General features: G+C 38.7%; 2 protein-coding genes across 2 annotated transcripts; one reads left to right on the top strand and one right to left on the bottom strand.

The window, feature by feature from the left end:
• Nucleotides 1–8,552: 8,552 nt before the first annotated feature.
• Nucleotides 8,553–10,725, bottom strand: LOC110888465 (PKS-NRPS hybrid synthetase CHGG_01239-like). The gene is made up of 4 exons (XM_022135991.1): nt 10,413–10,725; nt 10,276–10,301; nt 8,709–9,779; nt 8,553–8,633 (listed from the first exon to the last, which is right to left on the bottom strand). The coding sequence occupies exons 1-4, from the start codon at nt 10,723–10,725 to the stop codon at nt 8,553–8,555; spliced, it is 1,491 nt and encodes a 496-aa protein (XP_021991683.1).
• A 12,589-nt stretch (nt 10,726–23,314) lies between these two features.
• On the top strand, nt 23,315–26,135 carry LOC110890568 (GTP-binding protein SAR1A). The gene is made up of 3 exons (XM_022138180.2): nt 23,315–23,725; nt 24,563–24,694; nt 25,649–26,135. Exons 1-3 carry the CDS (start codon nt 23,597–23,599, stop codon nt 25,967–25,969), a joined length of 582 nt encoding a protein of 193 aa, XP_021993872.1. The 5' UTR covers nt 23,315–23,596; the 3' UTR covers nt 25,970–26,135.
• The last annotated feature ends 45,954 nt before the right edge of the window (nt 26,136–72,089 follow it).

Below are 72,089 nucleotides of genomic sequence, written 5' to 3' on the forward strand. Positions count from 1 at the left end.
ATAGTGACACCAACCTTCTGCTGGTGTATTCCGTGTCGGTTGTCGCCAGTATCCTGATGGGGTTGGCATTGGATATTCCCCTTCTAATCTGACGTGAATAAAATGGTTCCTCTGTACATGTACATGTACAAGTGCGACTGTTCGATGCGGAATACTTTCTTGGGCTGTTCTAAACATGGGAAAAAGTGAAGCACAACCAAGGTCACTTAATAAGAGACAAACGACATTCCACCGGTTTGCTATCAGAAGACCCGTGAAAGGCATTTGTAGCCATTTATGTTCAGGTGCTCCGTCTATACCAGACCAAACTAATGACTCCAGCACATTTTCATACTCAGGTTCATTTATCTTTTTCCATAATTCGTGGAACCGGTTGCACTCAGCATGAAGCTCCTCCCGTATGAACGGCCACTCCCACTCTTTAAGCGATAAGCCGACCGCTATAGATCGAAACCCATAATTACCATCACCCTGCACATTTTGTATGTGACTGAGGTGTGGATAGAAGCAAGGTGGAATGAACTTTTGGAAGTGCATGAACATATTAACTAGTGCGACAGGCAGCAAAGGTAAGTCTGGTTGCTCTTCCTTTGATTTTGCGACCTTCTTTTTCGTTTTCAAATTCTTAGCGCCTTTCGCAATCTCGCCAAAGAACATAGGTGTTTCAGCACAATAACTTTGAGCTGCGCCTAGTAGGTTCGATCATTGACTCTTGTGTGCCAAACCCAACAGGTGAATCACTATATGTTGGTGCAGTCATCTGTCGTCTTCGTCTTATGTCGAGTCTCAGGTTCGTTGAAGATCTGATCAGGCATAACATCAGTAAACAAGAAATTGAAGGCTGGCCGTTTGAATGAAGCCTTTCCGTTTGAAAGATAGCTGGCCGTTTGAGGAGACTTGGCTGTTTGAAGTAATGAAGGTCGTTTGAGTGGTGACCGTTTGAGGCCTTCCGTTTGAGTGATGAGTGTCCGTTTGAGCATGTTCAAACGGTAAAGCTTCTACTATATATATCATTCAAACGATGTCATTTGTAACGGACGTGTAATTTGATACCGAGGTGCTGCCGATATTTCCTCTCATTGTAAACGCTGTTTATTGAATGAAAAAGAGGATTGAAGTGATTTTCTAGCTGTTTTCAAGCTCGTTTCATAGTTTCCGCCTCTGAAACGAATTAGAGCTCTTCCGAACGACTCATTCAGGTCGCGAAACTGATCCTACAATTGGTATCAGAGCTCAGGACGAGGAGTTCTTGCCATATTCAGCTTGAAAATCTAATTTTCTACACCTTCTGTTCAAAACCGATACTTTCCACGGTCAAAATCAGCTCAAAACTTCACACTGTATTCGGAATTGTTTACTGACAAAGTCTTGAATGTTTCAGACTGAAAATCGAAGTAAAACGGATAAAAATCGCCTGTCCGTTTGAACAAGTTCGACAATTTGCTGACGTCATGAGACCTATCGTTTGAAACTACCCAATCGTTTGAACTGATCGTTTGAAGACCGTTCCTATCGTTTGAAATCATCCAATCGTTTGAAGTTTCGTTTGAAATTAGAACCTATCATTTGAAACCAGATCTATCCGTTTGAAAGATAGTCTGTCGTTTGAGATCACATCAGATCATTTGAAAACTTCTTGACCGCTTGAGATAAGATCCTGTCGTTTGAGATTTGTCTGACCGTTTGAAGTTGTGTGCATTTGAGAAAGTATTCTGTTTATCATGGATTCTGAGTTTTATAACGTTTTGCAACACCGATGTCAGTGACTCAAAGTGCTATGATTGAAAATGAAACCGGAACATCTCAGAAACCACCCAAACTCATGGATATTGATGACTATAACGTGTGGTCTGAATGTTTTGGAAATTGGGTCGAGGCTTATCATCTAGATGCATGGGAACACACGGAAGAGCCATATGTTAGACCAGTTAAAAATGGTGTGCAGCAAACAATTCGAGAAATGAGTACAGATGACAAAAAGAAATACCGAGATGAAAAACTCATGGTGAGTCTGCTTCAGCAAGCAATAAAAGAAGACATTCTGATCTTGCTTCAACATGATGGAACTGCATATTCAATTTGGTCAGAATTGGAAGCAAAGTTTATTGGAAGTGATGATATGCTTAAGAATAAGAAATCTCTCATGAAGAAAGAATTCGATTTGTTTCGTGGTTTAAAATCTGAAAACACCAAGCAGATTATTGATAGATATTGTAACTTGGTGAGAAATATGACGAAACTTGGTATTAAGAAAGATACTGATGAATTAGTTGAAAAACTTGCAGATGCGCTTCCACACGAAACATGGGGAACATTTCTGATGATGCTAAGATCTAACAGAAAAGATTACAAAGCTATGATATTGGGAGATTTTATCAAGCATCTGGAAGCTCAGGAGATGGAGCAGAGGAAGATCGCTAGAATGAAAAATTATGATGGAGAACAGGATATCAGTTTGTACTATAAGAGTGGTGCTACTGATTCTACAAAGTATTCTCCAAAGATCGAAACTGCTTACAGTGTTAAAGATTCTCCTGAGAAGAAGGCATCTCAAGGATCAAACAGCACAAGATTTTCATCATACGATCCTAACATCTCTGTAACAAAGAATGGTAGAAAACTTCAGTGTAACATTGTGTTAAGCCTTGAAAATGATCAAGACTACACTGAAGAAATTGCAAAAAAACAAATGTCTTTGTTAGGGATGATTTTAGAGTCTTATAGTTGCTTTGTTGCAGGAAAGATCGGAAATCCAATGCTCACGAAAGAGGATTACGATCAAATCGATGCTGAGGAAATAGAATTGATGGATATCAAATGGTGTATGGCGAGTGTGATGAGACGTGCTGAAAAATTTAAACAAATTACAGGCCGTGATGATTTTCGTGATGCAAACGTTTCAGCTTTGGGTTTTGATAAATCTAAAGTTACGTGTTTTCGTTGCAGGGAGAAGGGGCATTTCAAGAGGGAGTGCAAAAACCGTGAACCTACTGGAGCTCAGAATCCTTTCGGAAACAACGACTATCACAAGAAGGCCATCTATCATCAAATCACACCACCAGCACAGCAACAGGCACAAACAGCTCATGGAAGAGATGTGGTTGATAGAAAGGCATGTGTTGTTAGTCAGGGAAAATATGATAATTTTACATGGGAAAAGTATCTTCCGAAAGACAGTAAAGTGTGTTGGGCTGAACAAGATGATGAAAAGTTGGCTGAAGGTTTTACTTGGGATGATTTTTGTCCGGATCAAGATCTCATGGCCAAAGAGATGTCCAAAAACACTTCTCGTGCTTTCTTTGCTAATGCTTATGATTTGAAATGTGCAGAAAGGTGTAGAAAAGTCATGGAAGCTGCTGAAAAAGACGAAGGAAGAACAAAGAAGAAGAAGAAGAAGAAGAGGAAGAGAGATTGAAAGCTGAAGCAAAAGCTGAGAAGAAGAGAAGAGCTGAGTTTTTACAATCAAATAGAAGTGTCAAAGAAGTTCCAGAATATGAAGTGAAGATTGATGCAGAACGAGTTGAAGTTTCTGAAAAGTGCATGAACTGTGATTCGTTAATCAAACAAAACAATGAGTTGTTGCACAATATTCACAAGTTGAAAGAATCGTATGACACAATGAACAAAGAAATCAACAAATATACTGATTCGAGTGGTGAACAAGCAATGGCGATGAATACTTTGAAAGTAGCATATCTTAGACAGCTGGATGATGCTAACTTTCATATCAAAAAATGTGGTGATTTAGAATTGGAGCTGGCAACACAGAAGATAGAGACTGAGAAAGTTAAAAAGTTATTAGATAGCTACTCATGTTCTTCTTTTGTTGTTGACAGAATTTATCCCGTAGTGGAGAATTTGAAGACGTTTGAAGAAATGAAAATGTCTGAAGAAGAGAAAGTTGTGACTGAAGATGAAGGAAAAGTGAAATCTTCTGGTAAGAAATCAAGTGTGGTCTATAATAGATGTCCGCCCCCGGTCGAATATGGATTTATGCCTCGAAATCCAAATTCTGAAAGAGTCAATAAAGCAATCAATTTGCAATGGGAGTCTGGACCGTCGGATAACTTGCCAGAAAATATCGATGTCACGTATACGTCATCAGACACATCATGAGTCAAAGTTGATAAAAAGTGTGGTAGATCAGGTGTTAGATAAAGATGACTGTGATGAGTCAAAACCGGAGTCCAAACCCAAGTCAAAGTCTGGGTCAAATATGTCAAAGCCGACAAATAAAAAGGACAAACGGGTTTATGGTAAAGAATTTTTACTTTCGAAATCTAATTTGAATGATGAATCGGTCAAAGTGGCATATACTCTGAAAGGTTCTGACAAATTATATTCTGACGAGAGTTTTCCAATAAGAAGTGTCAGATTTGAAATGATTCAAAAGGTTTTCAAAATAACAAAAATTAATATTTCTGAAATAAAAGATTTAAATCTTATCGGAAAACCTAAACAATACACTTCAAGAGTTCAACAAAGAATCAACAAGAAAATGGGTTACAATTGTGGTTATAATTTCCAAAAGAAATCAAACCATAATCGTAATTTCAGAAAGAAAGGTCTTGGTTTTGTTCCACCGAAAAACTATAAAAATGAAAAAGTTTATAAACCAAAAACTGTGCTTGTTTCAGGGAAAACGTCAGAGGATGAGAAAGAACAATCATTCAGAAAGCAGACGAATCAGGAATTCCTTGCCAAGAAGCAAGAAGCGTTAAAGAAGAATGTTGTTCAGAAGAAGATAGAAACCAGAACCTGTTTTCAGTGTAAAGCTGTTGGTCATGTTGCTAAAGATTGTCCGAAGACATTCAAACCAAAACAGGAAGTCTCTGGTAAAATGAAAGAAAAAGTTGTTGAAAAGACTGAACTGTCAACCCGGAAGTTTACTGGCTTTGAAAATTCAACTTTTGAGAAAGGAGAATGTTCAAAGAGTACTTCAAAAAAGAAAGATAATGTGCCAAATCAAAAATGGGTTGTGAAAGGTTCAGGTAATAGTTCTGGTGATGAATCTGATTCCATAAAATCAGAGGAGCCACGTGTTGAGAAAAAGATTGAAAGGAAAGTTCCAACCATGAACGATGAAAATTTTCCACCGTTGTGTGCTGAAAATTTTATGAAGAAAGTTGGAAAAGTTGAAATTTCAAATCAATTTTATTCTGACAAGAAGAAATTTGATGTTGAAAAGACTTTCAACGGAAATGTGAAACGTATCTTTGGACAAATGGTCAACGGTAAGGCCAAAAGTATCAAAGATTTTTATGCTTCCAAAGGACGTGTTTACAAGTCTGTTGAAAGAAAAGATGAAAAAGATGTTGTTACACCCAAGGAAGGTCAGGCTTGGGTGGATATATTTTTCAAAGAATAAAAACCTGACTTGCCGGAGATCCCAAGTTGGTAATCGTGGATCATGAATCGACATCCTTCTTAATCTGTGTTTAAAGTTTTGCAGGACTTGCCGGAACTCCCAGGTTTGTAAGTGTGGAGTAGGAATCGGCACCTTGAGAATTCAACCAACTGATGGTAATTGGTTGAAAAACAGGTTTGAGTTGTATGTTGGTGATTGTTATAAGTGATTCAGAATTTGAACTACAAGTGGTTGAATCAAGGTCATTAACTTGAACTTGAGTTAACTATCATTCAACAAATTGGCAAACAATGTGATGATTTGATCCCTAAATTTTACAAGTGGTAAAATCAACAAAACTTATTTTCCGGAAAAACCATTCTGATTAAAACAAACTTAAGTGTTTTGAAATCATTATGGGAAAATAGTTTGTTGTGAGGGGGAGTTCTGATTGTTTAAGCCAAACGGATGGAGAATTGAAGCGATTTGATATCAGTTGTCATGTTCTGTATAGTTTGTTTTCAATTTTCATTAGATGTATTTGAATTTTAGGGGGAGTAAGAATTTTTAGAAAATCCAAAAACATCAGAAAATTTGAAAAGACAAAAACATGATAAAACTGATAAATGAGTTTTTTTTTGTTGCATAAAAGAGGAAATGATAGTACATCAGTGGACTATCACGACACGCTAAAGAAATGTATAGTTAAAAATGTGATAAACAATCTTACTGTGGATGTGTCAGTAGGTTTTCGCACATTTAGTAAACTGTAATGAGATATAAACCTAAAAACAAACTTGCTTATTCTGTGGGTTAACAAAACTGCTTGGATATATAGGTAACCCCTGAAATCTTGTTTGAAAGGTCCCGTATTCTGAGATACTAGGTCTTTATACTCAGTGATATCTGGGGTATTATCCCGGGACTTCTGCTGTATGGAAATACTGACCTAGTCCCCGGATAATGCTTTCTGCAAAAAGCTTTGAAATATAAGCTCGCCCTCAGCAAGCTGATGAAACAATAAAATTGATAGTCGTTGCTATTGTAACAAAAGATCCTCTAAAGGGGACCCACCAAAAGTCGAAGCCGTCATCTCTCTGCGTATACGGAAGTATCGACCTGAGCTCTCACGGCCCTCGCACATAACCCCTTTACACATATCAGCTGTGGTATACTCACCTGTAAGACTGAATATTGGGATCTGGATACGGGAGTATATTCGAGTAGTGGGACACACGGATAAGTTTAAGTATCTAAGACACTAATTGTGTATCTCGAAACAGTTGAAATCTGTGTGAAAATTTAAGAGGACAAACAAACTGACAATCTAGGTAAATTGTTTAGAACTTAAAATGTAATCAAGCTTAACGGTGTTTGTGATATGTCTCAAAATCTGATATGATCCTCTTGCACGAACTCACAAAAATATAGTCTGTAAATATTTCGTTTCTGCATTTACTTCTATTAAAAAATTCAAAAAGATTTTTCGTGAGTTTTAGCATAAAAGTTTGAAAATTCAAAAAGATTTTCGACAACTGATATTAAAAAGCAGATTTTCAAAATTCTGAGTGCTAAACATGATGAGCAATATTTGAGGGGGAGTGTTTGTTTGAAATTTAATGTTTTCATAATCTAACCCTAAAATGGTTTATCTGGTTGGAAGATCTGTAATTGTTTTGATAGAGATTATGAATAGTGCGAGTGTTTAAATTTGAGATATGTATGTGAGAGAAATTTACTTTGAGGTAGAGTTTGTGCAGGATAGGATGAAAAGTTGCTAGTCGGAAAGCCAGACAACGATCCTAAAGCTGATGATGCTGATGATCTGAAGAAATGCCAGCATATCGCAAGTGGGAGTCTGAAGACCTGCAAGAATAGATTGAGAGTGAAGCTCAGAAACAGATCAAGACTGAAGATTGTGAAGACTCGACACTTCAGACTCGTCAACATCTGAGGGGGAGTCTGTTGGTGCAGTCATCTGTCGTCTTCGTCTTATGTCGAGTCTCAGGTTCGTTGAAGATCTGATCAGGCATGACATCAGTAAACAAGAAACTGAAGGCTGGCCGTTTGAATGAAGCCTTTCCTTTTGAGGAGACTTGGCCGTTTGAAGTAATGAAGGTCGTTTGAGTGGTGACCGTTTGAGGCCTTCCGTTTGAGTGATGAGTGTCCGTTTGAGCATGTTCAAACGGTAAAGCTTCTACTATATATATCATTCAAACGATGTCATTTGTAATGGACGTGTAATTTGATACCGAGGTGCTGCCGGTATTTCCTCTCATTGTAAACGATGTTTATTGAATGAAAAAGAGGATTAAAGTGATTTTCTAGCTGTTTTCAAGCTCGTTTCTTAGTTTCCGCCTCTGAAACGAATTAGAGCTCTTCCGAACGACTCATTCAGGTCGCGAAACCGATCCTACACTATACTCGTCCTACGTTGTAAAAAAGCTGTGTCTTGAAGGCTCCGTAAACGAATCATCCTTCCTTTGTTGCTGAGCTTTTAAAGTTGGACGACCTCGTATGTTTTTTTGCACAACTGGTTGTTTGAGCTTCATCTTATTGAGTTGTACCAACTCCTTCATCTTTTGAAGCAGGTTTTTCTTGACTTCTCTCGGCTAGGCACTTAAATGTTGTTTGAGAAGCGCAAGTTCGCCGTCTAAGTCGAAACAGTCCACCTCGCTTGGTTTCAGTATGGAGTCCAAATTTAACTTTCTCCCAAAAGGATCTATCAACTTCAACGAGATCATTTGACCTAAGAAAGATATCAAAAAACAACATAAAACGTCAATTAGATTTGCGTGATGAAATGCTATGATTATAAAATGTGGTTGGTCGAATAATGTATTACCATTCGTTGTATACGGTTCCAACCGACACACGCTCGGCAACCCACAGCTTGTATATAAACGGCACGCGCATGTACCGTTAGATAACTTTAATTTTTCTATTTCATTTACTTCGGCGGATATCAAGTCTAGGCAGGCATGTGAAACCTTCTTTCGTAGGAGATTAAATATTGGTTTGTTATGTGGACCCAATGTTCGGCTCCTGCTTGTTTCAATGCCGCCTTTTATTTCTGTCACCTGGTTTCTTATAAGCTTATCAATAAGTGGTACCGCTTTCTCCAAGGTGTAATTAGAGTCGCCTAGGTACTACTTCAAAAGGGCATGTTGACCCTCTGCCCTGTTCGTTGTACGTTGACCAAAGTTCAGATGTTGGTCGTTCCAGAACGAAACAAACCGGTCTCTATATGGTTGTAACCAGATTGAATCCAAATAGTCCATAATCTCTATAATCAAAGTCAAGTGCAGTTAAGACAAGTCAAATAAATACGATTATTAAACAAAAATAATATAAAACTTACCGTCGGTTTCTTTACTTGGCAACTTTGATCGTATTCGCTCATATACCAGTAGTTGTAGTCAAGATCGGTCGTTGAGTTAATTAGCTTGCGCCACTTGTAAAGAAACCTTTCCCAACTTTCTTCTGTTTTAAAGCTTTGCCTGCAATGTTTGAAGATGTTTTGCTGTATGTGCCACCTACACAATGAATGTCTAGCCCTGGGAAACACGGTTGCACATGCGTTCATTAGGGCACGATCTCTATCCGTTACTATTACACGGGGTTCCATAACACTGTCTAATGAGTGTTTCAACCTCTGTAGAACCCATGTGAAGTTTTCCTGTTTCTCGTTGCTTACGAACGCATGAGCAATGGAAAACGACATCAACGTGGATGTAACACCGATAATCTGGACTAACGGCATCTTGTACCAATTCGTCTTGTAGGTCGAGTCTATAAGCAACACATGCGGGAAGGCGTGCCACAACATGTTCGACTCCGGGTGGATGAAGAAAACATCCTCGACCCGTTCGCCGTTTTGAGATGTTCTATGGTAAAAAACAAACCCAATCTTCTCCAACCGGTCGTAAAGTATCTGCATTGGAGTCTCGCCGACTTGTTCCATTTGACCCAATTTGGCTCGAGCGTTGTATATGGTGTTTCTTGTTGAGACATTATGGGGGTTCTGTTCTTTAATGGCAGCAAGAATGTCTCGTGGTTTTATGTTCTGATGCATCATTTGCTCCACCGTCCTCTCTTCCGATGGAGTCAGCCTCATTAGGGACGGATGAGCCTCTGGATACAGAGATGGTTCGTGGTTATGTTTAGCTTCCTCAACCCTTAGATCCCAATAACCTAACCTCTTTCTGTATGTTCCAATCAGTTGGAACTTGCAACCGATTTTCCTGGTCCCGCTGCGTCTGATCGTGGCTGTTGATTTGTACTCGCCGGCACAATCGCACGTAAGCCAAATTTTTAACGGCTGACCGCTTGGGGGTTTATCGTAGATAGTGCGTTTGGTGACGAGGGCGTAGCCATTTTCGCGTCCGACGTCTCTACACCACTCTACCAATTCATCCATGCTAGCGAATTTCTAACAAAAACACTTATATGTGTCAATTAATTATTAACTCAAATGATTAACCCATCGGTTTAGTTTTAGTATAACCGGGTTCGGATCAGTTTCAGGTTGAACCTGCGAACCCGTTTGGGTTAACGAGTCAGGTTGGTGGGTTGACCCGTTACATATTTATACTATATTATATTTTTTACAATATATTTTACGTCATAAATTAAATGGGGTGCGTATTTTTATGCCATGATTATAACTTAAAAAGAGAAATTAACATAGATTTTATAATTTAAATATGATCTTATTATATATATCTGTGTTTTTAAGTAAATTTTAAATTTAATATATTAATTTCAGAAAAAAAAAATTCGGGTTGAATGGGTCGTGTTCGAGTCAACCCATGAAACTTCGGGTCGTGTTCGGGTTCTTATGTATGATACGATTTTCGGCTTCGGGTTCGGGTCGGGTTCGGGTTTGTGTAAAATTTTCAGGTTCAGGTCGGGTTGAACCCACCAACCCGCGAACACGACCCGTTGAGCAACCCTAATCTAAGATTTTAATAAAAACAACATCAAACATAAAAACACTAAAATAGTTAACGTACAACAAATAAACGTATAATTAAATGTTATACCAGCTTGTTTTAAAACTCACTAGGTTCTTGGTTAGCATTTGGACCCTCGGGCGGTCCACCACTTATGGGAGGAGAATGAGAACTATCAGTCGGCGGTCCAACACTAACAGGAGGGGCTTCAAAATTAACCGGGTGTTGCGATGGATAATAACCAGCATAATTAGGCTGAAAGGCATCCAAACCCCAAGTATCCTGACCTACATCAGACGCAAGAATGGGATCGAACGGAGCATTCAGATCAAACACGCCCGCTTTCTTATCTTCATTGTTATCATAACTCCCCTGATTCGCCTCGTTATCAAACACATTAAAAAAGTCACCCCAACCCGACATTATAGCGTAAATAAATTGAATACAGAGAAAATAGAAGAAACGAATAGAAGTTGAATGAAAATGAATGCAATTAGTGTCGTTTATATAGAGAATTTTACGGAATATTACATTGTTTCAAATGATTAACACGCGAATCGAGGAATCTAACGTCGAATCAAATAACTCGCACGAATATCGAGGAATCTAACGTCTAATCACATAACTCGCACGAGAATCTAGGAATATAACATCAAATCAGAGAATCTTACGTGTACTCGCACGTGAATCGAGGAATAATACGTTGCGTCAAATAGTAATAAAACATTAAAATAAACGAAATTCATTGTATACGGGCCGTATAACTATATACGACCCGTATAACATCGTCGTATAATATGTTGTCGCAACCCCCGTCCCCGGGAACGGGCGGCCGTGGCCAGTTTCGGTGGTATCTTCTGTTTATCCATTTTGGCAGCAGAATTTACATCAGGACCATAGTTAGGAAATATTTTATCAGAGTAAAATACCACACTTTTAATATATTAAATACATGGGAAAAACCCAAGTTTCAAGTACACACATTTTCATAGGGATAACCCCCATTTTATTTAAAAAAAACATCTATTTATTTTAGGTAACTTTATTGCCACTTTTCCAAGCCTTCAGTGTTGTCCAGCTGGCTTCTATTTGGCTTTCACATTTTGTTACCTGAAACACGTTTAAAAATATTTTGTCAGTGGGAAATACTGGTGAGTGAATCCCAGTTTAATCAAGTTTAAGTAAAAATCATTGTACAGTATTGAGGGCGTTCACGCAATTACATTTGTTTCCAAGTCATACCAATTACCACCCACGGTGCTGTCAACCCGACTTGTGGAAATGTTACTCCTCACAAGGCAGTAACAAATTTTGTATACAAAACCCCAACATACTGACGACAATTGTATCTTTACAAATACTCAATAACTGCTTAATATAATATATAATTAATCGTGTGAGGTTTTGTAAAAACAGTTTGCAAAAAGGAGATTACTCACATTGCTGTCTTAGGTTTTCTGTAAGGGTTTCCTAGTGACAATCTATAAATTACACAAATGCACACGCGTCAGTATAATAACCCATTTTAACATTAGTAATACCCTCCCCGAGACGACATTCCAACGACTACGTCGGGCAGAACCACGACAGCCGTTACGGAACCCTAGATCAATCGGGCAGCGTATCTAATACGATGGAGCAGAACTTCGTTAGTTAGGGGGTGTTATATCCGAGAATTATCCCTACTATGCGAAAATTGAGAGAAAGAAAAGATCGTGAGCGAGTTTCGACTGAAGGCCGAGCAAAGCAATTTATAGGGCTGTTTCGTTGGACTCTCGCGCCCCGCGACGTAGTCAGGACGGGCTTTCGCGGCCCGCGAGGTAGGGTCATTGGGCCTAAGATTGCGTATTCATCGGTATAGCTTCGCCGGGTGTTATGCCTTCACCGGTATAGCTTCGTAGGGTCAAGTGAAGTTTGTCGCGGCCCGCCAGAGCCCCTATTTTCTTGTTTTTAATTTATTTTAATAAAAATTAAGGTATTCGGGGTCCGTTTTTACGTATTGGGTGTATTTTAGGATATATTGGGATGTTCTAATTATTTTTAGGGTGTCGGAAATATTTCGAGGGTTGTTATATCCTCCCCACCTTGTTTTAGAGCTCGTCCTCGAGATATACTGGAACAGGTGTGGATATTTCCTTTGCATTTCTGATTCAAGCTCCCATGTGTATTCTGGTCCTCTTTTGGAGTCCTATTTCACTTTGACCAGAACTAATCTCTTATGCTTGAGGTTCTTGACTTTCCTGTCTTCAATTTGTAGAGGCTTTCTATAAATTTAAGTTGTTCATTTACTTCTATATCCTTAAGAGGTACTACAAGAGATTCATTAGCTAAGCATTTCTTGAGATTAGATACATGAAATACATCATGTATTCCTGCCATTTCCTCTGGCAGTTGTAGCTGATAAGCTACAAGTCCTATTTTTCTAATAATCTCAAAAGGTCCAACATACCTGGGACTTAGCATTCCTCTTTTGATAAATCTGACTTCTCCTTTCCAAGGAGAGACTTTCAATAACACTTTATCTCCTACTTGAAATTCCGAAGGTTTGCGTCTATTATCAGCATAGCTCTTTTGTCGATCACGTGCTGCTTTCAGTCGTTCCTTGACTTGAATGATCTTTTCGGTTGTCTCTTGTACTATTTTAGGTCCAGAGAGTTGCTTTTCCCCAATTTCTGTCCAACAAACTGGGGTTCGACACTTTCGTCCATAAAGTGCTTCAAATGGTGCAGCGTTGATATTCGTGTGATAACTGTTATTATAAGAAACTTCTATTAATGGTAAATGATCGTCCCAATTACCTCTGAAATCAGTTACACAAGCTCTAAGCATATCTTCCATTGTCTGAATTGTTCTTTCGTTTTGTCCGTCCGTTTGAGGATGATAAGCGGTGCTTAGGTTCAACTTGGTTCCCATTGCTTTTTGGAAACTTGCCCAAAAATAAGAGGTAAAACGACTGTCCCTATCAGAAACAATTGATAAAGGAATTCCATGTAATGAAACTATTTCATTTACATATAATTTAGCTAATTGTTCCATACTGAAAGTTTCCTTCATTGGTAGGAAATGAGCTGACTTAGTTAGCCTATCTACAATCACCCAGATTGTATCATTACCTTTTCTTGTCTTGGGTAATTTGGTAACAAAATCCATTGTTATCAATTCCCATTTCTAAACGGGCATTTCTAACTGTTGCAGCAATCCTGAGGGTTTCTGATGTTCAGCTTTGACTTGTGAACAGGTTTAACACTTAGAAAAATAAGCTGCTATATCCTTCTTCATTCCTATCCACCAGAAATTCTTTCTTAAATCCTGATACATTTTATCACTTCCAGGATGCATCGTATATTTAGACTTATTGGCTTCTTCTAAGATACGGTGGCGTACGATTCCTAATTTAGGTATCCACATTCTTTTCTTATGGAATCTCCAAATTCCATTTGTTCCTTATTCTAATTCCTTAATCATTCCATTTGTGCTTCTCTAATCTGATCATTTAAATCTACTTGTAGATTTAATTTAAGAGAACGTACCCTTTTTGGCTTCTCATGATATTTTCGACTTAACGCATCAGCCACTACATTTGCCTTTCCAGCATGATACTGGATATTACAATCATAATCACTAAGAATTTCCATCCAGCGTCTTTGTCTCATATTCAGCTCCTTTTGTCCGAAAACATACCTTAAACTCTTATGGTCTGTGAAAATGGTAAACTTACTACCATAAAGGTAATGTCTCCAAATTTTCAGGGCAAAAATTATGGCTCCTAATTCCAAATCATGAGTTGAATAATTCTCTTCATGATTCTTAAGTTGTCTAGATACATAAGCTATAACCTTTTGACGTTGCATTAACACACATTCATAACCTAACTTAGAAGCGTCACAATAGACTACAAAGTCTTCAGTTCCTTCTGGTAACGCTAGTATGGGTGCATGGGTTAATCTTTGCTTAAGAATTCTAAAAGCTTCTTCCTGTTTCGGTCCCCATTCAAACTTAACAGATTTACAGGTTAGCTTAGTTAAGGGAATGGCTGTTCTAGAAAAATCTGAATGAATCTCCTATAATAACCGGCCAATCCTAAGAAACTTCTAACCTCGGTTGGTGACTCGGGGATCTTCCATTTAGTGATTGCCTTGATCTTGGTGGGATCCACATGGATTCCTTCATGGTTGACTAAATTTCCAAGAAACTGTACCTGTTCTAACCAAAACTCGCACATTGAAAATATAACATAATGCTTTTCCTTTCTTAGTAAACTTAAAAGTGCGTGCAAATGTTTTGCATGTTCTTCTTTACTCTTAGAGTAAATGAGAATATCATCTATAAAGACAATTATGAATTTATCCAGATATGGCTTACATATTCGGTTCATCATGTCCATAAATGCAGCTGGGGCATTGGTTAAACCAAATGGCATGACAGTAAATTCATAATGGCCGTACCTTGTTCTGAATGCGGTCTTAGGAATGTCCGTACCTTTAATTGATGATATCCTGACCTTAAATCGATTTTAGAGAAAAATCGAGCTCCTTGCAATTGATCAAACAGATCATCAATTCTTGGTAATGGATACCGATTCTTAATCATGACCTTGTTTAATTCACGGTAATCAATGCACATGCGCATCGATCCGTCTTTCTTTTTAACGAATAAAATCGGTGCTCCCCATGGCGATGAACTTGGCTGTATAAATCCTTTCTCTAACAATTCTTCTAATTTTTTCTTCAACTCTTGCATTTCTGCGGGTGCCAAACGGTAAGGTGCTTTGGCAATTGGTGTTGTTCCGGGTAGCAGATGGATTCTGAATTCAACTTCTCCATCTGGCGGCAATCCTGGCAATTCTTCTGGAAAGACATCTGAAAACTGGGATACTACTGGAATATCCTTTAGTTCTTTTCCTTTAGTGTTAGTGATTATGGAAATCAAATACACTAATGACTTTTTTCTTATATAACTTGATGTTTTCATCACAGAGACGAATTTCGTGGATCTAGATGGTTTATCTCCTTTAATTGTGATCTTTTCACCCCTGGGTGAATTTACTTGAATTGATTTTTTATCACATAAAATACTGGCTTTATTGGCTATTAACCAATCCATTCCTAATACAACATCGAATCCTACCAGATTCATTGAGTAAAGGTTTGCAATAAATTTTTGATTTAAAAACTCTATTCTTGCTCCCTGCAAGATTTCAGAAATCTTAATGGCTTCCCCATTGGTTGTTTCTACTAGACAATCTTGTGAGAGTTTAGTTAATGGTTGATTTAGAAGTTTGCAAAACGAAGTATTAATAAAACTTTGGTTTGCACCAGAGTCAAATAATACTTTAGCAAAAACATCATTAACGAAAAATATACCGGCTATCACATCCGGAATCATCTTGGCTTCATCTGTAGTTAGAACAAATGCTCTAGCATTTTTGGTGTTCTTGTTGCCCATGGCTGGAACTAGTTTCGGACAGTTGGGCTTGATGTGACCTTTTTCTCCACAGTTGAAGCACATCCCATTATTAGGTTTCCTCCTGCAATCTTCTTCCTTGTGTCCTGGTATCTTGCAGAAATTGCATTAAGTGGAGCATTTTCCCGAATGCTTCTTCTTACAAGCCTTGCAGTACGGTGCAGAGGTAGAACCTACGTTCCTACAGTTGGAATTACCATAACGAAATTCCTGGGTAAGCCTCTGAGCTAGATTTCTCCTCTGGTCTTCTTCTCACGTACGGACTAACTCATCTGTCAAGGTATTTGCTAGTTCTACGGCTTCGTCTATGGTTTGAGGTCTAGCTGCCTTGACTAAATGCCTAATCTCTCCGATTAATTCCCATATGTAACGGGAGATTAACACTGGTTCCGGTGATGCAAGGGTTAGTACTATTCTAGCATATTCAAAGAATGTGGTAGTATAACCCTTACTATCTACCCCGGTCATTCTAAGGTTCAGGAACTTATTCGCTATCTGTTCCTTTTCATTGGGAGGGCAGAGTTTCCTTTCTACCATATTCTTAAATTACTCCCATTCCATGTTGTAAACCCTATCACTTCCTCTTGACTGGAGGATAGTGTTCCACCATTCTAAGGCTGAGTTCTTAAGCAGATTAGAAGCAAACATTATCTTATCCTCTTCCGCACACTTGCTTATTTTCAAAACAGCCTCAGTCTTTTCTATCCAGCGTAGAGCTGCAATGGGTCCTTCATTGCCCGAGAATTCTATTGGTTTGCAGGACCAGAATTCTTTATAAGAACAACCATAATGCATGGTTCTTCTTCTTTTCGGAATGGGCGCTTGAAGTACAGGTCCATTGTTCACGCTGTATTCAGGTTTAGTTGGTTGCTTACTGCTATGCTTACTTTTATTATCCGCTTCCTTAACAGTTTGAACAATAAATGGCATTGCATCTATTATTCCTTGTGCCACTATGTGTTGGATGACACTATTATCCACTTGGTTTCCATTGTTATTGTTGTTTGGATTCTCATTAATCGGGTTATTGTCGTTCTGGATATTATCATTCTGGTTTTCCTGGTTCACTTCGTTGTCCATCTGAATTTTAAACATTTACCACGTATTAATATCACAAAATAATAGTTGATACAACCATTCACACAACACGTATATTGGTCAAAAACGTCGATCATTACGACTTACTCTTTTTATATATATGCATCTACTACAAACCAATACTGGAAATTAAAATTACAATACAGCTGAAATGGAAATTATACTACTAGTAGTATGTCACACCCCCAAAATACCACATAGGGAGTGTCCCTGATAGGCGTGTGACGTACTGACAGTGAGCCACTAATTACATTGAACCCACAAGTTTCAAAATAAAATTCTCAATTATTAATAACAATCCCATCACAAGTTTATACGAAATTCAATATGTTCACTGGAAGTAAATTATAAACCATAATTAAGTTGTTCGAAAGCCAATATGTAATAGTAAACAAATTATCACATGAGTCTCTTCAGTCGACCCATGACCACTCCTGCTCCTCCAGACGGCAAGTCTCCAAATCCAAGATACCTAACGACCTGCGAGCATGCAACAAGTGTATCAGACAAAGCTGGCGAGTTCACAGTTTATGAAAACGTTGGTTACCAAATGATTATTCGGTTCGTTAACAAAAGCAAGTAATATTGATAATATCTCGATACTGAACAAGACGGCTCCTAATGTATGTTTTGCCCTTTTCCCCAGTGCTCCTATCAAAGCACTGGGCCCAACTGGGTAATTAGTTCACAACCGTCCTCCCCGGTACGGCGTGAGGGTGCCAAACCCAAGTAGCGCTACCAACTAATACCCCGTTACCTCCCCGGTAACAAAAGATGGGACTTAAGAATGATAGGATGAGAATATTATCCAATATATACCAGTTTTTACCCAAAAGACTTATCCCTCCCCGGGATACCCACCGACTGTCCCAACCACCGGGACGCATGCTCAAAGTAGTGAACTCACCTTTGGTTTGCTCGGTAAGATCAATGCACGTATTCCAAGTTGATCAATTAGTTCCTAATGTGGTTATCACTAATCGTTAGAATCTCATTTTTTTTTCAAATCGCACATGCAACATACACTTGTAACAATTACACGTAATCACCAAATAAACGTTTGGTTTTCATATATTTCACATAGCATGTTCACGTCTCACATAGACACTTCGCAACCTTATACAAATAAATCAAATACATTTTACAACCCGGAGTTTTACTCGCGGCCCAAGCCTTCCCCACTCCAACCCATTTGGTGATCCAATAACACAACCGTGGGTCAACACTAAACGTACAACCCGACCCAACTGCTGGCCCACAACGCCGGCCCAGTTTAACAGTAATCCCGATCATAGCAGAGGCCCAACCAAGCTGTGCGTACGGGCTTGCGTCGTGCGATTTGGGCCTGGTGTAATTAAGTCAATAGGGTGGCCCAACTGAATTCTGTCTAATGGTTTCCTGCTCATGTCTACGCAAGTCCTTTACAAACGGTTGTGTCGTCCGATTGGCCCAAGACTCAACTGGGTATGAGAACCGGTCCCCTTTTATGTGAATAATTAAATTTGTGGCCCAGCTCTAAACAGAACGGCCCAAATTCAGTTCGGTTATATGTGTGTGATCCAATTTCATAGGCTAATTATATGTGTGACTTAACTTATTATCATAACCTCAATCTTGGAAACGTGTCAAACTGATACATATCCTAGTAATCAATTCCTTGACTTTTGCAACAATCACCGCTAACAATTTTTAATCCTATTTAAATCAGAAAATATGGATGTTCCAAATCAAGCTATCAATTCATCAGCATGTTTTTATCAACACAATCTGAATCCCATATACACAACAACGATCGAATTAGCAAATAAATCATGCAATCGATTAACCATTATTCAGCAACAATAACTTCATACCATAGTGTTTTAACTTTGTTTAATCATCTTATGAATTTCATGAAAATCATCATCAACAGAACCGTACAATCAAAGCAAATATTGACCATCATTGGTAACCATGAATCTTGAAACAATTTGTAGTTCATACTCGTTAACATCAGGTAACTCATCTTCACAATAAACCCCTAATCACAAGCACCTTAATTCTAATGACATTCCCCCATATATGATCCATGCATACAAACAGCTTCATACTATCAATATATCGTGCCATGAATTCGAATGATCCAAACGCATATTCAATTAATCTGTGCATATATATATATATATATATATATATATATATATATATATATATATATATATATATATATATATATATATATATATATATATATATATATAGGGGAAGGATGTATAGACAACCCACTTTAATTTAGAAAACCCGGGAAACTCAAAACTCCCGATGTTTTTTTATCTTGAAAAAATTTACACATGTTATATACATGTTTTTAAGGGTTTTGGGCAAAAAAAATCAAAAAAGCGCCGAGTAGATATTTTAAAAAAAAAATAAACAAGTTTTGGTGTAACACATGTTACATTCATCTGACATATTTGTAACATGTGTTACACCAAAACTTGTTTATTTTTTTTAAAAATATCTACTCGGCGCTTTTTTGATTTTTTTTTTGCCTAAAACCCTTAAAAACATGTATATAACATGTGTAAATTTTTTCAAGATAAAAAAACATCGGGAGCTTTGAGTTTCCCGGGTTTTTTAAATTAAAGTGGGTTTTCTATAGATACTTACATTATATATATATATATATATCACTACTACTAACTGATATATTAATCGCAATTCACATACACATTCATTGAACATCAACACACACATAACAAGATCACACAAGTAGAATTAACACAAATACTAGATTACTAACCAAAGCCTTGATCTGATCGAACAATATGAGATATGGGAGGGGGTGCCTTCTGCCGTCAATAATAATCTTAGAGGAATAGTAGGGTTTGCAATATGATGATTTTGAATTTATGAGGGAGGTTACGTACATGTGCTAATCAATTTATAAATAATGTGCAAACCTAAATAATTGAGAGTTGTTAGGCCGGTCATCACATGGGTTTAAGTTATTCATTGCAGGCCAACATGATATGGGCCTGATCAACATCGGTGCATTCGCATAGAACCGACAGTGTGGGTCGAGTTATCAAAAGGTGAGATGTGCAACAACTTAAAGGAGTTTGTGTATGTGAGGCCCGAGTCCTTATTCGGCCCAACCCAAACATTAACCACTTAGAATAGTCCAACCATTCACTCGATCCAACCCAAATTACATTTTCGTTTAACATCAAGTAAAACGTTTTACAAGTTTAACATAGAAGGAAGCGTTCGCGAGGGATAAAGAGAAGTTAAGATCAAGAAACGAAACGACACTAACCTTGGGAGTCGGGTTGTCACATCATCCCCAACTTGAAAGAAATTTCGTCCCGAAATTTGGCAAGTACACATGAAGGAGTGAAGTGATAAATCAAGACTGTTGCGGATTTTGCTCAGGTGTCACATAGTAGGCATCCGAAGTTTTTTTGTCGAACACACATATTATATATTATATATTATATATTATATATTATATATTATATATTATATATTATATATTATATATTATATATTATATATTATATTATATATTATATATTATATATTGTATATTATATATTATATATTATTTATTATGTATTATATATTATATTATTATTATTATTATTATTATTATTATTATTATTATTATTATTATTATTATTATTATTATTATTATTATCACCTCCACCATCACTTTCAAGGATATGGATTCATCCAAAAATCCATATTGCGCTCGTCGTACTTCCAGACGAGTCGCTCTCCCACCTGTCTCATCCTCTCGCTAGTTTCTAAGATTTCCTCACAAAATGTCCTGAGTTCTTGTACATTTTCTGCACTCATTGGGGGTGCAGGTTCTAAGACTGGGTTTGGAATCTGGGGTGCAGGTTCCTGGTACGGGTAAGGATTCTCTAAGATCTCCCTAATGTATTGATCACTATCGTAGTAGGGATCTAGAGGGTCCAAACCTGGGTATGCTCCTAGATTCGGCATGGGCATGTCTTCTGGAATCGGGTAACGTTGCACATAGTTCCTATTGTCGTCCCACCACGGGTCGTAATTTGGGTCTAAGGGATTGGGTGCTGGTACCCTAGGTATCTCCTCCGGGTTAAAATCATGCATTTCTACTTGATTTTCAGGGTTTTCTATCTCCATGGGCTGGTTAGGAAATGGTGGTTGTGGTTGGGGTGCCATCATTTGCTACAGGTTAGGGTCGGCTTTAGTGGTTGCTAGGATATGAAAGTTGGCTAAACCCCTATTAATCATGTACTGGGCGTGGGCATCTGTCTCTCTTTTGGCGGCTGCTAGGGCTCTCTGTTCTTGTAACTTTTTCATTCGCTTCCTACGCTCATGTGCTCCCCTACTAAACCATCCTCTCTTTTTAGGAGGGAATGGCTCTTCAGACTGAGCCTTAAACACGAATATTCCTTCTTCATTATCAGAAGAATACCCTGAGAGGGCTGGCTGTGAAGAGGCGCCTTCGCTTCTAGGCGAACCAGACAACTGACGATACGCGTCGGATGATCCTTGGTCGCTCATACTGTAAACTAACAAATAGTCTAATAACACTTAACAATAAAATACAAATATGCACATATTTCCGTAATTTATTTCCTAATACTTTAGATAAATTTTGGTGTCAGCAGAACACTTCTGTGGTTGAATCAGTGGCTTAGCTCTGATACCACCTTCTATCGCAACCCTCGTCCCCTAACAAACCCGGGAACGGGCGGCCGCGGCCAGTTTCGGTGGTATCTTGTGTTTATCCATTTTGGTAGCGGAATTTACAACAGGACCGTAGTTAGGAAATATTTTATCAGAGTAAAAGACCACACTTTTAATATATTAAATAAATGGGAAAAACCCAAGTTTCAAGTACACATATTTTCATAGGGATAAACCCTATTTTATTTAATAAAAACATCTATTTATTTTAGGTAACTTTATTGCCACTTTTCCAAGCCTTCAGTGCTGTCCAGCTGGCTTCTATTTGGCTTTCACATTTTGTTACCTGAAACACGTTTAAAAATATTTTGTCAGTGGGAAATACTGGTGAGTGAATCCCAGTTCAATCAAGTTTAAGTAAAAACCATTGTACAGTATTGAGGGCGTTCACGCAATTACATTTGTTTCCAAGTCATACCAATTACCACCCACGGTACTGTCAACCCGACTTGTGGAAATGTTACTCCTCGCAAGGCAGTAACAATCTTTGTATACAAAACCCCAACATACGGACGATAATTGTATCCTTACAAATACACAATAACTGCTTAATATATAATTAATCGTGTGAGGTTTTGTAAAAACAGTTTGAAAAAAGGAGATTTCTCACACTGCTGGCACAACCTTTGTCGGTTTACTTTATTCTATATGGGTCGTATAACCTTATACGGCCCGTATCAACCATGTTAGAATAAGATGATTCCATGTGGATTTATTAGGACCCTATAACATTTAATATGGTGTATTAGTACCAAAAAATCTAAAATATTAATATATTAGTGTAGAAAAGTAGTTTATATTAGATAAAAGTAGAAATTTGACCGGAACTTTGGTGAAATTTAGGGGGCGTTTGGTTCGCAGGAATTCAATGAAATTTAAGGGAATTGGAATTTGAATTCCATCTTTTAAGATGTTTGGTTCACAGAATTTGATGGAATTGGAATCCCAATTCAAATCTTCATGTGTTTGGTTGACAATGGAATTGGAATTATGGAATTGGAATTGGAATTAGACATGAATTCCTTTAAGTTCCTTTAACTAAAGGAATTCAAAATCCTTCCTATATGTGAAGGAATTAAAGTAAATTCATTGGAATCTTCGACCCTTTCGATCCGAACCGTTTCAACCCGCACCGTTCGACCCGTACCATTTCGATGCGAACGGTTTCGACCCGTACCGCTTCGACGCGAACGGTTTTAACCCGTACCGCTTCGACGCAAACCGTTTCGACCCGAATTGTTTCGACGCGTACCGTTTTGACGCGAACCGTTTCGACTCGTACCGTTTCGACATAAACCGTTTCGAATTGAACCGCTTCGACCCGAACCGTTTCGACCCGAACTGGTGGTTGTGAGTGTCTGGGTGATGGATTCCAATTCATTTGACAACCAAACACAACAAAATAGAATTGAGATTCCAATTCCAACAATTTCCAATTTCAAGTGGAATGTTTAAATTCCAAATCCAATTCATTCAAATTCTAATTTCTATACAAATTCCAATTTCAATTCCAAATCATTGCGCGAACCAAACGCCCCTTAGAGAATTTGGCCGGAAAATCTCCAGAAACTAGATATCTGCGCCTGGACCATTACATAGTGAATAAAAACGCGATTGGCTAGACTTAAAGCGCAATTTACTTGCATCGTCTGAAAAATGGGCATAGACGCAAAAGGTGAGAAGAACGTAGAGAGATAGGGTAGGCTCCCCTCCCCCTTATCAATTTCCATCCTAAAGAAATCGAACGGCTCACGTTTGACAGCACTACTCCCGTAAATAGGCACAGAAATCTCCAGTTTGTGCCATAAATGTTCCAGTTCTATAATCTTCTCTCACTAGGTTTTCTAATCAGACAAAACGGCCGCGATTCATAAAAAACCTGTGAATTGAATCATCGTTCGATAGATTTGCGAACCTCTATGTTCGTTTAATCGATCGATTTGGTTCAATATCTGCAAGTTTTGTGTAAAATAAGTGGTTAAACAGTTGAATATTAGTGGAATAGCAAGCAATCATGTTTTTGGTCGATTGGTTCTATGGAGTTCTTGCATCGTTAGGTCTATGGCAGAAGGAAGCTAAGATCTTGTTTCTAGGGCTCGATAATGCTGGAAAAACCACTTTGCTTCATATGTTGAAAGATGAGGTTTGTTTTCTGTTTTTTTTTTTATTTGTTTAATCTGTTTGTGATATTCTTTGTGTGTGTGAATTTGTTCATGTTTACAGTGTATGGATGTTATGTGTTCTGTGAAATTTTTATTTGTTAGGTTGAATTTTGCAGAGGTTTTTTTATTTATTTATTTTGGCATTTGGGTTGATGTTTGTTAGGTTAATTATAGCAGAGGGGTTTTCTTTTATGTTTGTGATTATGTTCATTTTTATAGGGTATGCATATTATGTATGTTTTTGTTGATGTTTGTTGTAAAACTGTGTCTGTTAAGTTGATTTTAGCTGAAGTTCTTTTTTTTTTTTTTGGTGATTTTGTTCATGTTTATGGTGTATGTATATAATGTATGTATGTGCTGATGTTTGTTGTGAAATTGTGTTTATTAGGTTGATTTTAGCAGATGTTTTTTTTTTTATTTGAGTAAACTGTCAAAATCGTCCCTCAGATTTCGGCAGGTTTGGTCGTGTTTGCCAGTTTCATCTGAAACAACTTTTTTGTACAATATTGCCCTTCACTTTTGAGATTTTTTGCCATTTTCATCCAAATGTCTAATTTGCTTTATATTTTCTGTCAAATATTTGGACGATTTTTGCAAAAAAGTTAAGACGTCTGGATGAAAATGACAAAATATCACAAAAGTGAGGGACAATATGGTACAAAAAAGTTGTTTTGGATGAAACTGACAAACACACCCAAACCTTAGGGACGATTTTGGCAATTTACTCTTTTTCTTTTTTTTTTTTGGTGATTTTGTGTGTGTGTTTGATGTTTGTTGTGATTTTTTTTTTTTTGTGTTTGTTGGGTTAAATTTGGCAGAGACTAGTTCAGCACCAGCCTACACAGTATCCAACTTCTGAAGAACTGAGTATTGGGAAAATTAAGTTTAAGGCTTTCGATTTGGGAGGACATCAGATCGCTCGCCGAGTCTGGAAAGATTATTACGCGAAGGTATATTGTTATTTGCATCATACATTTTTTATGATCTATAGGACTTTGATTTTGTTATTGAAATGTATGCATTAGTTTTACATCTGTACCAATAACAGTTGTTTGAATTTGAAGTTAATAGGGGATAGTGTTTGCCTTAAAAGGGCATTGAATCTGATCTTTATTAGATGGTACAGATGGTTTTTATGTAGATCAACTTAGAATATATGGTTCTACTTTTTTTCTTTTTCTACGCCCCGCTTGCGGTATGCGCATATAATGTATATATGTGTAGGTGCTCGGGGGGCAAAAGTGAAAGTGCACTAATTATAACGTTAATTTACTAATTTCGTGAAAATAACGTTAAAAGAGGGGGATGGTTAGTCATGCATCATGTGGTGGCGTTGATAGCCGAAAGACAAAGGAGAACATGCACTAATCGGCCTTTTTCTTAATTGGCCTTTTTCTTAATTGCTGAGTGTTATGTGCCTTATGTCCAATGCTTGATGCAAAACTACTATCGAGCCAGGGGGTCTCATTGGAAGAAGCATCTCTATTCCTACGGAGTAGAGGTAAGGTTGTCTACATCTGACCCTTCTCAGACCGGACCTTAGCTTTACTATTGGTGGGATTTACCGAGTATGATGATGATGATGACTTTTTTTCTTTTTCAATCTTGAAAATGCCCTGCCTATTTTGTAATAAAAGGTGCATTTTAACTTTTTTGAGGCATAGGCACTTGCACCTATTGGGTAGCTATAATATATAAATAAAATAAAATATACAAAGAAGACGGTCTATGGTTCCCTTTTATGTTAATCTGTTGGCTAGAACCCAAAAAAGCGCTCAAGAATTTGTAGGTGAAATTGGGTTAGGTTAACCCGTTAACACTTTTTTTTTTACTCTTTCCTTTTCTTTAGATTGTATTAATATTAACATGTAAATAAAACGATAATGTAATTCTTGATTTTAAAGGTGGATGCTGTAGTCTACCTGGTGGATGCATATGACAAGGAAAGATTTGCAGAGTCAAAAAAAGAACTGGACGCACTTTTGTCCGATGAATCATTAGCTACAGTACCTTTCTTGATTCTTGGCAACAAGATTGACATCCCTTATGCTGCCTCAGAAGACGAGCTTCGACACTTTATGGGCCTAACTGGTTTGACCACGGGCAAGGGTAAGGTGAATCTTGAAAACACATCTGTTCGGCCCCTCGAGGTGTTCATGTGTAGCATTGTAAGGAAAATGGGTTATGGTGATGGGTTTAAGTGGGTCTCTCAGTATATCAAGTGAAGTAAAAAGAAGTGATTTGGTTTGATATGTTTGAAAAGTGTTGTTTTCCAGTAGTGGACCAAGTGTTTGCAAATACTTTGTTACATACATGTTTGTCAGTTTGTGTAATGGTAACTTTGGTTATGGAAGTGGTAATTTTTACCAATTATGCAATGCATGATATACACGATCTGGTCAAATAAAAAGAATTAGCTTTAGGGCTGTTTGTTTACCTCTTAATGAGCTCTTACTGGTTCAGCACTTAACGGTTCAGTTTGTTTCATGAGCAGATGTCTTAATGGTTCAGACATTTGCCTCTGAATGGTTAAGATTTATACAGAGTTTGAATGGTTAAGACCTCTAATCTGAAATGGTCAGACATTTGCCTCTGAACGGTTAAGCATTATACAGGCTCTTAATGGTTCAAACCTCTTACTGGTTCAGCACTTAATGATTCAGACCTCTTACTGGTTCAGCACTTAACTATTCATTTGTTGCCAAAGAGCCCCTTAGTAAATGAAATTTTAGACAGGTTGGAAGCTCAAATCGTATTGTTACCGGTTGTTTTAAATCAACATATAAGCCTGTTCTATTTTGCGTTACGATATGTGATTAGTTCAAACCTAGGCAAATGAAATAGTTTAGCTTAGTAACAATTGTTATGAAAAAAATAATGTGATTATCCTAAGGATTTACTCCATATTTAATGGGACATATAACGTTAAGAGCACCCACGGTAAGGAGGGGATTTCTCTTTCAGTGCCACACGATTTGATGTGGTGGCAAGTTGTTACTCCATATGGGTTGTTGCTGTAGCGGAGGTTTTTAGGAAGTGAGTTGAGTTATCACACTAGGGGTGCAAACAAGCGGAACCTGAGCCAGACTAGGCTTGAGCATGAGCTTGATTAACTTATGAGAGTTTGAGCTTGAGTCTAGCTCGGCTTGAGCTTTGTTTTTAATACTCGAGCTCGACTTGTTGGTAGTTTCTCGAGCTCGACTCGGGTTTGGCTCATTTGTTATTTATAAATTTATATATTAAATAAAAATAATATAAATAATAGACTCATCTTGGCTCTTTTATTATCTAATAATTAATATATTAAATAAAAATAATATAAATAATTGACTCATCTTAATAAAATTTATATTTTTTATTTACGAAATACGTAATCGTGTGATCAAGCAAGAAAATATTCACGACATTTCCGTAACAAAATCTAAGTTACATATCCCTTAATACCGTTTACATAACCTAAACAATGAGGTCGAAGGGTTAAAAATGACAAACAAGTGATTATACAAGTTCAGGGCCATGACTGTCAAAAAAGCAAAACGTTTTGCGTCAGAGGGCTTTACGGACCGTAAGACTACCCATACGGTGCATAAGGGTGCCCAGATACTAAAAAATGCCTTGATTACCAAGTTTGGCCACATATCTTCAATTCTTGACCTATCACAAATTTTGTCACCTCAAATCTAGTTAGGATGTATGTCACAAAACTAAGCATCATCATGACACACTTGTCATCATCTCCATGATCCAAGATTACTATAAATAGCCATCAAACTTGTCCATTTTCTTCGCACCATTCTTTTCTTCTTGAAACTTGCTTTTGCATTGAGACATACATTCCTTAGTTCTAATCCTTCTTCCAAAAACAAGTGAGTGTTTCTCCTAGACTATTTCATTTATTTGGCTAGTTATGAGCCAAAAGTCAAGCACAATTGACTTTTGTTTTAACTTTCGGTTCCGACCTTTTCGGTCAAGTTAAAGTTTAAAATGAACTTTGCTACGTGATCATGTTTACTAGGCACAATGACGAGTTAAACTTTTATGAAATAAAAGTAAAAAACGAGGAAAACGCATTTTACGACGAATGAACTTTTAAGCTTTAAAACTAAAAGTTTTGACACCAAATTAGTTTATATAACATTATTAGACATGTCTTAACATGTCTAACTCGTCAATTTCAGTTTAGTGTTCAATTCTTAGTCGAAAGTCAAGCAGTTTGACTTCTCTTTTGACTTTCGAATCTGACCTGTTGGTCAACCTTAGGACCCAATCAAGCCCAACAATGTGACCATAGTAATATAAGGAATAACCCTCTGAGGTTAAACCTTATGGTCATACCGTTTGATGGGTTAAATGACGAGTCAAGTATATATACTTTTAAAATGTCAAAAATACCCTTTTGCGGATAAAACAGTTTAAAACTTGTATGGTCTACACTTTTACATCAAAACTGATCATATAACATAAACAAACCATTTTGTCATGTCGGACTTGTCATAGGACTCATTCGACCATCCGGACCCGTATTTCACATACGACCCGTTAAAATGACATAGACCATTTTAACAAGTCGTAACAGGGTCAAAACACCTCTAGACAGTTTCCAATCAGAATGTAAGGTTTTATAAATCATTTTACACAAGATCTTTCACTCATTTGATTTCAACCACATTTTATCTGATCTTCTATTTAAGCCACGATATACACTAACAATATAATTATCCGAAATATTTGGAAGCACTTGAGCTTTGCTAGCAAAACTAAGCAAGTCATCATTAATCAAATGAGTACAGAGTTCTTCACTTTCACATTTTCAAATTATTTTGGGGTGATTCATATGCGTCTACTATTTTCCAAGTTTTCAAAACACTACATATCGTTTATATTTACAATATTCTTTGCAATTTATATGAAACTTGGTGGTGCGTTATCCATAACACGAGTACGTTCATTAACTTTGGCCAAGACGACCAGTAGTATGTTATGGTGTCATAGGATTGACAACCCCATTCCTGCTTCCTGTGGGTTTTTGTGTGTGTGGAAGTTACTTTTGGGAATCACAGAAACTGTGCAATTATCGACGAACCCTTCTTGGGTTTTTCCAACAGCCAAACACACGTTTGAATGTATTCACCACACAAGCACACTTGTTTTATACAAAAAAAAAAACAATTGTTTTATAGAAGACAAGACATTTGGTTTATACAAGACAATACAATTGGTTGGTTTATACAAGGTTACAAATGGTTTTCAAATTTATATATAAACCATACAATTTTCAAGTAACCATTTTATTACTTGCACGGTTTCATAAAGGAACACTTTTGTCAAGATACCTGGCTACAAGGTTTCTTTAATTTACCAACTTTCATAGTTGGTTAAACATATTGCAATACCAAACCCGATTTATACAAGTTTGGTTACAAGATTTTCAATCATCGACTCTGATAGTCGGACAAGATATTGCAATACAAATTCAAAGCCATGAGTTTGACCACAAAACCTATGTTACTGACCAAGTTATTTGTTAACCTTATTTTCACATACGTTTCAGGTGCAAATGTGTGATGATTGTGCAATTATGCTACACGTAGGAATGGACTCATGCCTTAGTTTTGCTTTAAAATAAAGAACAATTGCTTGTATTTGTTTCGTGTTCTGAAAGACAATGTAATTCAAATAATCAATACGTTAGTACCATGTGTTGTGAACAATTTGTAACGTGACTCCCTGACGACTCCACCGCGGGTTGTTGTACACGGTCAGGGTGTTACAACACATCACCTTTTCTTTTGTACAAACAGAATTGTTAAGTGTCGGTTGAGGAGCAGTCTGTAGTGTCAATCTTTTGTAAAACATTTGGATTATTAATGAAAAACAATTGTTGATGATGACTTCTCATTTGTGATTATTTATGTTTTGTTATAACATTTCAATATTGTTTTGATCTTAACTGTTTGATAATCGCAAACCTTGTAAACCCGGACCTAAAAAATTGTATCTGAGCTTGGTCACGTTAAACTCGATTTCATAATCAGTTTAACATACAAAGATCAGCTTAACAAAGATCCAATATTATTCGTAATTCAGAGTTGTATAGTGAAGAACTAATTAGTGTCTATCACATACTCTGTTTTTCTAATAAAGAGCTAAAGAAAATGGCAAAAAAATGATTCCCACAATACCGACTTCAGTAATAAACCACCTATTCTTGTCAGATCCGAATTTAACATCTGCCAACGTAGGATGGATCATAAACTTGCTCAATAAAATGTAGGGTGTTGGAAGTCCATTGTATTCGGACCCCATATTCCAGTGGTACCAAATGCCGAAAACCTAAATCTGTTTGAGCCAAAGAAGTCGGAGAATTACTCTGAGCAAGATTATAAAAAATTCTAGCTAGATGCGAAAGCCTTTAGTATCTTGTCTATGGTTGTGCTAAATGATATCAATGCTAGCCTGTTGCATTGTAACAACGCCAAAGAGTTGTTGGATGCAATCAAGGAACAATTTGGTGGAACGTAGGATGTTATCGAGAACACTCGAGAAATCCTTAACCAGCAATATGAAACATTCATTAACGTCAAGGGGGAGACCCTGACTCAGCAGTTTGAATGATTTTCATGCCTAATCAGTGAACTAAAGTTAGTTAATAAAGAATTTACTAAAAAAACTTTAAGTAACCAATTTCTAAGATCTCTGCCTGAAAAATGGGACACTATTGCTATAGTGATGAGAACATCCCCAGATTTCAAGTGCATAAGCCTAACTCAGCTTCATGGAAAGCTCCTAACATTAGAAAGGGGACTTGTCCAGAAAAAGAAGCTCCAGGAGGAAACTAGAAAGGTGTCTGAAAGTTATGCTTTCGGTAACACATCACTTTTGAGTTAGGAGGAATCATCTGCTGGAATGGGAAATGATCAAAGTTTTGATCACTTTATTGATATATCAATAGGAATCAACTCCGATCAACATTCCACGAGTTATGCTTTTGCAGCAAAGGATGATAATCATGTCCCTGATAATTTGTCATTTGTACTTGATGATCTTAAGCACATAGACCCAACTGACCTAGTAGAGATGGACATATTGCACTAGGAAGCCTAGTTAGTCTAAGAGCTAACAAATTTTACAAAAGGACTAGTAGGACTTACCCATGATTAAGTGGGAGGTCGAAAGTGGGGTTAGATAAATCCAAAATTTAATGTTTTAAGTGTTATAGGTTAGGACACTTTGCTAGAGAATTCAAGAGTCAAACAAGTAACTCTGCACCAATGATCACATATCATTATCAAAGATCTCAACCTAATACACAACAACAGTTTTATCCCCAAAATACCTATAGACCAAATTTGCAAAACACAACCCACTTTGCACAAAACATGAAACCTGTACCAGTCTACCATGTTCAAGTAACACAAGTGCCTCAGGTCCAGCATGTTCAGATGCCAATTGCACTTGTTCAAGTACCTCAAGCTACTCCTACTCCTGCATCTACAGAGGCTAGTCAATAGGGATTATTCACACAAGGCTATGTTGACTGGAGTAGCTTGCCAAAGAACTTAACAGATGAAAATTTTTCTCTAATAGCAAAAGACTGTGATGAACATGAAAACTTTTGTTTTATGATTCTTAAGCATGTTTTTAGGTGAAGAAGATCTGGTTCAAACAACTGTTGATGATGAAATTGCTAGTGAAGCTGCTGAACGCTCAGGTCAAACATTTGTTGTTGACCAGCAGTAAGTAGAAAGGATGGATGAAAACAATCCCAAAAGTCCCACTGATTGAATCAATGTGGATCACGTTGAAGTGGCTGCATCTAAGGTATCACCTAAAACTCTTAAAGAGATTTTAAAGAGGTGAACGAAAATCTTAGAGAAAGGTACAAATCAGTGAAATAATTCTTGAAAAATTGAAAAGAGATTTAAAACATGAATTGCCGAAAAAGACCGTGAGATAAGCAGTCTAAAACATGAAGCATCCATAACCAAGGATCAACTCCAAACAATGATACAAAAATATCGAAATTGTAAAAAGGAGTTAGAATCCACACAGATCACGTGTGAAAATGGGTTGAGTCCTGTAATGGTTATGAGATACTTTTGGAAAAACAAAGAAAAAGCTATGTGAAGTTTGGTGTTGGTTTTAGAAACTATGACAAAAAGAACAAACCAATACTTCCATTGATTCTAAAATGGTTGAAGTTATACCAATCACCTCAACTCGTGAAGAAATCAAGATCACTGAACCTAGTGGCAAGAAGACAAGTCTTGAAAAGCCACAAAGTTCCATTCAATCTGAAAAAAGTGGGAATTTAAACCTACTTGGTCAGATGAATGTGATGTTCCTGAAAATTTCATACCAATTGATTTCACCAACCCAGATGGTCTTATAACACCGAAGATAAAAATTGTTCTTGTTACAACCTCTCAAACAAATGTTAAAAAATCCGTTGCTGAAAAGAGAGATAAGGGTGGAAGAAAAATTATTGGGCAAAAGATTGTTTCAAGTTAAAAGCCTATGATATAAGCAGATGAAACGAAAATCTGTAAGTCCACACTTGGGTCCACCATCTGTGGAAAACTCAATCATTTGACCACCAATGCTCTTTTCTTAAACCCTATGATATCAATCAAAATAGGGGTCAAGAAGGAAATGAGTTTCAAAAGGGATGATGGACCTGGTAACAGGGTTCCACAATCATTTCCCAAAAGAGTTGAGTTCATTCAACCACCTGTCATACAAAACATGAACGAATACCCTGCACAATGGGATGGCCAAGTATGTGTTGCACCTCACACACTCCCAAGGGGCTGTGACAAATGACACTTTCAGGTAATTTCTGTACACTTCAAAATTATTTATTTTGTACAATTATGTGCTTTAAACATCAAATACAACATGTTTACATGTCATACATCTAGAAAAATTGTAGAATACATTTTAAATATGCATGTCATTCATTTCATTCGCCGCATTACGCAACAATTAAAGCAATGCACAAAACAACTAGTAGACTTACCGGTTAGACTAGCTGTGTCAGCACAGCTGCGGTACTCAGCTAAACTTCAGATTTAGGACCTAGATTTAAGTCCAACATCAAAAATATATCAAACCCCAGGTAGGAAAACAAGGGTATGCGGTAATACCTTCCGAAAAATACACTAGCACTAAAATTGTCCGATTCAGATCATAAATAACAAATTTAAGCAAAAATTCAGCAATTTATAACTAGTGCAACGTCCAAAAATGATGTTAAACATCATAAACTACATAAAAGATGTTGGAAATAACATCAAGACACAAAAACACATCATGCTATAAAAATTACCTAAGTTGATCTTCTAACGAAACGAGCATCGAATAAGTATCCGAACATGAACTAGGCATAACATACAAACTAGTTAACATTAATTTGACATTACAAGACTAGTTAAAACCACTTAAACATCTCAAGACACTTAGAAATCCCTAAACTTAATTAACACCTAGCTAAATCCCTTGATTTCTAACCAAATAACTTAACCATCTTTCAAAACCAACTAGACCCCCCTGTACGTGTGGACGGTCAACATAGGGCCCCACATGTCCCCATGTTGTCTACTGATGTTGGTTTAGGTGTTGATGGACAATAAGATTGTTTTATGGAAGGGGAAATAGATGATGATATAAGAACATCTTATCCCCAATGCTCACCCACCCTTATCATTTCACCCATTGTAAGGCTATAATTGAGTAGGTTTACGCTTATCTTTATCAAACACACTTATAGTTATTGGACTTAGTTTTCTTGTGGGCTTGGGTTAGGCCATGTGGGCCGTTTTATGTGGACCCTATGTAATGTCTTGTTTAGTTCATTATTAGGGTTAACCACTTATAGACATTAGATAAACGAATTAGAGAGACTGTTAAAGTTGTTGATTGTTTGTGTTTCATGCGTATTGTACTATGTTGGTGCATATTGTGTGACAACAACTTTGGCTTGGTCTTTGGATATTTTACAAGACTTGGATATGAAGATATGGATCAGTCCGAGTTTGGGTTTTTGCGTATGAGTCTAAGTGTGTGTCTAGCCCGAATATTGATTATGATGTATATGGGCCTAGCCCAGTTCAAAATGTATGGGTGTAGGTATATAAACAACTTGTTGCTTTAGGGTTGAGTTTAGATAGTTTGACAGAAGTTTGAGAGGTTGAGAGAGTTAGAGAAAACATAGAAAAAGGCTGTGAGTTCTTGTGATCTTGAGTGGTTGTAAACAATACGTTTGATAATAATAGAAGATCAGTTTGTGAAATGGTTTTAGTGTTCTTCATCTTTATTCTTGTTTCTGTTTCATTGATTGATTAAGGGGATTCCGCACCCTTGATTGATTATCAATCTTGTAACGATCGACGGGAAAGGGACCTACAATTGATATCAGAGCTTTTGCTCTTATTGTTGGTTCGAGATTGATACACGGATTCAAGAAAATCGGCTGAAGTTATTGATTGTTTTCAAGATATTGGCTGTTTTCGAGTTCTTGTTGCTCTTATTGGTGGTCAGATTCAAGTTGTTGGGGGATTCCGAGTCTTTTTGAGGCTGTTTTTGGGTATTTTTGAGTACTGTTTGGGATAATCTTGAAGATTTCGAGTTATTGTTCATCGTCTGTTCATCGAAATAATCAAGAAATTGGTGATAATTTGCTTCGGAGATTCTCAGAGAAAGTGTTTGTGAAAATCAAGGAAAATCGTTGAAGATTTTTCAGAAAATTCTCAAAATCTTCTAGATTTTGAAATCCTGATTTATCTAGATTTCGATATCTTCTCTAACTAACTTGTTTTGCAGGTTTTGAGTGGTTGATACTCGAGATTGCTACTCGCGGTTGCTACTCGTGGTTGCTACTCACGGTTGCTACTCGAGGTTGCTACTGAGGATGAGATTGCTACCGAGGATGCTACTGAGATTGCTACTGAGGTTGCTACTGAGGTTGCGAGTGAGGTTGCTATTGAGGTTGCGAGTGAGGTTCCAACTTGTGGTGTTTTACTCAAAATTAAGAGGTTGCGAGTGAGGTTGCGACTGGTGATAAGGTGTCTGTGGTTGCGACTTGAGGAAGTGTTGGAATTTTTCTTAGCTGACGTACTCGGAAATTAACATTTTCGTCAATAGAAAATTATCCGCAGAAAATCTTAGCAAACCGTCTGCATGGTTAGACTCCATTTATTTTTAGGACAAAAAAGGTACGAAATCCCGAAAAAGGTTTTAGACAATATATATCATTGGAATCGTATTCTCGAGATGAGTCTAACGGTAGAACTTGGTAAAAACAATTTTCAGAAATTTTTTGAACATTTTTAACCAGCTAGTTGCGTTAAAATTTTTGAACATGTCGAATTTGAACGAGTTATTGAGGATGGAGCATGAGGTTGGCACAACGAACAAACCTCCTAAAATGATGAAGGTACAAAATTACCTCACATGGAAAGACAGATTTCAATCCTTTATTGAATATTAGGACACATGGATGTGGATCTGTATTCAAGAGGGGTACGTGAACCCAACACATGACTTTGAAGGCAGACAACGTCTCACTGCCTATGTTAACATGCAAGATGCAGAAAAGAAAATGTATGACACTGAAAAGAGAGCTTTGGCTGCTATTAAAATGTCTTTACCAGATGGCATCAAACATACATTCAAGAAGTACACTACCTCGAAGGAGATGTGGGATGTTCTTAAAAAGAGGTATCAAGGAAATGCTGATGTCAAGAAGAACAAGGTTGACCTACTAAACAAGCAGTTTGCTATCTTTAAGTGTATGAGAAATGAGTCACTTGAAGATATCATCACCAGATACTATCACTTAATGTCAGAGATGGACACCTATGAAATAGATACCTACACTAACATAGAGATTAATGATAAGTTGCTCGATGCTTTACCTGCAAAGTGGGATATTTATACGCTCATGATTAAGGAAGAAGCAAATTATGAAACGAAAGACCTAGAAGAGGTTGTTGGAAAGCTAAGAGCTTACGAGCTCAGCATGAAGAAGAAGGAAACGGGATATATCCAGGAGTTTAGAATGGACTTCCATCTTCTTCGTCTCACAACACTTCTAGCGATTCGGTCACTGCATTTCTCTCATGTGAAAATGACCAAGTTACCACTAACGAAGATGGTGATGTGTGTTTTGTTGCTGCTTTAGGAGGGTCAATAGGGGGTAAGAAACAACAAACTGGTAATCAGAATAACAATACTAGGTCTATGCCTCTGAGTGTCAAGGTTGCTGAAGAACATCTTCCTTGATTGCTTCATTTGTTGCCTCTTATGAGAATTACATTCAGGGAAAGATTTCTGATCCAGCTACTTTTGATGAAGATTACGATCAAATTGACTCTGATGACTTAGAAGAAATGGATCTACAGTGGCAAATGGCCATGATTTCTAGAAGAGTCAAGAGGTTTATGAATAGAACACGAAGGAAGTTCGTTGGAAAGAGTGTTGGTTTTGACAAGACCAAAGTTAGGTGCTTTAACTGTCAGAGTTATCGACATTTTGGTAGCGAATGTCAAAGACCAAAACAGAGTCCTCGGGTTAAAGTTTAAGTAATAGGAATGTATCAAATAACTCTGGCTCAAAGGCTTTGATCTCTACTGCACTAGAGGGTTCGTAAGATTGGAGCATTCATCTGGAAGGTGATGAAAATGTCATGCAGGCATTCATGGCAGAGATTTTCCTTGATGATAATGCTGAAGCAAAGGTAGATGCTGAAGTAGAGAAGGAAAGTGAAGCTGAAAAGGTTGATGCTGACCAGGCTACAGAAGTTCATGAGTAAGAGTTAAAGTCTAATGAAGAAAAGGATGCTGCGTATAAAAAGATGGAAGCTGAACTTGCTGCTCTCTTGGCTAACATAGACAAACCAACAAGAGAGGTAAATTCTAATCCTGTTAATTCTGTTTGTTTAAGATGTCGGGAATTACGGGGTGAGGTTGATAGGTTATCAGCACAAAACCAAAGTCTGATAAATGAGATGTCGAACATAAAGGAATCAAACTTTTTCGTAAATAGAAATATGTCTTTATATTTGAAGAAAATTAAAGGTTATGAAAACGAAATTGACGTTTTAACCGGCAAATTAAATGAAAAACTTCAAATTATAGACTTAGCTCATGATACGATGTGTGAGAAAACAAAAGAGGTTTTTGAAAAATGCAAAGACTTGTCATAAGCGTGACTAAAAGTTGTTGAACTTGAAAAGGAAATAAATCAATTCAGAGATTCTACTTTTGTTATGAAACATATGATGGGTGGCTTAAAGAAAAGTAATGACAAGACCAGCATGGGCTTCCAGGGATTTAATGAAGTTCCACCTCCTCTTAGTTATGACTATCCTTTCTTGCTAAATGAAGATGAGTTAACAGACTTTGGGTCAACTGCACCAAGTAGTTTCACATCAGGAAAGGTGATGTGTCTGAAAATGATGATGTTAGTGTTAAGAAGGAAACTAATAGGGAACCTATTTTCAAAACAAAAGGTTCACTTCCTAAAAACAAAAAAAAAAGTTTTGTTAAAAAGGTAAATTTTATTCAAGGAAGTGACATGAAAAACGAAACCGTTTCCTAAAAATAAAAACTTAGAAAAGTCTGAATCTGAGCAAACAAAACAAAGTCCTTCTAATACATCATCATCATCATCATCAAATGAAAGATCTAGTTCAAAGGCTTCTGTAAAGAAGTCTTCTGCAAAAAGACCGTGCTTCAAGTGTCACACAATGGGACATGTAGCAAGCTGCTGTCCTAACAAAAAGAATGAAGCACAAATCAGTGAGAAACAGAAAGGGAAATCACCGGAAAAGAATAGTGATACTGAGGAGAGAGTGTCCAACTCTCCAAAGAAATCTGCTCCTAAGCAATAAGAGGGTATTGCTGTTGGTGTAGATAAGGCTGAAAAAGGAACTCAACAAGTTCCTCGTTTTCAAAGAAATCAACAAAGATTTCAGCCTGAATCTACATCAGGCAGATATGAGAGACCTAGAAGCAGTTCACCAAGAATGAACAATTATCGTTCAAGTAATTTCAGAAGTCAAGGTCAATATCAAACTCGATACCAAAATAATGGTGGTCGAACTCTTTACAACAATGGCTTTAGAAATTATAACAATCAAGCTTCCTGGAGTCAATTTAGAGTTCAATAGAACTCCGGTTATGTGTGTCAAAACTCAAGGTCTCAAAATCAGAATTTCTAAAGGTCACAGAGTCCAAACATGCATAGGAAACGTCAGGACCAGAGATCTCATGGAAATCAAACACCATTTCCATCAACAGGTCCTAGATCGAAGACTCTTGTTAGGAGTGATGGATATTGGATGGATGTTCAAGTAGTTGATGAATTTGTAAGACCCAAGACCATTAAGGCTTGGGTCCCTCAATCTAACTAATTTTTGTTGGTTTGTGCAGGAGCTGCTAAGGAGGATTATCAACTTGTGGTATGTTGATAGTGGCTGCTCTAGGCACATGACGGGGGATGCAAGATTGTTGTCTGAGTTTGAAAGTTTTGATGGAGGTCATGTAAATTTTGCTGGTGCTAAAGGAGGTCGCATTACAGGTCGAGGAAAAGTGACCAATGGGAAGATAACTTTGGACAAAGTGAACTATGTTGAGCAGGTTAAACACAATCTGATGAGCGTGCCATAAGTCTGCGATAAGGGTCATTCGGTCCATTTTACCAAGACTGAAGCATTGGTATTGAAGCCGGGTTTGGTTATTCTGGATGATTAGATAGTGATGAGAGCACTGAGGAGGAATGGCACTTATGTCATGGACATGAGTGCTAAGGATTCTTCCACAATGGTGGCGTATTTATTGTCAAAAGCATCTGAGGCTGAGTCAATGTTGAGGCACAGACGCATAACCCATATTCACTAGGAAAATGAATTATCTTATTAAAAATGAGTTAGTGAAAGGGGTGCCATTGCAGGGTTTCATGTTGAAGATAAATGTCTTCCATGTCAAAAGGGAAAACAACATAAGAAACCACACAATCCAAAACAGTAAATTCCATAGATGCCCCTTATGAATTACTTCACATAGATTTATTCGGTCCAGTGAACGTAAGGAGCATAGGTGGAAAGTACTATTGTTTTGTTGTCACAGATGATAACTCACGTTACTCATGGGTTTTCTTTTTAGGTACAAAAGATGAGAACAAAGCTGGTGATAGATCTGTTTACAGAATTGGAAAATGTCCATGAAGCAAGGATCAAGAGGATAAGGAGTGATAACGACACAGAGTTCAAGAATTGGATTCTGGATCTCTATTGTCTTCGAAAGGGAATAGAACACCAATATTTTGCTCCTTATACACCTTAACAGAATGGAGTCGCTGAAAGGAAAAACAGGACGTTGATTGAACCCGCTAGGACAATGCTTTCAGATTCCAATCTTCCAGTTCTTTTCTGGGCAGAAGCTGTGAATACTACTTGCTATGTCCTAAACACAGTTTTAGCTGTTAAACGTTTTAACAAAACATGCCATGAACTTATGTTTAACGAGAAACCAAACTTAAAAGGCTTTGAACCATTTAGATTACCCTACACAATTGTGCGAAACAAAGATAAACAAAAATTCGGTGAGGTAGCTAACCATTTGGATTACCCTACACATAATATCTAATTCCCGCGTCTTTTGTATTTGTCGTTTATATATGGTTGCACTATCATTTGAATAGTAATTGTTTGATTTTGATAAAATAAACAAACCTACGCATCTGTGGTGTGCAGGTCATGACTTCATGGGTGACAAACGACAAAAATCCAGTAACTTCCGTACTATTTAATAATTAATTATTGTCTGCAATTATGTGTTTTAAACGTCAACATTATATGCTTTCATGTCATACATTTAAATCATGCATGTTATACACTTCTGATATTCCAGGAACCGAGGAGTTTGACAGAGCCTCGGTCCTGATATGACGTGTTCGGTGCGTTTATTATTACTAACAAAGGAGTAGAAGACTGATACGACACCGAGCAGTCACTTATAATATGGTCTCTATTCATATCTTGACAAGTTACAGCACTATGAGACCAGTTGGACAACATGTCCCCTCTGGGAACCAAAAGCTTGTCCAAATGGGAACCCCAACTCCCTATTTATAGGCAACAACCTACAACTGTCCCGATGAACCTATGTCGATCCGTTCGGATGGACTGATACTACACACTCTATATCCGGATGGGGTTTTAGACTATATGTTGTCCTGTCCATCCGTCCGGATGGACCTTTACATTACGATACCGTGTCCGACTTTCTCTAATCTATACAACATTCAACACACGCTTTAACTAACTATTCTCACAGTGTAGACGTACGAAATATGCACCAACAGTGTGACATCTGTGCTTGTGTAATCATTGTATAACTCCAAACAATTCAATTATCAATAAAAATGTGTTTTGATCCCAATATTTGTTTATTTATGTTTGACCTTTTGCACATTTTGATTTTTGTTCGATTTCAAACTCTTAAATGCTTTCTTGAAAGTTATACGCAAACTGATGCGTAAACGTAATCAGTTTAACGCGACAAACACTCTGGAACACTGACATAAGCTTAACATACCTTAAATAACCTTTACATAACTTAGAAATAAGTTTTGAAGGGTTTGGTATGGCAAGAACAAGTTTATTCGATCACAGAGACTATTTGCGACAAACTGCAAAAGTGTGCCGATTCGTATAGCAACGTACACTCTGGAACATGATCATAAGCTAAACATACCTTAAATACCCTCAACATAGCTTAGATATAAGTTTTGAGGGGTTCGATATGCGAAAATACGCATATTTGATCATAGGGACTAAAAGCGTCAAAAATGCGAAAGTTTGCATATACGTGCATATCTTGCGTTCTGACCATATCCGGATATCCAAAAATTTTTGTAATCACTAGAATACTGTGTTTTAGTGATGGGAATGCAAAAATACCATACGTTGCGCCATTTGGATCGTTTTTGCATCCGTTCGACTTTCGTCGTAATTAACCGAATAACGCGACCGTATGACCAAACGAACTGACATCCAAGATATTTCCGAGCATATTTCAAGTCCCAATGCTTTAACATACTTATAGAGCCTTGAAAATGGGTTAACAGGGGTTAAACGCGTCAAAAACATGTTTAAGTGTGTGTAGGTACTAAAATTGCCAATTTTGAAACTTTGATACACAGCCTCGCGTCACGCGACCCTTAGGGGGTGCCTCTGTCGCACCACATCACCCTTGCGTTTTGACAGCAAGCTGATTACCAGCTACGAGCTGGTTTCACCTTGGTTTGTTTGATGGTTTTCATTGTTTGGAGGCCAAGTTTAGTATTCTAAAAGGCTTCACACCTGGTCCTAACACTAGAATGGTCCATAATCAATCCTTGGGCAATACTTAACACACTTGTCATGATCTTGTGCACTTCAAACAACAATATATAACCTTCAAATCTGCCCATTTTCATTGCTCATTCTCATTTTCTCATCTGTACAACTCTAATTAGAGGCTACCACTTGTTTAGAGGCCACATACCTGAGTTTTCTAGTTCATTTTCCAGCCTTAGAGCATTTTGTAAGTGTTCTTTCATGGTTGTTCTTTTATTTTCAGCAATTACAAGCTGAACCGTTTGACTTTCGATTTTGACCATGAATTGGTCAAATCAAAGTTCAATTGAACTTTGCAACATGATCGTAATCACGATGGTTATAATCCCTAGCGATTATACCTACTGATTACCACGTTGACTAGTCGTAGTGACGAGTCAAAGTTTCGGTCAAAGTGCACGTTTATATGCATTTTATGACAGAACTATTTTCGGGTATCAAAACACTTTGTTTTGATACCAAATCAGTTTTCCAACTTAGTTAAACATGTTTTAACATATTTAACTCGCCACTTCTAGTTAGTGCTTTTTTAGTTCGTAAGTCAAGCGGTCTTAACAACTGCTTAGACTTTCGAACCCGACGCGTTTGGTCGATCATTAGGAACCGACCAAACATATTTTGTGACCATAGTTGTATAGGGAATAACCTACTGAGGTTATACCTTATGGTCACTTAATTTGGTTAGTTATTTGTTAAGTGGTTTCCATGTCCATTAAAAATGAGCAAAATGCCCTTTTTGCGCATAACTTCATTTCTAACATATGTAATCAAACTTTTGACACCCAAACTGATTTAATAACATTTTTAAACATATTTGGGCCTATAAGACTTAACATATGACATAAATAACCATCCGACATTATATTTACACAAACGACACGTTAAAGTAGCTTAAACTACCTTAACGAGTCGAAACGGGTCAAAAGCACTTAGGATACTTTCTAATAAGAATGTTAGTTCTATTAAATCATGCCATATGAGTTCCAATAATCATTTGATTTATAGAACTTCATTCTATCCTATCCTCCGGTTTAGGATCCGATTACTAACATAGTTATCTATATTAGGTGCCGTTTGATTCCGTGATCCTTCGAGCTTTAATTGGTCTTATTTCCAAGACTACTAAGCAATCCCAAGTGAGTACATAGTCCCCTCTTTTACCGCTTTCAAATAATTTGGGGTGATACACATGTGCCTACTTGTTACTTTCATGTTTTCATGACATATACTTGCTATGTTCAACTAGTACACATATAGTACATGATTTCAATTATGTTTTGCTATGTATCTTGACTAAGCATGCTAGCACATTGATTTCATAAGACACTTTTGCTGCATATGTTTACTCAGCATATGGGCACATTGATTTACATTACCTTTCTTCTATGTATGTTGACTAAGCATGCTAGCACATTGATTTCATGGACATTTCTACGTCGTATGTTTACTTAGCATACTTAGTACATGGTTTTCACATGACATGCTTACATTGGTTATGACATTTGGTATGTTTAACGGGACAAAAATACATTCATTAACATTGATCACGCCGCTAGGTAGTACGTAATGGTACCATAGGACTTGACAAATCCCGTTCCCAGCTTCCTAGGTTCTTTGGAAGCAGGGAATGACAGAATCCGAAAACATTTTTGATAAACCTTTGACTTGTTAAGGGTTTATCCGATAGTCTCAAGGCTTAAATGTATGCGATGAACATATACACATAAATGTTTGTATCCATAAAGCATTGATTTTTCAAAACATAACTTTTGATTTAAACTATGGTTTATTCAAAGACATTGTTTTGTGCATGACATTTGGTTACACATTGACATTATACATCTGGTTTGAGTAAATACTTTTTACTTGCCATACAAGACATTTGATTATACAAGACATGGTTTACACTTGACATTGGACATTGTTTACACATAACATTTTGGCATTGGTTAACAAGAGATTTTGGTGGTTATTTAGTAAGTGATTTAAATAACAAGGCATGTGTAATATGATAAAAGCATGGTGGATATGCCGCTGGTACTTCTTATATATAAGTGCTTTTATGACATTACATATCGTAGCGTTATCTAAACCACTTCAACAAAGACAAAGACATGACACATTTTATACAAATTACACATATTTCAAATGACATTGTTTTACAAATGACATGTTTATTACAATCCATTTTCACTTGGTTATTTATTTAACCAAACATCTTTCTTTTATTATCATCATCTGATTTTCATTCCGATTTTCATATGATTTTATAAAAGAAAACACTTTTTAAAGGTTCATAACTACTTTCTACTAAACACTTCTTTTAATTACAAGTCATGAATCCTTCATTAACAAAACCTATGTATCTCACAGGCATTTTTATGCTGACATACCTATTTTCACATGTGTTTCAGGAGCTATTGTTTGAGGTTGATCGTGATACACTTAGGCGGACTTGGGCCTTAGTGACTTAAAATGAAGCAAGAACAGTTTAATTTATGTTATGTTTCCTTTAATTCCAATACAATCTAAACATTAATTCTAATAAAACTAAACTTGAAGTACCATGTGTTGTGAAACAATAATTCTGTTACGACACTCCCTGACGTTTCCGCCGTGGTTTGTCGTTTTACGCGGTCGGGGTGTGACAGAAGAGTTGGTATCAGAGCTCATGGTTATAGGGAATTAGGTTATTACTAATGCTTTGACCTAGACTATAACCTTTCTAGGACCCTAACACAAGTTATCTTGTGTTTAGATCTTAAAATAATAAACGTCACCTATCCTTAGGTGATTACCAAAACAAGAACACAAATTTCCAAAAAGATTTTGAAATCCATCATCTATTCTTGGATGATTTCTTTTTGGCCTTGTGCCATCCAAGTTTTCAAAATCTCGTCAAAGTTTGGGTCTAACTAATGTGAACACGTGCAATCTGGAAGGGTGGGTGCCTGTACCCCGAGTTTTCTGTCTAAGGCTAGAGTGTTCGTACAAATCCGCAGTATTGGACCAGTCACTTTTACCTGGGAAATCTTGGGGTGAGTGTCCACTTATAGGCTAAAGCATGTCTTCGCGATACATTATTATGACCCATTTACTTTGATTAGTCACGGTGTATCGTTTGTTTGTTTTGAGGTAACGAACAAATGACCACCATCCTTACTTTTTGTCGATATTATGACATCTCATTTTTCATCATATCATCTCACTTGTTTTCTCTCATGTTTCCTCTTTTAGAATGCCTCCTTGATGCAATGTACAACAACCTGATGCCAAACTGGCAACTATTATAGCACAACAGATGGCTGCTGTACTACCAAATCTCATTACTCAAATTAACCAAGCCAATAATAACAATGTTAATGCACCTGCTCTGTGCAACTTTAAACTGTTTAGTTCGGCTTAACTGCTCAAGTTTAGTTGTTCTGAAGGAGCAACTGGGCTCCTACAGTGGTTTGAGAGTCTTGAGAGTACATTTTGCAATGTTCAGTGTCCAAACAATCGTAAAGTCGAGTTTACTTCTAGTGTATTTCAAATCATGTGGTGGAATGGGGTAATGAGAGATCGAGGTGCTAATGTTGCTTTGGGTCAAACATGGGAAGAACTCAGGGCTCTGATGATGAGAGAGTTCTGCCCTCATCACGAGCAGAGGGCACTAGAGAATGAGTTCCATGATCTAAAGCAAGACAACGGTGAACACCGTGCTTACATCGACAGATATGAGGAGTTAAGCTTGTTTTGCCCAATGATGGTCACACCTTTGGACAGGGCGATAGAAAAGTATTTTGACGGTCTACCAGATCCTGTTCAGGATATTGTCACTGGTAGCAACCCTACTACCGTCCGACATGCCATCGAGCTCACTGCTACCTTGACTGACTCGCAAGTTAAGAAAGGTAAACTCCACAGAAAGGGTGACAAGAAACCATCTGACGAGAATGAGAAACAGAAAGGGAAGAAGGCTGAGTCTTCTAAGAAGTCAAGGAAGCGTAAGGCTTCCAAGAACTTCGCTGTGGTGGCCCAGACTAACATGTAGCTCCTAATCAGCCCGCACAACCACCAGCCAAAAGGCAATACGCTGGTAATACACCTTTGTGCAACAAGTGTAAGAACCACCACCAACCACATGTACAGTGCCGCATTTGCACTAACTGTGGGAAATCGGGTCATCTTGCCAACACATGTCGTTATGCTCCTACCCAAAATCAGGTAGCACAAAACCCTGCTCAGCAGCCTGCACGACCTCACTATCCGCCTGGATCTTGCTATAATTGTGGGAATCTAACCCACTACAGGAACCAATGCCCGAAGTTGGTAAACGCAAACTGTTGGTTCATATGTCTGTCGATTTCGTCTTGTATCGAGTCTTGTGTCTAGATTGGATAGAATGGAGCTCGGTAGGCTAGTTTATAGAGTTTTAGAGCTGTTGGACCAATTCACACGAACTGGCAGAACCAGTTCATGCGAAATGGCCATTCCACACGAAATGGCAATGTCAGGTTTCATTCCACACGAAATGGTCATGTCCATTCCATACGAAATGGCTTCCTCATGTCCATTCCATGCGAAATGGACTCCCTATATATACCTGAGCTTGTCATTTCATTTGTAACATTGCCAATTCCGGTAGCGAAGCTCTGCCGAGGTGTCAAACTGTGTGTAATCGTGTTAAATCAATACAGAAGACATTTAAACTACTTCGTAGTGCAAATCATGCCGATTCAACATCAAGACGTCTGTTTCTGCCTCTCATTTTGATCAAAAACTCTTCTGATCGACTCATTGGTTGTCACAACGATCCTTCAAGTGGTATCAGAGCTCAGGAGGAAGAGTTCTTACTGATTCAGCTTGATTTTATCCGAAAATCTCACTTCTACTCATTTTCTTCACATTTTTTCAAAATTAACCGAGATTTTACGGTCAAAATGAACTGATTTTTACATATTACATGCGAAACATGGTTTTAATCAATCCGTGAACATATCAGACCTAGATTCAGCTTAAAACTTATCCAATTTATCAAAAAACTGTCCGATTGTTCGATATGAACACCATTTCGCACGACCTGCAGATCTAATTCGCTTGAATTTAACCAATTCGCACCAAATATCCTCCAGGTCGCAAGAATTGGACCTCAATTTGCATGAAATAATACAAGTTCACACGAAGTGCACCCAGATCGCACCAAATCTGCTCCATTTCGCGCGGATTGGTTATTTAGTGTATCAGTTCGCTGGAAAAGTGGCAATTCGTTTGAAAATCAGGTTCAGGTCATTTGGAATGACCCATGTGTGTTGACTGAATAAATATCTCGGTCCAATCAATATTCAGATCCATATATAGCGGCCCAATCAGATTTTTTTGAACACTTGAAGTTGTCGGTTAAGTGGATATTGAGGTCCAATTAAAATTATAAAAATTGTCGGCCATTTAGTATTGATTTGATCTAAAATTGTGGTCCAATCAGCTTCACTTGATATTGCAGTTCTTTAAAAACAATCGGCCATTGTTTACATTAATCGATACATTGCATGTGATATTTGTTGATTGTCGGCCATATATCATGTTATGTCATTCATTGATCAGTGTGCTTGTGATAATAAGATTTGAATGAGAATGATCGGACCAAAATTGATTGCTGATATTGATTAAGTGGATTTTAAGGTCAAATATAATTCATTGAGTAAAAGTGGTTGTCGGCCAACTTCTTATATTCTAATCATATTCAAATGAAATCGATTTAGTGGTGGTCATTGGTCCAATTAAAACTAGTTGATATCATAAAATTGTCGGCTACTTTTAATTGAGGGTATCAAAGTTTACTTAAATCCTTTTAATCGGTCCAATCAGCAAGTGTATGTCATAGAAGTGTCAGCCCATGTGACTTTATCATATTAATCGGCCCATTTGTTTTCTATAATAGCTAATGTTTGAGTTCGGCCCAATTGAATCCATTTCTGTTTGATCGGCCCATTCATTCAGTTATCATACCCGAAATACATTGAACGTGTCCGCGAATCTTCGACACGAGTCCTAGATCGATTCAACCGTCACACACGTTCACATATTCAGTTCGTTTAAACTGATCATTTGTTTTTGTATTCTCAGGTGATTCACGAGGTGAACCAGTTCGCATCAAATCAGTTCATTTCAAACTCAGTGCGCTTGAACAATCAGTGTCACACCCCCAAAATCCACCATGCGGAGTACCACCGCTTGGAGGCATGACGTGACCTGGATCGAGCCACCAATCATACTGAACAACGTAATTAAGTAAATAAAGCCAACCACAATACGATTGGTGACCAAAAGCTAGTTAACCAAGTTTAAATTTAAACAGCGGAAGCATAAGCGTAAAGTCCAAAACATAAGTCCATAGTTTATAAGTTAAAGTTCAAAATGCAAGTTTAATAAGTTCATAGGGATTTAAATATTAAGCACGAAACATAACAGTCCGTACACCACAACGACTCCTTCCTCGTGCAAGCTCCAAGAATTTAGCGACCCGTGAGGCATGTAACAACGAGTCAACAACAAAGTTGAGTGAGTTCACGGTTGGTTGTTTAGTTTTAAGTTGTTTCTGAAAACGTGGTTTGTCTTTCGTTTGCGTAATTGCCGTGGGGGTTACCCCGTAGTTGAAAGAAAATTTAACCAGTTCATTCTTTATTACCCATACCCTGTCCATGATTAGTGGGGGCTTCCCCATGTGAGCTACTAGACCGTATTATATCGACTACTACGCAAGTAAGTTGTGCCCTACATCAGTGTCTATCATCACTAATGGTTTGCAATAGTCCATTAGTACACGCCCGTCCGACTGGCACGGTGTGAGGTTTGTTAAACCTAATAGCGCTATTAACTAATGACCCGCTTGCCATTGGCCTCGGCGATTAAGTCGATATAAAATGAGGGACTTATGATAGAGTTTTGTCCAGTAAGTTTAAGTTTGTTGTCCTACATAAGGAGGACGAACGTACGTAGTTCTCCCAAAGAGAATACACAGGATTAATACTGGCATCCTACCCGAGGAGGATGGCCGTACATATCCTACCTAAGTAAGATATGTGGATTCCGTTTTAATTTTTTTTAACCCATTCCCAAACCACCGGGAATCCCATGCCTTAGAAAGTGTGTGAACTCACCTTGGTTTGCTCGGTTAGATTCTCAAATATAGCTAACAGTCGAGGTCGGTCAATCACGTCCTAATATAATTATCAGTTAATCATTTAGTGGTTTTCAAATAGAGCACAAAGTTCCTACACGTATCTATCACACAACATGCATTACTTTAACGGTTTATGCCCATATAAACTCCCCACCTATTCCCGTTCACAAATAAACATACGACATTGCACATAACGCTCTTATTGACACATAACATGTTAGATCATTCACAGATAACATGTAAGACCCTAATACGTATTTGACAAAAAGTCGCAGCGGAAATTCGTGCCATAAAATTTCTTTCATTACAAACATCTTGACCTACTTGAAAACTCATTTTAATATGTATCTTTTACAAAAACAAAGTGTAAGTCCTGCTTACTAAAGTACATACTCAATTATTCCCGTACAATCTATCTTGTGACTCGGTCTTCGATCTCTACTCCTCATGATAACCGCCCGTGATTCGTACAACCTGCACTCACCACATACATTCATCACATTAGTACACAATACATAAACAAGATTCAATCTCGTACACTTCCCAATGCGTCATCCTTCTAACTTTAAGCATTTCATCCGCGTATCCATGTTCTAGTGAGGCTTCAATAATGTACCTGCATTACTTTTCATTCTCAAGGCACACTATTAATAACGTATTACTCGACGTATCTAAATCATGCATAGATACATTCTTACATGCATACATACACATCTACATACGCACATTCCTTCCTATGTATCTACATACATGCATACACTTATACGTACCCTCCTATATACCATATACACATCTACATACGCACATACATCACTACGTCTCTACATACGTTCATATACACATACGTATCTTCACATATACATAAATACATGCCTACATACTTACATACATTACTACGTCTCTACTTACTTGCATACACTTATACGTGCCTTCATATATACTTAAATACACGTCTACATATGTACATATACTCTTACGTACATGTTCAAGATCTTACATACCTTTTATATATCCATACATTAATTACATGGTACTTAGACTTAGATTTATAGCCCATAAACGTCAAAGAACGATCAAAATCATGTTTGGGAGGCGCATAAGTTAAAAGGTGTTCTGTTTAACTCCTCTTATATTAAGATATGTTTCTTTTGCACTCCTCTTAAGTTAAGAGGTGTTTCTTTTGCACTCCTCTTAAGTTAAGATGTGTTTCTTTTGCACTCCTCTTAAGTTAAGAGGTGTTTCTTTTGCACTCCTCTTAAGTTAAGATGTGTTTCTTTTGCACTCCTCTTAAGTTAAGAGGTGTTTCTTGCTGCAGCTACGTTTCGTCGTCCGTATGCACTAAAACGCGCATAACTTTTGAACCGTTTACCCGTTTAACCTCCCGTTTCTTCCTACATGCTTGTAAATTCACATTCTATCATATGAACTTGAAATCCAACGTCCGGTTTAAGGAAAATATTCTACGTTTCGTCGTCCGTATGCACTAAAACGCGCATAACTTTTGAACCGTTTACCCGTTTAACCTCCCGTTTCTTCCTACCTGCTTGTAAATTCACATTCTATCATATGAACTTGAAATCCAACATCCGGTTTAAGGAAAATATTCACTTAAGCTCTCGGCTTTATATATCCACTTTCACTTATTCGACCCGTTCATGTTTTCGTCAAACTACTCATTTGTTTTAACCCAAAACTTACATAAACGTTATAACTATAATACTTTTACATTATCTGGGGTTCGTACCTGGGATTCATGCACCCAATACCCGGTATGCATTAAACCTATTCATGTCATTCATTTATACGAAAGCAAACTTTGTTAATACAATTTCAAATGCGAAATTGTTTGTCTATTAACCATGACTCACAACCGAGTCTTTAGACTATCAATCCGCGTCTCCGATTCTTGGTTAGCGTACTTATGTACAATTCTACCCATACCCGGTTATAGTACCGTAATCAATTACTTATACAACCCTTCCAGTATAGTAATAAAATCACAATTTTGACCCATTCGGCCTACTTAACGTAAATCATCAATTTCATACAACCCTTTTTATTTGACTTCAATTATCATGCCTAATTAACTCGAACATAACCTTACTTAACAAACTAAGAAGTGATTCGGAAATCACTTACCTCGAGTGTCCGTTTCGTACATGCTTCCTTATATCCTTTCCGTTAGCCTTCCATGCTTTCCCCCATCTTGACATGATCCTATACTTTCATGTCATCATGGTTACCACTTCATTAGTATAAATGCACATTCTAATATTGCATTCATTTCACATTCATATCCTACATTAAACTTTACTCGTCCAATTCCAACAACACAAAGTATAAGCTAGAAGTCGCATCCTTTCATTCCACATAATTCTTCATGTCGTCACAAATAGCACATATTGATATAGCATGTACTTAATGATTTCTCTAACATAACACTTGTGACAAAAGCCTTATTACATTATTTATGCACAGTTGACTTTCAGAAAGTCAACTGTCTATCTTATGAATTATCAATCTAATCTCATACATCCACATCATTATAGTCGATTATACTATGAACATCATATACATTCCCTACTCACATAGTGTTAGGGCAGGATTTTTAATGACCTGTGATCCTTACATGATATCCTAACAGTGATCCTTGTTTCTGTGGCAGGTAGTGATCCTCAGAAAGAGCTCCAGGGTCAGAATCATGGATCATCCCAAGGATCCTCATACTAACGATTGTTCTCTTTGAATTTCATGTTGTTTTGCAGGAATTACGAGTTGGACCTGGTCTTGGCAACGTTATTAAGGAATCTTCCACGCTAATTTCGCACATGTATAACCAGAAATAGACGTTGTGGAGAATATGGAAACCTAGCACAAATTACTGATAGTTTGTTAGGCTAAATTTACTTCTATTTCTAAAAGGGGTAACGAGCTAGTAGTTAGGTGACTTGCCTAAATTCAACCACAACACTTATATAAACTGCACTCTCGAGCATTTGGCAGAGGACGACACATTTCTTACACGCTCTAGCATACTACACCATAGTGATCCTTGTACCTAGCTCGTTACTATCCGAAGTTGTAAAGATTACTTATTATATTTGAACTTGGTGATTGGTAGTTTCCATCACCCGAGGTTTTTTATGCCGGAGATCATTCATTGATCAAGGGCTTTTTCCTCGTATAAATCCTTGTGTCACTTGTGCAATTTACATTTAAGCGATCCTTATGTTTATTCATCATTTCAAGCATCATTCCCCGTTACAGAGAGTTTGGTTGCATTACCCTTGTGTGATTTTTGACCAAAACAGTTTGGCGCCCACCGTGGGGCAATTGGTGCTTCATTCATAAGAAAGTTTTCTGTTGGTGATCATTCCGGATCGTTGCATACGAATACATGGCTTCATCGGTGAAGAATACCTCTACTGCGATGTCTGCGGTCAATTCATCTCAGGGCATTCCACCTTTGCCTCCACCACCAGCTGGATCTCAGAAAAATGCTGAGAAGAAACCAACTCCTATTTTCTCTAAACCTCCAACTTCTTCTGCTTCCTATACTCCCACTACTAGTGACATATTTACTTTGATTTTGCAGATGAGAGATCATATACAGCAACAGGACAAGACCAATGACAGGATCCTCAAAGAAATTGGAGATCTCAAGAAACAAAAGAAAGCGACAGAGGATGATTCTCCATTGGTGCCCAAATCTTTGAATTTTGATACTCCGGTGATTACTTCTCAGCCATCAGAGGTTCCAGATATTCGACATGTGGGTGGACCAAAAGGAGTGCACTACGATTCAGCAATAGTGACTCAGGCATCAGGTTCATATTTCCAGCCAGCGGGATCCTATCCTCAGCATATGGGATCCTTCATGAATTCAGGAGCCTACTCAGGAGCACAGCAGGTTCAAGGATCCTCCTTTGTTCCAGGATCATCCCAGGTTCAAGGATCCTCCTTTGTTCCAGGATCATCCCAGGTTCAAGGATCCTCCTTTGTTCCAGGATCATCCCAGTTTCAGGGATCCTTTCAGATGCCAGGATCCTTGAAGAGTTTGCAAATAGGAAGTTCAGACGTCCATCAAGGAGATTTTATTCCAATGCAGACCATTGCTTCCACTGGTCCCTCCATCATCCCAGAGTCCCAGCAATATGGATTCACATCCAGTGTTCCTAACTTGAACCCAATGGGAGGTAACACTTTTAATAATTCTCTTAGCACTAACCATGGATTCATGCAGGATGCAGGTATCAACCATGCTATGGCCAAAGAGCTGCAAAAACTGAAGGATATGATATCAAGTGTTCTAGGGGTGGTCAAACCTATCCCGGAGATTGCAGATGGAAGCCATATGATATCTCGTTTTGCACCACCAATTTGTGATGCTGAGATACCCAAAAGATTCCATATTCCAACTATGAAGCTGTATGATGGTTCAACGGATCCTGAGGAACACATAGCACAATACAGGGAGAGGATGGAGATCAATCCGATTCCAGAAAGGTTAAAGGAAGCGTGCCTATGCAAGGGATTTGGATCCACTCTTACTGGATCAGCTCTCAAATGGCTGCTAAGTCTTCCCCCTTACTCTATTACTTCATTTGCTAATCTAGTTAACTTATTCAATAATCAATTTTCTTGTAGTAGAAAATTTGAACGATTAACTAGTGATTTATATAGGATAACTCAGGGTCATAATGAATCATTAAGGGATTACATAACCAAATTTAGTAAAGAATCCTTGGATATTCCCAATTTGGATATAGCCACGGCTGTTGAGGCCTTCAAAATGGGATTACTTAGGGATTCATTGTTCTATGATGATCTTGTTATAACACCATGCAGGAACCTAGATGAAGTAAGGACTCGGGCACTCAGGTTCATCCGGCTAGAGGATGACAAGAGGATCCAGGAGAGACAAGCAGGATCCTCAAAACAAGAAAAGTAAGGATCCTCGTTCAAGAACAACAAATTCAAATCCTATAACAGAACTGACAACCAGAACGTGCATGCTGTTGACCAAGAAGATGATGATGAGGATTATCCTCCAATTTCTGAATATTGTTTTTCCGTTGATAACCATGAACTAATCCTTGCGATGCAGAATCTAGGAGAAAAAGCCAGATGGCCCAGAAAAAATGACAAACCGGCCGCAATTAAAGACAAATCAAAGTGGTGTGCATACCATGAGGATTTTGGGCATTTAACAGAGGAATGCATCACATTGAGAAAGGAAATTGGATATTTGTTGAGCAAGGGGCATTTAAAAGAGTTGCTAGGAAGAAAAAAGCCAAGGACTCAGGATCCTGAAAGGATCCCAGAAAAAGCTCCAGCCCCTCCGGCAGATGCACAAGTGATAAACTTTATTTCTGGAGGATCAGACATCTGTGGTACATCCTTCTCAGCAGCTAAAAGGCATGCAAAGGAAGCTAAAATGGATAATGGAGAAAGACCTATTCGAACATCGAGTGTCTCGGAAGGAAAAGTCATAACCTTTGATGAGGATGATCGCGTTGACATCCAGGATCCTCATCATGATAGTTTAGTTATTACTATTTTCATTTTTAACCATTTTGTCCGCAGGATCCTTATTGACGGAGGAAGCTCAGTAAACATTATCCAGCTAGATGTTCTGAAGAAAATGGGTATTCCTGAATCAGATATCACACCAAGATCCTCCGTGCTTGTGGGATTTAGTGGCGAAACTAAGAGAACCCTGGGGGACATCAAACTCCCAATTTATGTGGAAGGATTACATAATTATCAAAAATTTTGTGTTATTCACTGTTTATCTTGTTGTAATGTTATCCTTGGCAGGCCCTGGATACACGATATGAAGGCAGTCCCATCCACCTACCATCAATGTGTGAAGCTCCCTAGCCCTTGGGGAATAGTCAAGATCGATAGTGATCAGCAGGAGGCTAAGGATTGTTACACCTCATCAATGAAACCAGCCTCGAAATCAGGGGAGCAATAGCAATTAAAGTATCCTCCAAGGGATGTCTTGGAGGCAAGAGAGCAGGATGTGGTCGAAATCCTCATGGATCCTGATGATCCTGAATCCAAAATCTATATCGGATCAGGGATCCTTGGCAAGATGAAAGAAGACCTTGTATCCTTCCTCAAAAGAAGAAAGTCTACCTTTGCATGGAAACATGAGGATATGACAGGTATATCTAAGGATATTATCACTCATAAACTTGGCATTGACAGGTCATTCAAACCAATCCATCAAAAAAGGAGGAAGTTTGCACCAGAAAGAAATGCCATTATCCAGGAAGAGGTAGAGAGATTACTACGAGCAGGTATGATTAGAGAAGTAAAGTATCCAAGATGGCTGGCCAATGTGGTTATTGTTCAAAAGAAAAATGGAAAGTGGAGGGTATGTGTCGATTTCACTGATTTAAATAAGGCATGTCCCAAGGATCCTTTCCCATTACCCCACATTGACTCCATGGTGGATGCAACGGCGTGTCATGAACTGTTAACTTTTATGGATGCTTCATCTGGATTCCAACAAATTCAGATGGAACCATCTGACCAAGAGGATACGTCTTTTATGACCCCAACCGGTTTATATTGTTATATTGCTATGCCGTTTGGATTAAGGAATGCAGGTGCAACATATCAAAGGATGGTGAATATGATGTTCAAGGATCAGATTGGACAGACTATGGAAGTGTACATAGATGATATGGTGGTGAAATCCATAAAAGCTGAGGATCACCTAAGAGACTTGGAGGAAGCATTTGATATCCTTGACAGATATAACATGAAGCTTAATCCTTCAAAATGTCATTTTGGTGTTAAAGCAGGTAAATTCTTAGGATATATGGTAACCAAGAGGGGCATTGAAGCAAGCCCGGAACAAATCAAAGCATTGGTGAATATCAAATCTCCTGCCAACGCTAAGGATGTGCAAAGGCTAACAGGCAGGATAGCAGCTTTAAACAGATTTATATCCAAATCCTCAGAGAAGTGTAAAGAATTCTATGATATCCTAAGGAAGAACAAGAAATTTGAGTGGACTGAGAAGCATGAGAGTGCTTTACGAGCCCTCAAAGAATACCTATCCTCAGCTCCAGCATTGATGAAACCAGAAAAGGGAGATGTGTTATCTTGCGGTAACCTCAAAAGCAGTAAGTGCAGTCCTTGTTAAGGATCATGAAGGTACACAATATCCTGTCTATTATGTAAGTAAGAGTTTACTTGATGCTGAATCCAGGTATTCACACCTTGAAAAACTTATTCTTGCATTAATTATGGCATCTACTAAGTTAAGACATTATTTTGAAACTCATGTTATTGTTGTTAAAACTAATTTTCCAATTAAGAATGTCCTCAGGAAACCAGAGATGTCCGGAAGGATGGCTAAGTGGGCAGTAAACTTAGTGCCTATGATATAAGATATGAGCCTAGAACAGCCATCAAATCCCAAGCATTAGCAGACTTTGTGGCTGATTTCAGTAGTGATTTACAAAAGGAAGCCGAATTGGAAGTCCAACAGCTGGAGGAGACCAAGGATCCTTGGATACTACATACTGATGGATCCTCAAATGTCAAAGGCACGGGGCTTGGTATACTAACTAAATCGCCACAGGGGGACATAATACCCCATTCCATAGCTTGTGAGTTCCAAGCCACTAACAATGAGGCTGAATATGAAGCCTTGATTGCTGGTTTGCAAATTGCTAAGCATATGGGGATCAGGTATCTTGAGGTATACGTGGATTCGTTGTTAATCACTAATCACTTTAATGGATCCTATGCTGTTAAAGGTGAAAAACTAACTAAATATTTAGAGATAGTCAAAGAATTGGCACTCTCCTTAGTTTTCTTTAGTTTGACACAGGTACCAAGGGAAGAAAATACAGAGGCTGATGCATTGGCTAATCTAGGATCATCTTTGAAGATCCCGGAGGATATAAGTATCCCCATTATCCATATCCTGGCTCCTGCTATTGAAAATCAAGTGACCATGGAAATAGAAGAGGATTCTGTAATGATCCCTAGTGAGGATACTCAATCTTGTTCAGGATCATGGATCTCACCAATCATGAGATACTTACAACACAGAGAGATTCCTATGGGAGAAAACCCTAGGGCTTTCAGAATTAAGGTATCTCAATTCACAATCTTAAATAATATGTTGTATAAGCGATCTCTTGCAGGACCATATTTAAGATGTATCGAGGATCCTGAAGTTCAAGAAGTTTTAAAAGACTTCCATGAAGGAGATTGTGGAAACCACACTGGGGGCAGGGCATTGTTCTCAAGGATCTTAAGGACAGGATACTACTGACCAACTATGAAAAGGGATGTTGTGGAGTATGCTAAGAAGTGTGATCCTTGTCAAAGACACAGCAATATCCTTCATCAGCCGGCTGAATTTATACATCCTATATCCTCCTCTTGGCCATTTATGAGATGGGGGATGGATATAGTTGGCAAGCTCCCTAAGGCACCTGGTGGAAAAGTGTTCATGCTTGCTATGACTGATTACTTCTCCAAGTGGATAGAGGCTGAAGGTTTTGCCCAAGTCAGAGAGAAGGAAGTTATATCCTTTATTAAGAGAAATATTATAACTAGATTTGGTATTCCTTCTGAAATTATATGTGATAATGGTTCCCAATTTATTGGGGGCAGAACTACTAACTTTTGTGACAGCTGGGGGATTAAGATGATAACATCAACACCAGTCCACCCACAAGCTAATGGTCAAGCAGAATCATCCAACAAGATCATCATCAACAATTTGAAGAAGAAACTTGGATCCAAGAAGGGGAAATGGGCAGAAGAATTACCTTATGTGCTTTGGGCTGATAGGACAACCCCCAAGAATGCTACTGGTCAAACACCATTCTCTTTGGTATTTGGGGCAGAATCAGTGATCCCAACAGAAATGGTGGTTCCAACTGCTAGAACAAGTACCCGTGATCCTGAGGAAAATGATGAGAACCTGGTTCAAGACTTGGATACTATTGAGGAAATCAGGGATTTGGCTAGGATAAGGATGGCTAGCTACCAACAAAGAATGGCTGGTGCTTACAACAAAAATGTCAGGATAAGGAAATTCCAAGTTGGGGATATGGTATTGAGAAAAGCATTCCAGAATACCACCAATCCTGCTGATGGAAAATTGGCACCAAAATGGGAAGGCCCTTATTTGATTGAAGCTGAAGCAGGAAAGGGGGCATATAGATTGCTAACCATGGAAGGTGATTTGCTACCAAGAGCCTGGAATGCTGTCCACTTGAAGAAATATTTCATGTGAGCAGGATCCTCCTGGCACAAATGATCCTTACTCTGGTAATATCCTAATCTTGAACTATTTCATTTTCTTATTTTCTTATTTAAGGATAAGGATCATGTATCCTTTATCCTTCTCTCACAAGATTTTGAGTTTTGATAGTCCAGGTATCCTTAGCATATTGTTGATAATCTTCAGAAGCAATTCAGATCCTTGGGTTTAACCCCAGTTGTTTGGGCTTGTCCCCAGTTATCCTTGGGCTTGTCCCCAGTTTCGCCTGTAGCGCACGATGATCCTGGTATAGTTCAAGTCTTTGGGACCAGTACTCGCTTTAGGGGCTGATAATTCCATTGTACTGGCTATACCTAGGATCCTACGTATAATGGTAGACGTACCATACATCCGTTCCTAAGGTTTCTAACGTTTTCATGTTAGCTAAGTGTTAGGGCAGGATTTTAATGACCTGTGATCCTTACATGATATCCTAATGAGTGATCCTTGTTTCTTTGGCAGATAGTGATCCTCAGAAGAGCTTCAGGATCAGGATCATGGATCATCCTAAGGATCCTCATACTAACGATTGTTCTCTTTGAATTTAATGTTGTTTTGCAGGGATTACGAGTTGGACCTGGTCTGGCAACGTTATTAAGGAATCTTTCACGTAAATCTCGCACATACATCACCGGAAATAGACGTTGTGGAGAATATGGAAACTTAGCACAAATTACGGGCAATTAGTTAGGCTAAATTTACTTCTATTTCTAAAGGGGTAACGAGCTAGTAGTTAGGTGACTTGCCTAAAATTCAACCACACACGCTTATATAAATGGCACTCTACAGCATTCGGAAGACACAACACATTTCTCACACGCTCTAGCATACGATACTATAGTGATCCTTGTACCTAGCTCGTTACCATCCAAAGTTGTAAACATTGTTTGTTATATTGAAGTTTGGTGATCGGTAGTTTCCATCACCCGAGGTTTTTTATGCCGGAGATCATTCATTGATCCAGGGCTTTTTCCTCGTATAAATCCTTGTGTCACGTGTGCAATTTTCATTTAAGTGATCCTTATCTTTGTTCATCATACCAAGCATCATTCCCCGTTTACAAAGAGTTTGGTTGCATAATCCTTGTGTGATTTTTGACCAAAACAGTTTGGCGCCCACCGTGGGGCAATTGGTGCTTCATTCATAAGAAAGTTTTTCTGTTAGTGATCATTCCGGAGCGTTGCATGGCTTCATCGTTGAAGAATACCTCCACAGCGATGTCTGCAGTCAACTCATCTCAGGGCACTCCACCTTTGCCGCCACCACCAGCTGGATCTCAGAAAAATGTTGAGAAGAGACCAACTCCTATCTTCTCTAAACCTTCATCTTCTTCTGCTCTAACTTCTTCTGCTCCCAGTACTAGTGATATATTTACTTTGATTTTGCAGATGAGGGATCGTATGCAGCAGCAGGATGAAACTAATGACAGGATCCTTAAGGAAATCGGAGATCTCAAAAGACAAAAGAAAACGGCAGAGGATCATTCCCCACCGATGCCCAAATCTTTGAATTTTGATACTCTGATGATTACTTCTCAGCCATCAGAGATCCCAGACATTCAACATGTGGGTGGATCAAGAGGAGTACATTTCGGCTCATCAACAGTGACTCAGGCATCAGGATCATATTTCCAGCCGGCAGGATCCTATACTCAGCATATGGGATCCTTCATGAATTCAGGAGCCTACTCAGGAGCGCAGCAATTTCAAGGATCCTCCTTTATTCCAGGATCATCCCAGGTTCAAGGATCCTCCTTTGTTCCAGGATTATCCCAGGGTCAAGGATCCTTTCTCATCCCAGGATCATCCCAGTTTCAAGGATCCCTCCAGATACCAGGATCCTCGAAGAGTTTGCAGACAGGAAGTTCAGATGTCCATCTAGGAGATTTTATTCCGATGCAGACCATTGCTTCCACTGGTCCCTCCATTATCCCGGAATCCCAGCAATACGGATTCACATCCAATGTTCCTAACTTGAACCCGATGGGAGGTAACACTTTTAATAATTCTCTTACCACTAACCATGGATTCATGCAGGATACAGGTATCAACCATGCTATGGCCAGAGAACTGCAGAAACTGAAGGATATGATTTCAAGTGTTCCAGGGGTAGTCAAACCTATCCCGGAGATTGCAGATGGAAGCCATAAGGTATCTCGTTTTGCACCACCAATTTGTGATGCTGAGATACCCAAAAGATTCCATATTCCTACTATGAAGCTGTATGATGGTACAACGGATCTTGAGGAACACATAGCACAATACAGGGAGAGGATGGAGATCAATCCAATTCCGGAAAGGTTAAAGGAAGCATGCCTATGCAAGGGATTTGGATCCACTCTTACTGGATCAGCTCTTAAATGGCTGCTAAGTCTTCCCCCTTACTCTATTACTTCGTTTGCTAATTTAGTTAACTTATTCAATAATCAATTTTCTTGTAGCAGAAAATTTGAACGATTGACTAGTGATTTATATAGGATAACTCAGGGTCATAATGAATCATTAAGGGATTATATAACCAAATTTACTAAAGAATCCTTGGACATTCCCAACTTGGATGTGGCCACAGCTGTTGAGGCTTTCAAAATGGGATTGCTTAGGGATTCATTGTTCTATGATAATCTTGTTATGACACCATGCAGGAACCTAGACGAAGTAAGGACTCGGGCACTCAGATTCATCCGGCTAGAGGATGACAAGAGGATCCAGGAGAGACAAGTAGGATCCTCAAAACAAGAAAAGCAAGGATCCTCTTTCAAAAGCAACAAATTCAAATCCTACAATAGAACTGACAACCAGAACGTGCATGCTGTTGACCAAGAAGAGGATGATGAGGATTATCCTCCGATTTCTGAATACTGTTTTTCCATTGATAACCATGATATTGAGAAACTAATCCTGCTGATGGGAAATTGGCACCAAAATGGAAAGGCCCTTATTTGATCGAAGCCGAAGCAGGAAAGGGGGCATATAGACTGCTGACCATGGAGGGTAATTTGTTACCAAGAGCCTGGAATGCTGTCCACTTGAAGAAATATTTCATGTGAGCATGATCCTTCTGGTACATATGATCCTTACATTAGAAGTATCCTTCAAGGATCCATGAAGTATCGATGATCCTTACTCTGGTAATGTCCTAAGCTTGAACTCTTATTTACATATTTTCTTATTTAAGGATAAGGATCATGTATCCTTCATCCTTCTCTCACGAGATTTTGAGTTCTGATAGTGCAGGTATCCTTAGCATATTGTCGACAATCTTCAGAAGCAACTCAGATCCTCGGGTTCAACCCCAGTTGTTTGGGCTTGTCCCCAGTTATCCTTGGGCTTGTCCCCAGTTTTCGCCTGTAGCGCACGATGATCCTGGTATAGTTCACGTCTTTAGGACCAGTACTCGCTTTAGGGGCTGATAACTCCATCGTACTGGCTATACCTAGGATCCTACGTATAATGGTAGACGTACCATACATCCGTTCCTAAGGTTTCTAACGTTTTCACGTTAGCTAAGGTTTTGGCATTTTCATGTCACTAAGTTTGGATAGTCGCCAGTGAGGGCCATACTCCAGTTTACATACGATCCTTGGGCTTGTCCCCAGTGATCCTTTGGGCTTGTCCCCAGTTATCCTTCGGGCTTGTCCCCAGTGATCCTTTGGGCTTGTCCCCAGTTATCCTTTGGGCATGTCCCCAGTTACTAACTTATCTATGATATTGGCTTAGTCCCAAGTTATATTCTATTTTCAGGTTTTCAAAGATAAACAATTAAGGATCCTCAATCCTTATTATCCATTAAAGTTCTTCCTATGGTTATCCTGATTAAAGGTTTGGATCCTAACTTGGATTCTCAGGTATGATCCTTAACTATTTTGATTATATTCATTATTTTGAATAACCCTTACACTTTGACAACTGAACCTATGATCCTTAAAATTAACTACTCTTTGGAAGTTTTCGACTATAGGATATTTGATCCTGGATCATATCCTAAATTTCTTAAACATAATTTGCTTAACCTTTCTTACTTATACAAGTATAAATCAAAACAATTGAAAGTTCAAAAGATATACAAGGATAACATCACAGGATAAGTCAAAAGTTAAAAGTTTTATTCATTAAATATTTAACCCCTTTTTAAAGTTGTCAAAATTGCCAACCCACGTTTCTACCAGCAAAACGTGGCCCGTCCACATAGGTTGGCAAAGGGTGTCCATTGTTCATGCGGTCATAGCAAGTGCAGGAAATTAGAGGCGGCAGGATCACAATGGCTTCATCCCCCAAACAGAGGATCCCTCCACCATATGTAATCCTACCTATTGTTCACAGGATCCTAGACCCTCAACCCTAAACCTATTGTTCAAATACAGACCATAATTGTTTTAAAACATCACAACCACCAAACAAAAAAAAAAAATTGGGCTCCGGCTAAGTCTCGAAATTTCCATCATTGCCCAATCCTGCAGCTCAATCCTTCGCTGCACCATCACCACCGGCTCCACTTGCCTCTCCACCATGATCCTTGCCAGCGCCTCCACCCTCAAGCATCGGGATCTCCTCAGCCTCTTCATCATCCTCCAGCTCTGCCAGCCTCGCCTTCCAGCCCTCCACGTCCCATGTGCTCCTGTCGAAAGCAGGATCCTGAGCCTCCATAGCCATTTGCAGCTGGATCTTGTACATAGCTATTGCAGTAGAGACCTTGGCATCTTGGGTGATCTCATGCTTCTCATAGTCAAAGTTGATCAGCATCTTGGCAGCATCATCCTTGGTGGCTCGAAGCTCCTTCTCATGATCAGCTATCTTGAGATCCTTCAACACCCCAAACTGTTGAAGGTCAGCAATCAGGCGATCCTGATCCTCAACGTGGCCAACATATGTCTCTACCTCAGCAAATTTCTGCAAGGAAGACAAGGAATGACCTCAGAAATCAAGTGATCCTTAGACTAGCAGGATACACAAGCAGGACAGTGATCCTTACCTCGTTGATGTAATCTAGACACTGTTGGCGGAGCAGGGGCAGACCTTGCAAATCCTTAGAGGCCTTTCTCTTCTTGCTTCCTTTTCCCCTGATAGGTGCTTTAGGGGCTGAAGCAGTTGGGCTAGCAGCATGAGTCTTCTTCCTTGAGGATTTGACATTAGTAAGATCATCGATGCCGAACTTCGAAGCAGACTTAGAGGATTTTCCAGCGCCTGCACAACCAAAACAAGATAAGTATCTTAATTTTATTTGACTCTCATTATATAAATACTCCTTAAAAGAGGATACTTACTTGACATTGTGACAGAAGTAGAGGATACTTCCTGAGAATCCTGGGTGGTGACCTGGAAAGTTCTTATTTCAGGATCAAGCTTCCTAAAGGCCAAGAGTCTCTCTTTTGCAGCAGGAGTCAACTTAAGATGAGAAACGGATATAGCTGAACAATAAGGAAACAAAAGAATGTCAGTGATCCTTATGCTAAAAGATAAGTTCTACGGTGATCCTTCCAGGAACCTCTATCCTACCATGGGTAGCCCACTTCTTGGGCAGATCCCTCCCATCAGGGATGGTATCTCTCCTCACAAAAAAGAACCGCCGCTTCCAGTTCATGTCATTTTTGGTAACTTTGAGAACAGGGTGCTCTTCTCTAGCCTTTCGTTTGAACAAGTATCGGTGGGATCCAAAAGTTGTGAGATCATACATCTCAGCCAGCTCCGCCATACCCAGATCAATTCCTTCTTGTTCGATGATCCTTTCAAGGGTGTATAAAACCCTCCAAATCATCGGCATAGCCTGGATATAGCAGATGCCGGTAAGAGAGAAAAAGGACTCGGTGAACTGAGGGAAAGGATACGAGTATCCTATCATGAAAGGAGTGACCGGGAAAGCAACCCAAGTCTCAGAGATGTAATCGCTCAGAGCGGTAGGGCTAAAAGATTTAAAGAGGGTGTTCGCCGGAAAACAATGACGGATCTTGTCAATTTGAGAATCAGTAAAACAACACCTCTCGGTGGGGGAATCCTTGATGATCCCTTGACCCTTCAAGGGGCTGTTATTCTTAGGATCCTTGCTGGGAGAGTTCCGGAGCAACATATTGAATGAAATAAGAAAAACAGAGCAAGCAAGAGAGAAGGTGAAGGGGAATACCTGTTCAATCCTCTGGTCGCGGTTGTAAAGGGAAGAGTCCTTGAATTTAAATGCAAACGATCCTATCCCTATTTCTATTTATAATAATGATTTGTGCAGGGCTGTCACCTCCATGACGTCAGATCGCAACGGATACTTCATTCTTAACGGCTATATATCCGTTGAATTAGTTATAGATAAGATCCGGCAAAATATAACTCGTTAATATTATATAATTACTCCTTATATTTTGGGGGCAATTGTTAGGGCAGGATTTTAATGACCTGTGATCCTTACATGATATCCTAACGAGTGATCCTTGTTTCTTTGGCAGATAGTGATCCTCAGAAGAGCTTCAGGATCAGGATCATGGATCATCCTAAGGATCCTCATACTAACGATTGTTCTCTTTGAATTTAATGTTGTTTTGCAGGGATTACGAGTTGGACCTGGTCTTGGCAACTTTATTAAGGAATCTTTCACGTAAATCTCACACATACATCATCGGAAATAGACGTTGTGGAGAATATGGAAACTTAGCACAAATTACGGGCAATTAGTTAGGCTAAATTTACTTCTATTTCTAAAGGGGTAACGAGCTAGTAGTTAGGTGACTTGCCTAAAATTCAACCACACACGCTTATATAAATGGCACTCTACAGCATTCGGAAGACACAGCACATTTCTCACACGCTCTAGCATACGATACTATAGTGATCCTTGTACCTAGCTCGTTACCATCCAAAGTTGTAAACATTGTTTGTTATATTGAAGTTTGGTGATCGGTAGTTTCCATCACCCGAGGTTTTTTATGCCGGAGATCGTTCATTGATCAAGGGCTTTTTCCTCGTATAAATCCTTGTGTCACGTGTGCAATTTTCATTTAAGTGATCCTTATCTTTGTTCATCATACCAAGCATCATTCCCCGTTTACAAAGAGTTTGGTTGCATAATCCTTGTGTGATTTTTGACCAAAACACTAAGGTTTTGGCATTATCATGTCACTAAGTTTGGATAGTCGTCAGTAAGGGCCATACTATACGATCCTTGGGCTTGTCCCCAGTTATCCTTGGGCTTGTCCCCAGTTATCCTTGGGCTTGTCCCCAGTTATCCTTGGGCTTGTACCCAGTTACTAACTCTTATCTTATATTGGCTTAGTCCCAAGTTATGCTCTATTTCAGGTCCTTGAAGTTAAACAACTAAGGATCCCTGATCCTTATTTCTCTCTAAGGTTTATCTTATAGTTATCCTGATTATGGTTAGGATCCTAACTTGGATCCTCAGGTATGATCCTTAACTATTTTTATCTTATTGATTGTTTATTTGAATAACCCTTATACTTTGACAACTGAACTTATGATCCTTAAAACATACACTACTTTTTGGGATTTTTCGACTATAGGATATTTGATCATGGATCATATCCTAAATGCTTTCAATCTGAGTTATTCAAAGTAACCTATTTAATAAGTATACATCAAGACAATTAAAAATTAAAAGAACTTAAAGGATAACAACACAGGATAAGCGACAAAAGTTAAGATTTTATTTATTAAGCATAAAGACTAACCCTTCATAGGTTGTCAAAATTACCTACCCCGAGCATCTACCAGCAATACGTGGCCCGTCCGCTGGGGTAGGTAAAGGGTGTCCATGATAATAGTTTTCAAGTTGTGCAGGAAAATAAAGGCGGCAGGATCACAATGGTTTCATCCCCCAAACAGAGGATCCCTCCACCATATGCAATCCTACCTATTGTCTGAAGGATCCTTGATCCTTAACCCTAAAACTATTGTTCATAAGTACAGACCATAAATTGTTCAAACAACCACCAAACAAACAAACAAAAAATTGGGCTCCGGCTATGTCTATAAATTTCCTTCATCGCCCAATCTTGCAGCTTAATCCTTCGCTGCATCATCACCACCAGCTCCACTTGCCTCACCACCCTGATCCTTGCCACTGCCTCCAGCCTCAAGCGTCAAGATCTCCTCAGCCTCTTCATCGTCCACCAGTTCAGCCAGCCTTGCTTTCCAGCCCTCCACATCCCAGGTGCTCTTGTCAAAAGCAGGATCCTGAGCTTCCATGGCCATTTGCAGCTGGATCTTGTACATTGCTATGGCGGCAGAAACCTTAGCATCCTGAGTGATCTCGTGCTTCTCATAGTCAAAGTTGATCAGCATCTTGGCAGCATCATTCTTGGTGGCCTGGAGCTCCTTCTGAAGATCGGCTATCTTGAGGTCTTTCAGCACAGCAACTTGTTGAAGATCAGCGATCTTGCTATCCTGATCCTCAACGTGGCCAACATAGGTCTCTATCTCAGCAAATTTCTGCAAGGAAGACAAGGGATAACATCAGAACCAAGTGATCCTCAAAACGAGTAGGATATATAAGCTGGGACAGTGATCCTTACCTCATTGAAGTATTCCAGGAACTGTTGGCGGATCAAGGGAAGGCCTTGCAGATCCTCAGCCTCGGAGGTCTTTCTCTTCTTGCCTCCCTTTCCTCTGAGGGGTGCTTTAGGGACTGAAGCAGTTGGGCTAGCAGCAGGAGTCTTCTTCTTAGAGGATCTGACATTGGTGAGATCGGTGATGCTGAACTTCGAGGCAGACTTGGTGGATTTTCCAGCACCTACACAACCAAAACAAGATAAGTATTTTAACTTAATTTGAATTCCAGTATATAATTACTCTTTAAATAAGGATACTTACTTGACATTGTGATAGAAGCAGAGGACACTTCCTGAGAATCCTGGGTGGTAATCTTGAAAGTTCTTATTTCAGGATCAAGCTTCTTGAAGGCCAAGAGTCTCTCTTTTGCAGCAGGAGTCAACCTAAGATGTGAAACGGAGATAGCTGCACAACAAGAAAACAAAAGAGTGTCAGTGATCCTTATACTAAAGGATAAGTTCTACGGTGATCCTTCCTAGGATCCTCTATCCTACCATGGGTAGCCCACTTCTTGGGTAAATCCTTCCCATCAGGGATGGTATCTCTCCTCACAAAAAAGAACCGCCGCTTCCAGTTAATATCATTCTTGGTAGCCTTGAAGATCGGATGCTCCTCCCCAGGTCTACGTTTGAACAGATAATGATGGGAACCAAAGGTGGTCAGATCATACAGCTCACCTAACTCGACCATGCCTAAGTCTATCCCCTCTTGCTCGATGATCCTCTCAAGGGTATACAAAACCCTCCAGATCATCGGCATGGCCTGAATGTAAGATATGTCGGTCAAGGAGAAGAAGGATTGGGTGAAGGCTGGAAAGGGATACATGTAACCTATGGCAAACGGGGTCACAGGGAAAGCAACCCATGAATCAGAAGTGTGATCACTCAGGGCAGAAGGATCATGGGGTTTGACCACAGTATTTGCAGGAAAACATCAACGAATCCTGTCAATTTGAGGATCAGTGAAGATACAGCGTTCTTTAGCAGAGTCTGTAATGATCCCTTGACTATTGAAGGGGCTTTCCTTCTGAAGACCCTTGGCAGGGGAATTCCGGTGCAACATTTTTGAACGAAATAGATACGAGAAGAAAAACAGAGCAAGCAAGAAAGAAGATGAAGGGGAGAATACCTGTTCAAATCCTCTGAATGCGGTTATAAAGGGAGAAGTTCTTGATTTTAAATGCAAACGATCCTATCCCTATCTCTATTTATAATCATGATTTGTGCAGGGCTGTCACCTCCGTGACGTCAGGATTGCAACGGATAGTTCGTTTACAACGGCTATATATCCGTTGAGTTAGTTACATAAAAGATCAGCAAAATATAACTCGTCAACGTTTCACAATTACTCCTTATATTTTGGGGGCAATTGTTAGGGCAGGATTTTTAATGACCTGTGATCCTTACATGATATCCTAACAGTGATCCTTGTTTCTTTGGCAGGTAGTTGTTAGGGCTGGATTTTTATGACATATGATCCTTACATGTGATCCTAACCAGTGATCCTTATTTCTTTGGCAGATAGTGATCCTCAGAAGAGTTCCAGGATCAGGATCACGGACCATCATAGGGATCCTCATACTAACAGTTGTTTTTATTGGATTTAATGTTATCTTGCAGGAATGTCTAGCAGGATCCGCTCTTAGCAACGTAATCAAGGGACTCGTCTTTACAACTTTGGCATATGCTTAATCAGAGATGAACGTTGTAGAGGATATGGAAACTCAGCATGATTTAAGGGCGATAATTTAGGCTAGATTTACTTTTATTCCTAAAGGGGTAATGAGCTGATAGTTAGTCTATTTACCTAAAATAGGGCCACTCACACTTGTATATATAGCACTCTTCCACATTCGGAAGACAGACAACACATTCCTCACACGCTTAGACACAATACTATGGTGATCCTTGTACTCAGCTCGTTACCATCCGAAGTTGTAATCATTATTTGTTATATTGAAGTTTGGTGATCGGTAGTTGCCATCACCCGAGGTTTTTTATGCCGGAGATCATTCATTAATCAAGGGCTTTTTCCTCGTATAAATCCTTGTGTCACTTGCATATTTCATACTAAAGTGATCCTTTACTTTTTCATCAAACCAAGCATCATTCCCCGTTTACATAGAGTTTGGTTGCATTATCCTTGTGTGATTTTTTGACCAAAACAGTTTGGCGCCCACCATGGGGCAATTGGTGCTTCATTCATAAAAAGTTTTTCTGTTGGTGACCATTCCGGAGTGTTGCATAGCTTCGTCGTTGAAGAATACTTCCACAGCGATGTCGGCAGTCAATTCATCTACTGGCATTCCACCTTTGCCTCCACCACCAGCCGGATCTCAGAAAAATGCTGAGAAGAGACCAACTACTATCTCCTCTAAACCATCATCTTCTGCTCTAACTTCTTCTGTTCCCAGTACTAGTGATATATTTACTTTGATTTTGCAGATGAGGGATCGTATGCAGCAGCAGGATGAAACTAATGACAGGATCCTCAGGGAAATCGGAGATCTCAAAAGGCAAAAGAAAACGACAGAGGATCATTCCCCACTGATGCCCAAATCTTTAAATTTTGATACTCCAATGATTACTTCTCAGCCATCAGAGGTCCCAGACATTCAATATATGGGTGGATCAAGAGGAGTGCATTGCGGCCCAGCAACAATGACTCAGGCATCAGGATTATATTTCCAACCGGCTGGATCCTATACTCAACATATGGGATCCTTCATGAGCTTAGGATCCTCCTTTGTTCCAGGGTCATCCCAGGTTCAAGGATCCTCCTTTGTTCCAGGATCATCCCAGGTTCAAGGATCCCTTCAGATGCCAGGATCCTTGAAGAATTTGCAAACAGTAAGTCTAGATGTCCATCAAGGAGATTTCATTCCAATGCAGACCATTGCTTCCACTGGTCCCTCCATCGTCCCAGAATCCCAGCAATATGGATTCACATCCGGTGTTCCTAACTTGAACCCAATGTGAGGTAACGCCTTAAATAATTATCTTACCGCTAACCCTGGATTCGTGCAGGATACTGGTATCAACCATGCTATGGCCAGAGAACTGCAGAAGCTGAAGGATATGATCTCAAGTGTTCCAGGGGTAGTCAAGCCTATCCCGGAGATTGCAGATGGAAGCCATAAGGTATCTCGTTTTGCACCACCAATTTGTGATGCAGAGGTACCCAAAAGGTTCCATATCCCTACTATGAAGCTGTATGATGGTACAACGGATCCTGAGGAGCACATAGCATAATACAGGGAGAGGATGGAGATCAATCCAATCCCAGAAAAGTTAAAGGAAGCATGCCTATGTAAAGGATTTGGATCCACTCTTACTGGATCAGCTCTTAAATGGCTGCTAAGTCTTCCCCCTTACTCTATTACTTCATTTGCTAATTTAGTTAATTTATTCAATAATCAATTCTCTTGTAGTAGAAAGTTTGAAAGATTGACTAGTGATTTATATAGGGTAACTCATGGTCATAATGAATCATTAAGGGATTACATAACGAAGTTTAGCAAAGAATCCTTGGATATTCCTAACTTGGATATGGCCACAGCTGTTGAGGCCTTCAAGATGGGATTGCTTAAGGATTCATTGTTCTATGATGATCTTGTTATGACACCATGCAGGAACCTAGATGAAGTAAGAACTCGGGCACTCAGGTTCATCCGGCTAGAGGATGACAAGAGGATCCAGGAGAGACAAGCAGGATCCTCAAAGCAAGAAAAGCAAGGATCCTCTTTCAAAAGCAACAAATTCAAATCCTACCATAGAAATGACAACCAGAACGTGCATGCTGTTGACCAAGAAGAGGATGATGAGGATTATCCTCCGATTTCTGAATATTGTTTTTCCGTTGACAATCATGAACTAATCCTTGCAATGCAGAATCTAGGAGAAAAAGCCAGGTGGCCCAGAAAGAATGACAAACCAACTGGAACTAAAGACAAATCGAAGTGGTGTGCATACCACGAGGATTTTGGGCATTTAACTGAAGAATGTATCGCATTAAGAAAGGAAATTGGATATCTGCTAAGCAAGGGGCATCTAAAAGAGTTGTTGGGAAGAAAAAAGCAAAGGACTCAGGATCCTGAAAGGATCCCTGAAAAAGCTCCAGCCCCTCCGGCAAATGCACAAGTGATCAACTTTATTTCTGGAGGATCAGACATCTGTGGTACATCCTTCTCGGCAGCTAAAAGGCATGCAAAGGAAGCTAAAATGGATAACGGAGAAAGGCCTATTCGAACATCAAGCGTCTCGGAAGGAAAAATTATAACCTTCGATGAGGATGATAGAATTAACATCCAGGATCCTCATCATGATAGTCTAGTCATCACTCTCTTTATCTCTAACCATTTTGTCCGCAGGATCCTTATCGACGGAGGAAGCTCAGTAAACATTATCCAGTTTGATGTTCTGAAGAAGATGGGTATTCCAAAATCAGACATCACACCAAGATCCTCTGTGCTTGTGGGATTCAGTGGAGAAACTAAGAAAACCCTGGGGGACATCAAACTCCCAATCTACGTGGAAGGATTACATAATTATCAAAAATTTTGTGTTATTGACTGTTTATCTTGTTGTAATGTTATCCTTGGCAGGCCCTGGATACATGATATGAAAGCAGTCCCATCCACCTACCATCAATGTGTGAAACTCCCTAGCCCATGGGGAATAATCAAGATCGACAGTGATCAACAGGAGGCTAAGGATTGTTATACCTCATCCATGAAACCAACCTCGAAGCCAAGGGAGCAGTAGCAATTACAGTATCCTCCAAGGAATGTCTTGGAGGCAAGGGAACAGGATGTGGACGAAATCCTTTTGGATCCTAATGATCCTGAATCAAAAATCTATATCGGATCAGGGATCCTTAGCAAGATGAAAGAAGACATGATATCCTTCCTCAAAAGAAGAAAATCTACCTTTGGATGGAAACACGAAGATATGACAGGTATATCTAAGGATATTATCACTCATAAACTTGGCATTGACAGGTCAATCAAACCAATCCATCAAAAAAGGAGGAAGTTTGCACCAGAAAGGAATGCCATTATCCAGGAAGAAGTAGAAAGACTACTTCGAGCAGGTATGATCAGAGAGGTAAAATATCCAAAATGGTTAGCCAATGTGGTTGTTGTCCAAAAGAAAAACGGAAAGTGGAGGGTATGTGTCGATTTCACTGATCTGAATAAGGCATGTCCCAAGGATCCTTTCCCATTACCCCACATTGACTCCATGGTGGATGCAACGGCGGGGCATGAACTGTTAACCTTTATGGATGCATCATCTGGATTCCAACAAATTCAGATGGAGCCATCTGACCAAGAGGATACGGCTTTTATGACCCCAACCGGTTTATATTATTATATTGCCATGCCTTTTGGATTAAGAAATGCAGGTGCAACATATCAAAGGCTGGTGAATATGATGTTCAAAGATCAAATTGGACAGACTATGGAAGTGTACATAGATGATATGGTAGTAAAGTCAAAGAAAGCTGAGGATCACCTAAGGGACTTGGAGGAAGCATTTGATATCCTTGATAATTATAACATGAAGCTTAATCCTTCAAAATGTCACTTTGGTGTTAAAGCAGGTAAATTTCTAGGATATATGGTAACTCAGAGGGGCATTGAAGCAAGCCCGGAACAAATTAAAGCATTGGTGAATATCAAATCCCCTGCCAACGCTAAGGATGTGCAAAGGCTAACAGGCAGGATAGCAGCTCTAAATAGGTTCATATCCAAATCCTCAGAAAGATGTAAAGAATTCTATGATATCCTAAGAAAGAACAAGAAATTTGAGTGGACTGAAAAACACGAGAATGCTTTACAAGCCCTCAAAGAATACATGTCCTCAGCTCCAGCATTGATGAAACCCGGAAAAGGAGATGTGTTATCCTTATACCTGGCGGTATCCTCGACAGC

The sequence above is a fragment of the Helianthus annuus genome, chromosome 11, assembly GCF_002127325.2.
Source record: "Helianthus annuus cultivar XRQ/B chromosome 11, HanXRQr2.0-SUNRISE, whole genome shotgun sequence".
Classification (NCBI taxonomy): Eukaryota; Viridiplantae; Streptophyta; class Magnoliopsida; order Asterales; family Asteraceae; genus Helianthus; species Helianthus annuus.

Coding starts and splice junctions, on each gene's coding strand:
- LOC110888465 (XM_022135991.1), bottom strand. CDS start 10,725: ATGTCGGGTTGGGGTGACTTTTTTAATGTGTTTGATAACGAGGCGAAT. Junction 10,302..10,412: donor AAATGCTAACCAAGAACCTA/GTGAGTTTTAAA, acceptor ATCTTAGATTAG/GGTTGCTCAACGGGTCGTGT. Junction 9,780..10,275: donor TCAACGGGTCGTGTTCGCGG/GTTGGTGGGTTC, acceptor TGTTTTTGTTAG/AAATTCGCTAGCATGGATGA.
- LOC110890568 (XM_022138180.2), top strand. CDS start 23,597: ATGTTTTTGGTCGATTGGTTCTATGGAGTTCTTGCATCGTTAGGTCTA. Junction 23,726..24,562: donor TTCATATGTTGAAAGATGAG/GTTTGTTTTCTG, acceptor TAAATTTGGCAG/AGACTAGTTCAGCACCAGCC. Junction 24,695..25,648: donor GGAAAGATTATTACGCGAAG/GTATATTGTTAT, acceptor TTGATTTTAAAG/GTGGATGCTGTAGTCTACCT.